The sequence below is a fragment of the Strongylocentrotus purpuratus genome, unplaced genomic scaffold (assembly GCF_000002235.5).
Source record: "Strongylocentrotus purpuratus isolate Spur 01 unplaced genomic scaffold, Spur_5.0 spur5_scaffold_16, whole genome shotgun sequence".
Classification (NCBI taxonomy): Eukaryota; Metazoa; Echinodermata; class Echinoidea; order Camarodonta; family Strongylocentrotidae; genus Strongylocentrotus; species Strongylocentrotus purpuratus.
Genome location: NW_022145601.1, coordinates 34,608,045 through 34,671,810, shown reverse-complemented (window position 1 = coordinate 34,671,810; position 63,766 = coordinate 34,608,045). Strand labels below are relative to the sequence as shown.

The window sequence follows — 63,766 nt, the reverse complement described above, 5'->3', positions numbered from 1 at the left end:
AGTGGCACCCTTTCCCTCTGCGCATGCGTACTGAATTACATCTTCATCATTGTACACAGTTTTAGTAGCTTCCGGGTCACGACCGAACGGGAAATGAACAATGTTTCGCCCTGCTTCGGGTTCTTTACATTGAGCTGCATTTTGAAGTATTTTGAAGAAAAAAATGAAAGATGAACACGCATTACATAATATTGAACTTGCATTTCACATGTACAGAAAAATATTGCACACACATCATGCTTTAACAAATTTATGTGATAACGATAATTCTGTGGTTTTTGATAACATTTTAAAGATAAATCACCATTATCTTTGCTCTTAAAGTTTAGTCTAGCTTTTAAATAACCCTACCTTTAATTCACAATGCTTCCAGCTGTAGCATGAGTATCTTAATTCACCTTTATTTACTGGTTATCGCAGTATCCTATCTCCTCCCCCTCTCGCCTTTTTTTTTTCTCTCTCTCTCTCTCCCATTCTTTCTCTCACTCTCTCCCTCTCTCTCTTTATTTATAAATATATATATTTACATATCCATATACATGCATACCTTTCTTTTCTTTCACTATGTTCATATGCTAATTTCGCTACGTATATAACTTTCCATACCTAAACACGCGAGTCCATCTGGTCTTGGGTCCCATACACCAGATTCAATACAATACGAGTATTCAGTTCCAGAGTGGGAATACCCCTCCTCACAGGAAAATGTAACACGTGACCAAAGAAGGTATACCGATTGGCTAGGTGTGGTGATGACGTTTGCAAGCTCGGATGGTGGACCACATTCTAAAGGAAAAAAAAGTGAAAAGCGGTACACCTTTAGACATCAGAAAGCAGGAATATAATACTGTGCCATTCTTGTTGGGCAAAATCTTGATTTGTCTCTTACCCGAATCCTTTACAACCCATAATTCAGTTTTAGGCTTTAGCACTTGAAGCATGTGTGGTGTGGAACGAGCAGATTTTTGAAATGTATAGGATAGTGGTAAAAAATAAAACACCACTGAAAGGTGACAGATATTTATGCATTATGCTATTGTTCAAGGTGCAGAGAAAATAACATCAATTCGTTCTAAAGCAAATTACGAATTGTATGATAATGTGTAACCTTGACGTATAAAATAATTCTTTATCCACAGTACGCTACATATGTATGGCAGGCTCCTGTGTGAATGCCTTAATACACCCTATACGCCGACGAGCAGTTTGAACAAGATACCAACTCCAAATACATTACGCAGCGTACATCATTGATTCAAATCATTGCACATAATTCTCATTTTGAATCGGGTGATGCAAGATAAAATCATAGCTTAGAAATATATAAATTTATAGAAAACACTATGGCTCTTACCTGGTACCGGCGATCCAAATGCAACCGATATCAAAACGAAGAAGTACAATAGTTTCCGTTCCATCTTGGGTAATGCTTCGACAATAGTGTTACACTGCTCTTCGCAAAATAAAATTTATCGTCTGATTAATGTATTTCCTAGAGACGCAAGAAAAGGTTTAAAGGTCGAAAAGCCGGATGTTTCCTTACACAGTTTGTATTGCTGGGTGTATAAAAATATCGAACAAAAACAGCACGCTGTAAGAGTTAAACTCATTGATTAATGGTTAACGCTGCTACAAACAAAATTAAGATCGAAGTCAGAGCGAAGATCAACCTGTCTCACCTAAGTGTTGATTTTCCTGATGCTTATCTTTGTAGGATCGTTGTTTGCTCTGTCGAGTGACGTGGATCGTTTGCATTCTTTGTTACAAGTTATCTATCATTGCAGAATCTCAAACAATAGTAAGACTTTGACTTATTGGTTGAAGATGAAGTTGAAGTTTATTTGTTCCTCATTTGCACCAAAAAACAATTCACTTTTGTTTTACAATCGTATAAAGCGTAGATTGCAAAATAATTTAAAGATTTCAAATCAAGTATAATGTATGGATAAATAGGTACGAAGTTTCAAAATATATAGATATGACAGGCAAGGTAATACAATGTAAATGTAAAATATTGGAAGCATAAATAAAAAGCATAGCTTGTAGGTGAATAGGCTCCCTTACTGAGTAACATAATTTAGTAGGTCTGAAATAAAAAGGTATGGTGGGAGGCGAAAACGGAGTAGTAAACCTGTAGTATGAACTTCTAAAGACAAACAGGGAGAATTAATTTGAGATAAAAATAAAATAAAGAGTATAGACAATAATATAATAATGATAAGTAGGAGAAGGTGAAGAAGAAGAAGAAGAAGAAAAATAATTGAAAGAAGAAGAATAACATACTTAGAAGAATAAGTAAATTGACGAAATCAAAGGCATTGCAAAGTAACAAAAACAAAATCTGTATAACCACCTGTACGATCCAGCGTGACATCAACATTTATACATACTTACTCAAAAAGTTTCACCTGAGCTTAACCATAAAGTAAATGATTGAACGTAATAATAGAGTGAAGTTTCATGAATAGAAATTCGTGAAACAGGAAGCTTCAAACATGACTAGCACTCTAGCAGCATATCCATGTTATGTCGTGGGGTTGAGGGGGGGGGGGGGGCGGAGGGGGAGGCACTGGTGTCACAGGGAAGAAGGCGTTGTTCCTAGAATGTTGATACCTTTTGAGAGTACAATGACAGTCATAATAAAAGTGTTAGGTGTCGGTACGAGGGGACAATCATTTCTAACGTTATCTGCCTCCCTTTTTTTCCTCCTTTGTTTCTCTATTTGCTTTCTTTCTTTTTCGACTTACGTTGGGGAGGGATTATTTGCTCTGTTCCACCACTGGTTCCTCTACGAAGACCACGCTCTCTCTCTTTCTCTCTCTCTCTCTCTCTCTCTCTCTCTCTCCCTCCATCTCCCTCCCTCTCCCCTTCTTTCCCTTTTCCCTTTACAAATGTTTGTTCTTATACTAAGATCTTACCATTTATATATTTATTATTCATTTATTGGAAATTCGATTTTAATGTTAACTATGAAAACAGGTTTGGAATGTATCTCAGGTGTTAAAACTATCATTACTTGAGGTTAAGTTGACGAAATAAATGTCTATACTTGTAATCTTCATTCGTTTGTTTGCTTCATGTATTCTGTTCAAATATTAACAATGCATACATTTCTAGACTTTCAAAGAATGTGCTATTATATAGCCATGGCGCTATGATGTGACTCATAGCCATAACCATTGAACCAACAACACTCTTCAGCGACCACGCCCACTGATGACCAACAATTTTAATCTTCCTATATTTGAGGGTGGTCTAGGAATTAAGTCACATAGACTGTACCGTTTTTCGAAATCGTTAGTTGATAGTAATACAAAACCACGACAACATTTAAAGCTTTCTGAATGAATAGGGTAGGTAGACTACCATTGTGTTTATAGTTTATTAATTGTTCATTAAGGGATGTATGCTATAGTGTAATTTATTTTTCATTGGGGCCGAATCACGCTTTGTTGATTTTCGTACATTTGTATGACACCCAAAATTAAATTATATGTCCAGTATAAAGTTCGATTATGGTAAACTATTGTAATTTGATACGTGACACGAAAAACGTACTTGTAGAGCAAAATGTGACACGAAAAACGTACATGTAGAGAAAAAGGCACGATTAATAATTGAATATGGAAGATTATTCACTAATTGATCTAAAACTAGTGACAGCTTTTTTATTCGTCAAATTGTAATATTCCAGGATAAAAAAAACATTAACCATAGTTTATAATTATCACAAATAAAAACAGATGCATATATCAATGTTCTAAATATTAAAACAAAAACAATTTTATTCTTTGCAGGTTGAATTGAAATCTTTTGAACCAAATGTACGGTAATTCTGGCAGCATAGCCTTCCATTTATAGCAGCGACATTTAATTGGACCTCTCTACCAAAGTTAAAGTTTAGAAAGTTGATAACTCAAGCAATAAAACAATACAATTTTAAGTTGTTTTACAAGATGTTATCGTTTAAACACAGTCTGTATATTTCGTTAATTGCATCAAAAATTAAGTGCAAATACTGCAAAAGAGATGTTAACACTTTATGTTCTATTATATTGTTCTGAAGTAATTGTATACTGGCGCAAAGTAAATAATTGAATCTATACTGTTTAATGAAAAAGTATTGGTTACTGGATATGACATTACAAACGAAAATATGATTCGTCTTGAAATGTTTTATTGTTTGTTCAATATACAAGTAATAAGGAGAATTTTTAAAGTAATTTAAATCCAAAGAATTTAATTCATTTGATACGTTTCTGGAATTAAAAAGAGATATTATATAATTTGAAATACATCGTAAAGAGAAACCAACGTGAACTTTCTAAGGAATAGTTTGCTAAATCTATCTTAACAAATGTGAATAGCATTTTTTTAACAGATTACGTACCGATTTGCAAATACATTTTATCGTTATATTTTGTTAATTTTTTCAATTTTGTTATTTGTATATTGTATTATTTCTAAGCAATACATTCCTCGTATGAGGATTAAAAACAAATCAATCATCACCATAACCTTCCCACAAAGTGCAACATTTTATTCGAAGTTCAACAGTGAGCGGATCACAATTAGTTGATTATTTGAGCTGACACATAATACACATTATACTCTTGATAAGGGGGGGGGGGGGGGAGGGAGCAGAAACAAAACATTCAACAGCTATAAGAATTCACATGCGTTTCGTTTTGCATAATATTGCTCAAATGTTTTACAGATACGTATTTTCTTAAAATAAAATCATTTAGAGCCCCTATAACTACAAAGTTTTCTGACGCTATTATCATGACTAGTTTTCGCTACTATGCATTGAACATCTAATTAATATTAGCATTAACTGATGATTTGCCTAGAAAAAATTGCCGCGAGAAGATGCCGGACCGATCAACTACGTTCAAGCACTAGTCGAGACGGAGTCCTGCAATGAAAGAAATCAAACAAGAAAAACAATTAAATTGCACGAAACAGACACAAAATAGCGGGGTAATGTTTTGATTTTGGTAGGGTCTACATAATGGCTTTTGGTGCCCCAATGATGTAACAATGATATATTGGATTAATGAGTAGAATTTGTGAAGTATTGCTGCGATGGCGCCACAAGTTAAGCTATGGTCACAACTCACAGCGGCGATCGACCGATTTGTAGCCTGCTCGGTCGCCGCTGGAAATTAGGCATCGCCCAACGGTTTTTGGAGAAGTCAAGCAGGCTGTAGAGCCCCAGCGATGCCTGGGCGGTGCCCTGTCAATTTCCCGTCGGTCGCCGGTCGATTTTATGTCAAAACTGGGCGAAATCGGGAAGCTTCTCCGGGCGGCGTCCCGGCAGTGACAGACTGATAACCCACCGATTCCCGAGCGGTCTCCCACCGGCCACCGGCTGATTTTAAAGAAATTTCCCGGCCGGTGATCGGTGGGGCACCAAAATACGGTTGGTGCCCGGGAGGTCGCCGCCCGGACACCAACCTAATCGATCGTTCGCTGTCAAGCGATATAGGTCGAAAATCGAAACTGCGAGGTCAAAGGCTGCCTACCGATTTTGAACTCGCCGCCCAGTGACCAACTGATCTCACAGCGAAGACCGGACAGCGACGTCCTGGGCGGGAACGCTTGGTAGCTTTTGACCTAGCGATTCGATTTTCAACCTAAATCGCTCGACAGCGAACGCTCGATTAGGTCGGTGCCCGGGCGCGCATATTTGTTTTTACACAACTGTGTAGCCATTTTCGCGAAAAAATTCCAAGAAGTGCTCTGGCGAAAGAGTCTAAGTCGTCAGCGCACTATATGTGCAAGCACGTATACCAGGGAAGGGAAAATGATAGAAGGGGAAAAACAAGGATGGTGGAGAGGATATGGAGAAGGAAAAACAAGGAAATACATAAGGAAAGAGAAGAGAATAAGTCAAAGGAAGAACTTAGAAATACATAATTGAAGAGCTATAAGAGGATCATAGATCTAAGGAAAAACAGGGACATTAAGAAGGAGAAAGGAAATCTATCATTTAAAACAAAGAAATAGATGACGAAGGAGAAAAGGATAGATTGACGGAGAAACAAAAGAAATACATAAAAAAAAAGAGGTTAGAATGAAAGAGAACAAAAGAATAACATAACGAAGCTAGAGAACTGCAGGGAGAGTAGATTGGGAAAAAAACAAAGAAATATATAACGAGGAGAAAAAGGATAGATTGAAGAAAAAAAAATACATGACAAAAAGAAAAGAGGATAGATTGAAGGAGAACACAGAAATAAATAATGAAAGAGAAGAGAGGATAGATTTAACCCGAAACAAATAACGAGTATGTCATTTGCAGCTCCAGCAATCCAACAAATGCTAAGGGTAATGCTAGACTCTGACTCTAGTCGTTTGCACAGTATATTTGACTGAAGTAGCTAAACAGTTGTGTAAAAAAAATATGCGCTGCCCGGGCGGCGAGTAACAAGTGAGCAGGCGCCGCCGAATTTTAAGTCCGCGCTAAATTTTCAGTGTCGACCGAGCGATGCCCTAAAAAAACAAGCGGTGCCCGAGCGAAATTTGCTAAAAACTGGCCGCCGGGCCGCCGAGCAAGCTACTTTTGAGGGTTGTGACCATAGCTTAACCCAGTAAGGCTGTTGCACTAAACTTATTTGACATTGTCGTACAGACATTATTCTACTTTGTATGGTCTATGTTCCTACTCTCTTTCTCTCCATTTCCACCCCTCTGTCTCTCTCTCTCCCTCTCTCTCCCTTTCTCTTCCCACCTCTCTCTCTCTATTCATTTATATGTATATGAGGTTGGTTGTGTATAATTACAGTATTACAATAATATAAAACAGCTAACCTGTTCTAGACCTGGATCGTTACGCACCTCCGGTCCTTTAACATACTCCAATAGATCATCTAACAGCACGTGTATTCTAGCTGCCGAACTGCTTCGGGATCTAGTCGTGTTAGCTTCGGACTCTTCTTCGGGAGTTTTCGGATTGGATTCGTCATCAATGGCCTGATTGATAGTCATGATTTCCGATTCTGTCATTTCGTTCAGAATAGCAGACTGGTAAACATACAAACTCGGAGGAGTGTCGTGCCAGGGAAAGTGCTGCGGAAAGATTGAGATTAGGTAACATTATTTCACTGCCTTTTAAATTTTATCTCCGTTTCTTAAGAGGAGGAGGAAAAAGAAGGTGAAAAAGAAGAAGAAGAAGAAGAAGAAGAAGAAGAAGAAGAAGAGATAAACAAACAATCACAGAAAAACGAAAAAAAAAAAAAAAACGATTATAATTTGATACCATTACAGGGCGATACGACCCACATATTTTAAGGGGTAAAATGGGTTTGTGGAGGGTAAGTCAAAATAAAAGTGCATTAGTGATAGGTAAATAGATCATCATATTATCTTTGGCACATTTGCTTCATGTACACAAACTCCACGTCCTGGACAGGACTCCCTTGGCGTTTTTTTATCGTATCGTTTTGATTGTGGTGATGGTGAGTATAATGTGACGGATTTCAACTTTAATGATTCTTTAAATGGCTTACAATAAATCGTAGTGAATTTAACCCATATAACAATGATTAACACGAATAATGATATCATGGCACATACCACATCATGTAGAATTGTTTCATCTGAATTACTGCCTGATGAGTGTCTCAGACCTTGATCGATATTTCGAAACGACACAAATCTTTTTCGTGATGGCTTAGTGTAACGCCGTACTATCATCAGAATGACGATTGCTGAGAGAAGTATCAACAACAAACACGCACTGGTAATGATGACGATGAATTCCCACTCAACTAAAATATGGAGAGAGAGAGAGAGAGAGAGATAGAGAGAGAGAAACGGATAGAGGAAGAGACAGAGAAAGGAGAGAGAGAGAGAGAGAGAGAGAGAGAGGGAAAGAGAGAGAGAGAGAGAGAGAGAGAAAGAGAGAGGAATAAAAAGAGGTATAGAGTTTCATTTTGAACACGTGACAAATATTGCTAGTTAGGGTGCTAGTATGGATTTGTTTTGCTGCAAACTAACTATGGGTGTCGATCCCGGGGGGGGGGGGGGAGATATATCCCCCCAATATTTCAGGTGGGGGGGGGGGATCGCTTGTACAATCATCCCCCCAATAAATCACCATGAAAAAAATAAAAACAAATGAAGAGAAAAATTAATGATGAGAGCCCGATGAGAGTAGTTAATGGTTATAACTCGCAAGATGACCATCAATATACACATTTTGCTATCTCATTTTCATAATGTATACATGTTTACGAAGTAAATGAGACAACCGCATATGAGACAAGAGTACATTGAATTCTCGCTCTTACGGCTTCATCAGGAATTGATGAATTTATTCAATTTGTTCAATCAACAGCATCATAGAAATGCAGTGCGCCGAATGCAAAGACGCAGCGTCAAAAAGCAACGAGCTAAATGTTAAGCGCGAAGCGCAAAGGTAGCAATCTGCTATGCAAATCAGACAATCCTGGACAGTGTAAACATAGATGAACTCTGTGATGAATTTATGATGAGATCGGAGACAAGGTGAAAGATTTTCGGACATTAGTATGACTTATAAGATAGTTCACTAGTTGTTATGTTGTTTCCATTCACCCTTTTTAAAATTCACGTCATTGTATCTTTATTTTTATTTTTTCACTCATTTTATTTCCTGATATTTCCTAAAACATTTTTCATTTTTGGAGAAAGATTATTATGTCTCAAATTATTATTGTTTTATTAGAAAGCTGATGTAGGCCTATGTAACTGGTGTACTGGTGGGGGGGGGGGGGGGGGGGCTTGGGGTGCTAGCCCCCCCCCCCAATAAAATCCAACCATGACTTATTTTTTTAATTTCATACAAGTGATTTATAAATGTTCGTGAAATCACATGATTTTCAACAAAATTCGCGTTTCTCCATTTCTGTTGCAAACTGACACATTCCCAAATAGCCGGGAAGAGCATATATTTTGAATAGTCACTAATGGGCCTAATTCGTGGCCGTTAACACTGACAGTAACAGTAGAATACAATTCCTTTCGAGAAGCTATTGCGACAAGCACTGCCGGGAAATAACATGCAAAGATTTGCGAACGAACGTTCCATACGTACATCATGTGGGGAAACTGAATTATGAATTAATATAGAGAACAGTACAACGAATCGTCTTCTTTCTCTAATAATTTAGTGGAAAGGGCAAAGCTTCCACGCTTTGCGCTGAAGGGGGGGGGGGGGCAACTGAATTCAGACTAGGATTAAGAGTTGTAATTAAATGAAACGTCAAAGTACACGATACAACGAATCATCTTCTTTTACTAATAATTTAATGAAACGTGAAAGCTTCCGCGCTATGCGCGGGATGGGCGAAAATGATTTCAGACGTGGATTCAGAATAATAATCAAATGAAACGTTAAAGCTTCAAAGTGGGGAAACTGAATTCAGACAAGGACACGATACAACAAATCGTCTTCCTTCTCCAATAATTTAATGAAACAGTAAAGCTTAGGGAAAAAATGAAAACAGGCAAGGATTAAGAGTAATAATTTATTGAAACGTCAAAGTTTCCGCGCTTCGCGCGGAAGGGGGGAAACTGAATTCATGAAGGACACGATACAACAAATCGCCTTCTTTCTCTAATAATGTAATAAAATGTGAAAGCTTCCGCGCTCGCGAAGGAATGGACTAAAATGAATTCAGACAAGGATTAAGAGTCGAGAATGGTACATCGAATCTTCTTCTTTCTTTATTAATCTTTTGAAACGTCAGAGCTTCCGCGCTATGCGCGGAGGAACGGGAACTTGATTCAAACAAGGATTAAGAGTCGAGAACGGTCCAACAAATCGTCTTCTTTCTCTAATAATTTAGTGAAACGTCAAAGCTTCCGCGCTTTGTGGGGGAGGAGGAACTCCCGCTCCTTGCACCCAACTGGGAGCTCGCTTCGCACGTTTCGCATGCTCACTACCGCCCCCCTAAAATGAAATTCTGGCTACGCCCTTGGGAGGGGGTGCAACTTGCCACACGCTTCTACCTCTTGGTTGCTTTGATCCATTTCCGAAAATATTTTGGCACCTATCATCCCCCCAACCACGGATACAAATCGACACCCTTGAAACTAACCAATCACGACGTCGAATGTAACACCAAATGATCAGGAGTACTAATATAATAAACAACAGTTATATCTTATACACTGCAGGAAAAAACACGTATTTCAATTTCTTTCATTTATAACAAAGTAAAATGCAATTTTCAAAATGTAAGAGACTCCTAATCCAAATGTCCGTTTCATATAATTACACACACTGCAAATCAGGCACGTACGCAGGGGGGGGGGGGGGGTGTTTCGGGGGTTCCCCCTCAACGTTTATGTCAGTTGCGGATCCAGAGGAGGGGGGGGGGGGGCGGAACCTCCCCCCGGCAATTTTTTTCAGGGGGGGGGGGGGGTGTGAACATTTTCACTAATTGGGCAAAACAAATATAGTGGTCATTTCATATGCACGCACAATTATACTGAGAAAACAGACCCGTGGGTCATGTTGATTGAGTTTCCTTTTCCTCATCAAGGCACAGGAAAATGACGATATTAATAATAATCTACATACATGATTGTCATACGTGCGATGCGAATAAAGCACTTACTACTATTGTCTACTGGTTGAGGACCCAATGTACTTTGGTTAAGTGTTGTTCCTGTCGTTGTTTTCATGGATGTCGTGGATGGAGCATCTGAAAATGAATGAATATAATTCAGTTTACTAAATGCTGACTAATAGCTAGAGTAATGGTATATACAGTGCACATAAAACAATACTTTTATTTGGGATCATTCCTCGGGAGTTGAATCCACTCAAAATGTATTATGCATTCCTAAATACACTGTTTTGAGTGAATTCCACTCCTTGTTATAGTGAGATGCGTTCATGAGTACTCTGTTGAGAGCGGATTCCACTCCTTATTATAGTGAGATGCGTTCATGAGTACTCTGTTTTGAGTGAATTCCACTCCTTATTATTGTGGGATGCGTTCATGAGTACTCCGTTGAGAGCGGATTCCACTCCTTATTACAGTGAGATGCATTTCTGAGCACTTTGCTGAGAATGAATTCCAACTCCAACGAAGTGATCATTTAAATGTCTTCCCTTCCCCCTCCCTAAGCTTGAGAAAATTTCAACTCCGATTTTTTTAGGAGTAGAGACGATTTATTCAGAAAAACTGGTACTTCTTTTGTCAAAGAAGTATACCATGTACAGTCGATTTTTGGGGGTCAGTCGGGTTCTACAATCCGTGGTGTTCTCCTCCTCTTCTTCTATCTATGATACTAAATGCACCTTTAAAAGGCGATACACAAACGCAAATTAGAAAAAAAATAAAACCTGAGGGGTATGTTATATTTAGAACTTGATGCTCCGTAGTCCAGAGAAGTATTTAAGATGTGACAAGTTTCTCAATCTTGGTCGCTTTGCTCCCTTGTATATGTTTCTACATGATTCCTAGATGCACCACCGGACACAGAATTTCCCCAAAAATATTTTACGTAATCGTCAACATTTGATAGCATACATTTAAGTCGATTGAAAAGAAACATTAGGAATAACATCAGGACAGAAAAACAAAGACAATACATCTCGAATTACTGGGTACATGGCAAATAGTATGAGCACTAGGAAAATAATCACAAGTCTTACTGGTTTTGATAGCTAGTTGACAGTGCGTTCCCACTGGGTAGTTTTCTACGTCAGTGTAGCCATCATTACACGAACACTCAAAGCCATTTGATCCAAGATCCGTACAAGTTGCAAAAGATGAACAGTCGTCAATATCCATTTCACACTCATTCGTTGCTGAAAAAGGCACATAGTAAAGTTGAGAAATAAATAAGACATCCTCATTAAAGAGAGAGAAATAAGCGGAACCAAACAAAAAAGTTAAGTAGTGGCATATGTCCTCCCAACATTTAAGTAGTTCTCAGTGCCCGACTAGGAAATAGGTTTCCCAACATAAGGACTCTCAAATAAACAATTATTGACTACTTTGAGGAGCAACGTTAATACTACTGCCCAAGTCGATCTCGAAACTGTACTGTGCTCCGAGACGAAGTCAAGAGCCATAGTACAGGATTGAGATCAACGAGGAGCAATACAGTGCGTCCCAGAAAAAAACAAAACCAAGAATTATCGATGTTTTAACATATCTTAATCGCAGTTATAATCATGGCCTTTGTGAAACACTCCGCAGGTATTCATTTTAAATCTGGATGGAGAGTGTCTACTGCCCAAGTCGATCTCGAAACTGTACTGTGCTCCGAGACGAAGTCAAGAGCCATAGTACAGGATTGAGATCAACGAGGAGCAATACAGTGCGTCCCAGAAAAAAACAAAACCAAGAATTATCGATGTTTTAACATAACTTAATCGCAGTTATAATCATGGCCTTTGTGAAACACTCCGCAGGTATTCATTTTAGATCTGGATGGAGAGTGTCTACTGCCCAAGTCGATCTCGAAACTGTACTGTGCTCCGAGACGAAGTCAAGAGCCATAGTACAGGATTGAGATCAACGAGGAGCAATACAGTGCGTCCCAGAAAAAAACAAAACCAAGAATTATCGATGTTTTAACATAACTTAATCGCAGTTATAATCATGGCCTTTGTGAAACACTCCGCAGGTATTCATTTTAAATCTGGATGGAGAGTGTCTACTGCCCAAGTCGATCTCGAAACTGTACTGTGCTCCGAGACGAAGTCAAGAGCCATAGTACAGGATTGAGATCAACGAGGAGCAATACAGTGCGTCCCAGAAAAAAACAAAACCAAGAATTATCGATGTTTTAACATAACTTAATCGCAGTTATAATCATGGCCTTTGTGAAACACTCCGCAGGTATTCATTTTAAATCTGGATGGAGAGTGTCTAACGTGGAATAAATTCTGGCCAATAGACGGTAGTGCCAGACTGGGATTCGAACCCTCAAATTTGGATTGAGATTCAAGTGAATATACAATGACACCTCCATGTTACCTTATGCTGTTCTGGTATAAGTCTTTGCGATCAAGCTGGTAATATATACGACAAAATCAATGGTAAACTTACGCATTACTTGATAGCTAGACACAGTGAAGACTGATGACCCGTCAGACAGGTTACCACCAGTTCTATTAATCTCCTTCTCAAGTTCCTTTTGTAGTATATGATCTGTTACATTGGTCTCCGGATCGAATAGGAGATTGATGTCTGCGATGATACTACCAGAACTGAACTTGATGACGGTGCAACCATAGTAATCGGTCAACGTATCAGCGTATATGCCGTCAACCTATGAGATTTAAATTGTAGTTTAAGCTTCTACTAACCTTAAGTACTAATAGGCAAGCTTTTATTCATCACGTGGACTTTCTTGCTGTATCCTGCCTCTGGATTATAATTATAATAATAATACTCAGTTTTTATATAGCGTTTATTAGAATCACTAATCGCCTCCAAACTTGGAGTCTTTGCGATCAAGCTGGTAATATATACGACAAAATCAATGTTAAACTAATCACCTCCAAACTTGGAGATTATTACCCCGGCTTTAGCTGTGCTGCCATTGCTCTAGCATTTCAAAGAATAAATTCCTGCCAGGTACCCATTTACATCACCTGGGTTGAGTGTGACAAATGAAGATCAATGTCTTGCCAAAGGACATTAGTGCCGCGGCGGGTATCGAACCGCGGACCTTGTGATCGACAGTCCTGCGACTTAACCAGTCGACCACGGCACCTAGAGTGATTATTACGTTATTAGAATGATAGTTGATATTTGACAGACAGAAACTTGCTTATTACATTTCAAGGTTGTTAGAAGCTATGGCTCTATTTTATAATTACCCAAACACCCTTTACGATAACTCGATGAGCATAATTATCTTTGATGTCGAACGAGGAAGTTATAAGAAGATAATTATTTTCTTGTTTGTATAGTTAGATATGCTACTAATTGGGTAGATTTTTGTTTCTAAGAGAAAATCGCAAATATAAAGACACGTTGTCCAGTAGTAATGATGGTCATCCCATAACACGCTTACCATGTTACATATCTCTGATTCCAACATGATAAAACTCTCACTCTCTCTGTTCGTAAGGTCATCAGAGAATTCTGCTGACGTGCCGTTGACTGTTTCTATCTCCATGGTCGCAAGAAAAGTCGAAGATTCTGAAGAGATAGACAAAACGGAGGATCATATCATGATAACTATGTGAAGTACTAACGGTTCGATATAAATAAACATACTTTGTAGATGTAGTAGTCTTTCCAAGAGGGTAGTTGTTTTATAAACGCAAGATTTTCATCGTTTGATGTAGTGCATAGGAAGCAGTCGCAACAAATATACACATACCCGATTTCTGGCACCTCCCCAATTTTTTCCAAACAAATAAATTGTCCCTTTAGAACTGAAAAACGCCCCTCTTACATTTTAAAAGGTTGCCCATCCTGAAAGAAAGAACAAAATAAAATATTCTGATGTTTCTGTCCTGCCTTTTGTTCTAATTAGACAACATATTTCCTCTTCGTTACAATATCATAAGGTGCTCTTTACTGTGATTCTTGTTGAAATATCATCTGATTGTCCGCTCTCTTCTTATCAAAGTCTCAGTTCTGTAAAATACCCAAATCACTGTTACAATTATAGACCTATTAAATACAATATATGCCCTTTTATCTGTTCCCTCACCATATACAATATCTAAACTATCCTTTATGTGATACTTATGGAATTTATTGTCCCCTTATCTTTAATAATATGCCACAAACATATCTCCCTGTCCCACATTGTATTGATCATGGGACACCAAGAGCTTCGAGATCATTTACTGTTTTTAGTTTAATTTTAATATATATAATCGTGTTGTAAAGATTGCCATGGACTTAATCAAGACAAGAAATGCGTAATCTTGAAAAGCAATTGTTGCACAAAGCAATTTTTCCGCCAACTGGTGCCCATTGTTTTGCACGTATGGCAAACGAGGGACTATGCAAAGAAGCGACAAAGGCAAGGTAAGATTAAACGGCGACTTTTGTTTGTACTTACCCACGCAAGTGTCACCTGAAAGATAATACCCAGGGCGGCATTGACATTGAAATCCTCCACTAGTCTCCTCGCAGGTCTGGCTGTCGCGATCACATTGACCGAAACACGGATCTAGATAGTAAAATAATATTGGTTCACCCTCATAATGTATTGCTATATACCTGCCAATAACTTAGTACCCATATTCGGTATCATGCAAGATGGCTAAAAGCAGGACTGCACTACTTATATAGCAAACAATGCACAATCGGTACCCGTTTGTCCCCCATGGTCCCCCTTTTCTTATGTTAATTTAGAGATGGTTTGATGAGATAACCACCTGCCACTGACCGTGCAGGATGGTCAAATCCCTCCTGGCGAAACTAGTGCAGAGGGGCCTTAAGGGATGACGAATGTTAATAGTCATCTTAATAGTGAATAACTGTATCCCTTATTGATGGAATATATTCGTTTGTGAAATACTAAATATGCTCGTCGGGCAATCACATTGTATTGAATTGAATTTGAATAAGTGATTTTGCTTTTCAAGATTGATTGAGAAATAGTTATAGCAATTTCTGCCATGCTTAGGCATATATCCTTGACCTTCGGAATTTCCATTCTAGTTTTCAAACCATTTGACTGTGGATAATCTACCATTAGCTCTGATATTTATCTCTGTCAAGTTGGTTCTGTTGGTATCGTATCGGATATCAAACCACAGTTTGGTTAAGAGCGAGCGAACGATCTTATATTCAATTCTACGATTATTATAGTAAATATTGATGAACCTCTTTGTGTTACTTTATCGCATATGACAGAACAAGACTCCAAAGAAATCTGCCAGTACAAAATTCAACATTAACATAATGTAATTGAATTGAGATCAGAAGTTAAACTCTCAAACATCTCCATTACAAATGACCCTAACCGATAACATCGTAGACATAATATGAATATAATTAGGATTTTAAAAGGCACGCATTGGTCATATACATAATTATAGACTGTTGGTCATGAAGGTGAAATACTAAAGGTGAATCATGGAGATATCTCCATGGGTGAATTAAGCATGTGTGTGCTACTATGCTAATCAACTAGGGGACCTACGCCCTTAAGTCAAAACTGACATTAATAAGGATTAATGCCTTACAAAAGGGCACTAATATAGCTGGTCGACACGGTTTTGATTCTGGGGCCTCGCAGTAACGAGGCCATTGTTTAGTCCCTGAACCATAACTGTACGCAGCGGGGGCTAGGGTACGGGGCCGCCCCCACAAATACAAATAAACGAATAAAATGCGATACATTATCAATAATTCATTGTATTTTACCCCGGTCTCCAATAGGACAAATTCCTCTGTAGGGCAATGCCTTATAGTTCAAGGTGATTAAAGTATCCGAATCAGATACCTGCGGCTTACAAGTATATTTAAAGGAAATATTATGGAGGGCAAATGTTGAAAAGCATCATCTCTGGAAAAAATGTTGACAAACAAGTATAACTATTTTTGTGATATTAGTATAATTCGTGTGTTTTTCTTTGTAATCGAGATAATTGTGTGTCTCTTATGTACATATTATTATTCAATTAATAATTGATGGAAAAAAAGGAAAACGAATGTATATTAGCTCTTTGGGCATATTTTAGATCGAATAAAAATAGCGAATGTATCGACTATTCGGCAGAATGAAATTAGACACTCACCCTGGCATTCTTCCCCCGGTGGGGGCGGGAAAGGTACTTTACAAACACATTCGTCACTCAAGCATTCCTGATCCCATGAATTACACAGTCCGTCACATGGTAACGACACAGCTTCGTAAAGGGGTGAGGAAAATAGGAATAACGAATAAAATTGATAAAATAAAATTTACTGAAATTACTGTACATTCAAAGTGACTATCATTGAAGAGTATGAGATTGTACTGAATACAACTTTGAAACTGAGACAAATGCACAATAATCCAGGATCGGTTATCGTAGTGAGAACAAAAAAGTACATTGACCTCTTATCATATTTACCAAATTTCCACTCAAATTATGTGAACAAGGCACAATATTTGTTTTTAATTAATTTATGATTGAATAAGAGAACCATAAAATATATTAATCATTAAGTACTAAATCAAATCGAGAAGTAACTTTAAAAAGAAAAAAAGAAAGAAAGGTGATGTGATACTAAATAAATTAAATACGTGAGAATAACCCAAACTCATTCATCCATGATGAATATCAGCTCGTTTTGAACAAGAAATTGGTATTTTTATTATTTTATCTAAACTACTTCTTAAAGGTACTATGTCCCATTTGCAGGCCCCCAAAATGAAAAGGTTATTATACCAACAGCATTTGAAAGATATTACTAATTTAGAACTTCCCTAAAAAAGGTGGGACTCGAAAATGTCTTCAAGTGGGAAAATAACGACTATTAGTTGTCAAATCGATTTAGGAGCTATAGAGCCAATAAGTAATAGTCTTGATTTTCAGACCATTCTACCGAATGGTCATACGTTTTATGCTGTGCAAAGATTCAATCAGTTACATTTTGGCCGTCACAAGAAGTGGGTTATTGATGTAGACAAATGCTCATGTACCCTTTACAGCTCATTTTATACATATAATACATGTTATTACGGGTTTCCTTGCATAATTTGAATATTAGGACACTGCTATACGTTTAAATTTTCACAGATATGACATACATGACATATTCATAATTCCTGCAAAGTTCTACATAATTTGAGGTTGGCTGCAAAATGGACATAGCACCTTTAAATGAATTTAGTGGCATTTGCAATTTGTTCATAATACTCAAAGAAACTACCCGATTAAGGTCGCAGATAATGAAAAGTGTATTGCCTAAAAATAAACGAAATAACAGATATCAACGAGAACAAAAATAACAAAGAAAGGAAAAAACAAACATATAACGGATAAGTGAACTTACGAGTAGTTTGTTCTGTGGTTGTTTGTGATGAAGTTGGCGTGGTAGGAAGATCAGAAGTGGTAGGCCCTTGTGTTGTTTTTGGCTTTGTTGAAGTAGTTTGGTGCGGTGTAGTTTGTGTTGCAGTCGGAATGGATGGGGAATCAGAAGTGGTAGGCTCCTGTGTTGTTTCCGACTCTATTGGAGTAGTTTGTTCTTGAGTCGTTGATGCGGCAGAGGGAGTGGTTTGAGAATCAGAAGTGGTAGGCTCCTGTGTTTGTTCCCGCTCTGTTGGAGTAGTTTGTTCTTGAGTCGTTGACGCGGCAGTGGGAGTGGTTTGAGAATCAGAAGTGGTAGGCTCCTGTGTTGTTTCCGGCTCTATTGGAGTAGTTTTTTCTTGAGTCGTTGATGCTGCAGTGGGAGTGGTTTGAGAATCAGAAATGGTGGGCTCCTGTGTTGTTTCCGGCTCTGTTGGAGTAGTTTGTTCATGAGTCGTTGATGCTGCAGTGGGAGTGGTTTGAGAATCAGAAGTGGTAGGCTCCTGAGTCCTTTCTGGCTCTGTTGGAGTAGATTGTTCTTGAGTCGTTGATGCTGCAGTGGGAGTGGTTTGAGAATCAGAAGTGGTGGGCTCCTGTGTTGTTTTCGGCTCTGTTGGAGTAGTTTGGTCTGGGGTTGTTTGTTTCAGAGTGGTGGGCTCCTGTGTTGTTTCCGGCTCTGTTGGAGTAGTTTGTTCAGGGGTTCTTTGTTTCAGAGTGGTGGGCTCCTGTGTTGTTTCCCGCTCTGTTGGAGTGGTTTGTTCAGGGGTTGTTTGTTTCAGAGTGATGGGCTCCTGTGTTGTTTCCGGCACTGTTGGAGTAGTTTGTTCGGGGGTTGTTTGGTTCAGAGTGGTGGGCTCCTGTGTTGTGTCCTGCTCTGTTGGAGTAGTCTGTTCAGGGGTTGTTTGTTTCAGAGTGGTGTGCTCCTGTGTTGTTTCCGGCTCTGTTGGAGTAGTTTGTTCAGGGGTTCTTTGTTTCAGAGTGGTGGGCTCCTGTGTTGTTTCCCGCTCTGTTGGAGTGGTTTGTTCAGGGGTTGTTTGTTTCAGAGTGATGGGCTCCTGTGTTGTTTCCGGCACTGTTGGAGTAGTTTGTTCAGGGGTTGTTAGTTTCAGAGTGGTGGGCTCCTGTGTTGTTTCCGGCTCTGTTGGAGTAGTTTGTTCAGGGGTTGTTTGTTTCAGAGTGGTGGGATCCGGTGTTGTATCCGGCTCTGTTGGAGTAGTCTGTTCAGGGGTTCTTTGTTTCAGAGTGGTGGGCTCCTGTGTTGTTTCCGGCTCTGTTGGAGTAGTTTGTTCAGGGGTTGTTTGTTTCAGACTGGTGGGCTCCTGTGTTGTTTCCCGCTCTGTTGGAGTGGTTTGGTCTGGGGTTGTTTGTTTCAGAGTGGTGGGATCCGGTGTTGTTTCCGGCTCCGTTGGAGTGGTTTGTTCAGGGGTTGTTTGTTTCAGAGTGGTGGGCTTCTGTGTTGTTTCCGGCTCTGTTGGAGTAGTTTGTTCAGGGGTTGTTTGTTTCAGAGTGGTGGGCTTCTGTGTTGTTTCCGGCTCTGTTGGAGTAGTTTGTTCAGGGGTTGTTTGTTTCAGAGTGGTGGGCTCCTGTGTTGTTTCCGGCTCTGTTGGAGTAGTTTGTTCAGGGGTTGTTTGTTTCAGAGTGGTGGGCTCCTGTGTTGTATCCGGCTCTGTTGGAGTAGTCTGTTCAGGGGTTGTTTGTTTCAGAGCGGTTGGCTTATGAGTTGTTTCCAGGTCTCCTGGAGTAGTTTGGGCTGGGGTTGTTTTTTCTTTGGTTGTTTGTTTCAGAGTTGTGGGCTCCTGTGTTGTTTCCGGCTCTTTTGGAGTAGTTTGTTCGGGGGTTATTTGTTTCAGAGTGGTGGGCTCCTGTGTTGTTTCCGGCTCTGTTAGAGTAGTTTGTTCAGGTGTTGTTAGTTTTGGAGTGGTAGGATAATCGGAAGTTGTAGGCTCCTTAGTTGTTTCCGGCTCTGTTGGAGTAGTTTCTTCTGGAGTTGTTGGTTTTGGAGTGGTATGCTCTGTTAGAGTAGTTTGTTCCGGAGTTGTCGGTTTTGAAGTGGTACGATAAACGGAAGTGGTAGGCTCCTGTGTTGTTTCCTGCTCTACTGGAGAAATTATTCTGTGGGTTGTTGTTTTTGCAGTTGTAGGATAATTAAAAGTTGTAGGCTCCTGAGTTGTTTCAGGCTCTTCTTCTGGAGTTGTTGGTTTTGGAGTGGTAGGAGTATCAAAAGTCGTAGGCTTCTGAGTCTTTTCCGGCTCTGTTCGAGTAGTTTGGTCAGGGGTTGTTTGTTTTGAAGTGGTAGGATAATCCGAAGTGGTAGGCTCCTGTGTTGTTTCCGGCTCTGTTAGAGTAATTTGTTCTGGAGTTGTTTGTTTTGGCGTGGTGGGAAAATCAGTTGTGGTAGGCTCTTGCGTAGTTTCCTGCTCTGTTGGAGTAGTTTGTTCCGGAGTTGTCGGTTTTGGAGTGGTAGGAGTATCAGACGTGGTAGGCTCTTGCGTTGTTTCCGGCTCTGTTGGGGTAGTTTGTTCTGGAGTTGTTGGTTTTGGAGTGGCAGAAGATTCAGAAGTGGTATGCTTCTGAGTCGTTTCCGGCTCTACTGGAGAAATTATTCTGTGGGTTGTTGTTTTTGCAGTTGTAGGATAATCAAAAGTGGTAGGCTCTAGCGTGGTTTCCGGTTCTGACTGAGTTGTTTGTTTTCGGGTCGTGTGTGTTGTAGCAGGAGTGGTGGGAGGTTCCAATATTTCCTTACACTCAAATCCTGCTGGAGTTTCTGTGCACAACTGATCTTCTAAACACCACCCAAAACAAGGATCTGTGTATAAATGGAAATTGTAAAGATTTTTCAAAGAAAGTAAGTAAGAGAGAGAAAGAGATAGAGATAGATAGAGAGAGAGAGAGAGACATAGAGAGAGAGAAAATGAAAGCGTTAGATATATATATATATATATGTATGTATGTAATAGAGAGATAAATCACTTTTTGACAAATTCACATGTTCATTCATTATTTAATGTTACCCCTTTCTTTTAATCAGTGAATAAACTTCAGATGTCCAGTATCTAAGTTTTAAACCTGAAAAATGAACTTATCAAATAAATTGCCAAGCTTGTCATTTTCTAAAGTAATAGTCAATGCTTCGTCCGTAGGAATAACGTAGTTGTGAAAGCAGAAGATAAGCGTCTGTCGTGTATAATGATATGTTTATTTATATATGTATATAACCTTGCGCAGAGGAGAAAATTACATGCATACAAGAAAAGTATAACTGAGAGTGATAATAACCCACCATTTTTAAAACATTTCCAAAGATAAGGAAATTCATGTTTTTCATCAGATTAGAGCTTTTACTAAACATCGCCAGAAAGGGATAATAATTTGACAATAATTATGCTAGTCTAGGAATAATACATTTAGTCAGAATCTCCAGTACGTCATTTACCCGTGTAATATCTATTATTATATATTTTGAACAGAACGTCATTTATTGCAATTGGTTGGTGATAAAGTGATTTAGAGAGGTTATTGACGAAGATGCATTACCTGGACATGGAACTGTGCCTGGTGCTACCGGCGCGATACAAGTGCATTGGTTAAGTTCACATCTCTCTCTTCCAGATTCACATTCAGGAACACAGGTCGATCCTATAGTAAATGAAAATGATAATAATAATTTATTTCACAGATAGTATAGATATAATGACTGCTATGAGAGGAATATTTGTTTTTATAGGCTCAAGGGGATGTTAACTCCTGCCATCACCCTGAGGTTTGCCGAAGGGTGAGAGCAATTCCATTTCTAACAAAGTATACATGTCATTTTAATAAATACTATGCGGAATTTACACAAAACATTATTACATTTGAAATAAAGATTGAATAGGATGTCTATTTAGACGTTTTACTTCTAATTGTTGCCATGCTCTCACTCTATTTTAATCTTTACATTCATGACGATACCATCTTCTTACTGCCTAACAAATTAACGAATTCAGATTTCTAAGGAAAAAGGTTATTGCGATGATTTTGTGTATTTCATCAGTGTTAATGTAATCCAACTCGCTTAAAGCCCCACTGCACTAGCTACTTGCGCCCTCTATATAGCAAACAATATCTAATCGGTGACCATTTGTCCCCCGTGATCCCATTTTCTTATGTTAATTGAGAACTTATTTGATGAGATAACCACCTGTCAGTGACCATGCTGGAAGGTATAATTCCCCGGGCCAAACTAGTGCCGTGGGGTTTTATATTATGATGCTTATAAAAAAAGAAAAGAAAAAAGATGATATATCAGAAAAAAGAAGAAAAAAAGTTATTGATTCCACTTTCAATACCTCTTTTCGTGACTGGAATTAAACTCTGTGTCATTTCATTCTTATTTAAAAGGAAGAAAAGCAACAAGATGTCATTGTTTTCTTATTTAAATTACGTAATTAAGAATTGATTCAACGTTGTGAATTCCTACGAGTAAAAATTAAAAATTATTCCAAAGTATATTGATTATAAATATACAAATTAAATAGTTCAAATTACAACAAGCAATTTTGACTAAATTCAACGATGCAACTTTTATTAGAAACATTGAGATTGTACCGAAGACTATCAATCAAAATTAAATGAAAAAAACAAAAAACAGGGGTGCACTCATATTTCTGTTTCAATACTTTTATATAGACTCGATTCAACGTTGTGTCCTCCGATTAGATTATTCCAAATCATATTTATTACGAATCTAGAAATAAAATTAATGTATACAATTCCTATTTAAAAAAAAAGCATTTCGATTGAATTCGAATTCAACAATGTTACTGCAAATTATAAAATTGAGATTATACCAAAGACTTTAAGTTAAAGAAAAATATAGGCGCTCCTTTTTTTGGTTTCAATACAGTCACTTAGACTGAATTTAACTTTTTGATTTACCAGGAGTAAGATTGAGGTTATTCCAAAAGACTATTTTTTTTACACATTTACAAATAAATGAATTGATACATTTCCTATTGCATCAAGTAATTTTGGCTTAACTATATGTTTTGATTCTTCTTAGCAGGATTGAGATTATACTGAAGACTATTACTAACAAAAAAACAATCTCTTATTTCTGTTTCAACACAATCATGTAGACTCGAGTCAACGTTTTGAGTTTCTAAAAGTAAAACTAAGATTATTCCAAATACTATCAATTACAAACAAATGCATTTCTATTTGTTTCACCCAATTTTCAAAATTTCCCAAGACTTTGTATTACCTATAAAATAAAAAAAAAGGAAGAAAAAAATACCGGATAAATAAACTTACGAGTAGTTTGTTCTGCGGTTGTTTGTGGTGAGGTTGGTGTGGAAGGAAGATCATAAGTGGTAGGCCCTTGTGTTGTTTTTGGCATTGTTGAAGTAGTCTGGTGCGGTGTCGTTTGTGTTTGAGTGGTTGGAGTATCTGAAGTGGTAGGCTCCTGGGTTGTTTGCAGCTCTGTTGGAGTAGTATGTAGTGGGGTCGTTGGTTTTGGAGTGGAAAGAGAATCAGAAGTAGTCGACTCGTTTGTTGTTTCCGGCTCAGTCGGAGTAGTTTGTTCTTGAGTCGTTGGTGTTGCAGTAGGAAGGGTTGGAGAAGCAGAAGTGGTAGGCTCCTGAGTCGTTTCTGGCTCTGTTGGAGGGGTTTGTTTTGGGGTAGCCTCTGATGTAGTTGGAGTGGTTGGAGAATCAGAAGTGGTAGGCTCCTGAGTCGTTTCCGGCTCTGTTGGAGTAGTTTGTTCTTGGGTAGCCTCTGATGTAGTTAGAGTGGTTGGAGAATCAGAAGTGGTAGGCGCCTGAGTCGTTTCTGGGTGTGTTGGAGTTGTTTGTTCTGGGGTAGCCTCTGATATAGTTGGAGTGGTTGGAGAATCAGAAGTAGTAGGCTCCTGAGTCGTTTCCGGCTCTGTTGGAGTAGTTTGTTCTTGGGTAGCCTCTGATGTAGTTAGAGTGGTTGGAGAATCAGAAGTGGTAGGCTCCTGAGTCGTTTCTAGGTCTGTTGGAGTTGTTTGTTCTGGGGTAGCTTCTAATGTAGTTAAAGTGGTTGGAGAATTAGAAGTGATAGGCGCCTGAGTCGTTTCTGGGTGTGTTGGAGTTGTTTGTTCTGGGGTAGCCTCTGATGTAGTTGGAGTGGTTGGAGAATCAGAAGTGGTAGGCTCCTGAGTCGTTTCTCGGTCTGTTGGAGTAGTTTGTTCTGGGGTAGCTTCTGATGTAGTTAAAGTGGTTGGAGGCTCCTGAGTCGTTTCCGGCTCTGTTGGAGTTGTTTTTTCAGGGGTTGTTAGTTTTGGAGTGGTTGGAGAATCAGAAGTGGTAGGCTCTTGCGTTGTTTCCGGCTCTGTTGGAGTAGTTTGTTCAGGGGTTGTTAGTTTTGGCGTGGTAGAATAATCAGAAGTGGTAGGCTCTTGCGTGGTTTCCGGCTCTGTTGGAGTAGTTTGTTCAGGGGTTGTTAGTTTTGGCGTGGTGGGAGAATCAGAAGTGGTAGGCTCTTGCGTTGTTTCCGGCTCTGTTGGAGTAGTTTGTCCAGGGGTTGTTGGTTGTGGAGTGGTAGGAGTATCAGAAGTGGTAGGCTCTTGCGTTGTTTCCGGCTCTGTTGGAGTAGTTTGTTCAGGGGTTGTTAGTTTTGGCGGGGTGGGAGAATCAGAAGTGGTAGGCTCTTCCGTGGTTTCCGGCTCTGTTGGAGTAGTTTGTTCAGGGGTTGTTAGTTTTGGCGTGGTAGGAGAATCAGAAGTGGTAGGCTCTTGCGTTGTTTCCGGCTCTGTTGGAGTAGTTTGTTCAGGGGTTGTTAGTTTCGGAGTAGTAGAATAATCAGAAGTGGTAGGCTCTTGAGTCGTTTCTGGATCTGTTGGAGTTGTTTGTTCTGGGGTAGCTTCTGATGTAGTTTGAGTGGTTGGAGAATCAGAAGCGGTAGGCTCCTGAGTCGTCTCTGGGTGTGTTGGAGTTGTTTGTTCTGGGGTAGCCTCGGATGTAGTTTGAGTGGTTGGAGAATCAGAAGTGGTAGGCTCCTGAGTCGTTTCTGGATCTGTTGGAGTTGTTTGTTCTGGGGTAGCCTCTGATGTAGTTTGAGTGGTTGTAGAATTAGAAATGGTAGGCTCCTGAGTCGTTTCTGGGTCTGTTGGAGTTGTTTGTTCTGGGGTAGCCTCTGATGTAGTTGGCGTGGTAAGAGTATCAGAAGTGGTAGGCTCCTGAGTCGTTTCCGGCTCTGTTGGAGTAGTTTGTTCAGGGGTTGTTGGTTGTGGAGTGGTAGGAGTATCAGAAGTGAATGGCTCTTGCGTTGTTTCCGGCTCTGCTGGAGTAGTTTGTTCAGGGGTTGTTGGTTTCGAAGTGGTGGGAGCAACAGAACTGGTAGGCTCCTGAGTCGTTTCTGGCTCTGTTGGAGTTGTTTGTTCTGGAGTAGCCTCTGATGTAGTTTGAGTGGTTGGAGAATCAGAAGTGTTAGGCTCCTGAGTCGTTTCTGGGTCTGTTGGAGTTGTTTGTTCTGGGGTAGCCTCTGATGTAGTTGGCGTGGTAGGAGTATCAGAAGTGGTAGGCTCCTGAGTCGTTTCTGGCTTTGTTGGAGTAGTTTGTTCAGGGGTTGTTGGTTGTGGTGTGGTAGGAGTATCAGAAGTGAATGGCTCTTGCGTTGTTTCCGGCTCTGTTGGAGTAGTTTGTTCAGGGGTTGTTAATTTTGGCGTGGTGGGAGAACTAGAAGTGGTATGCTCTTGTGTGGTTTCCGGCTCTGTTGGAGTAGTTTGTTCAGAGGTTGTTAGTTCTGGCGTGGTAGGAGAATCAGAAGTGGTAGGCTTTTGCGTTGTTTCCGGCTCTGTTGGAGTAGTTTGTTCAGGGGTTGTTGGTTTCGAAGTGGTGGGAGAATCAGAAGTGGTAGGCTCCTGAGTCGTTTCCGGCTCTGTTGATGTAGTTTGTTCTGGGGTTGTTGGTTTCGAAGTGGTGGGAGAATCGGAAGTGGTAGGTATCTGAGTCGTTTCTGGCTCTGTCGGAGTAGTTTGTTCCGGAGTTGTTGGATTTGGAGTGGTAGGAGTATCAGAAGTGGTAGGCTCTTGCGTAATTTCCTGCTCTGTTGGAGTAGTTTGTTCTGGAGTTGTCGGTTTTGGAGTGGTAGGAGAAACAGAAGTGGTAGGCTCCTGTGTTGTTTCAGGCTCTACTGGATAAATTATTCTGTGGGTTGTTGTTTTTGCAGTGGTAGGATAATCAAAAGTTGTAGGTTCCTGTGTTGTTTCCGGTTCTGACTGAGTTGTTTGTTTTCGGGTCGTGTGTGTTGTAGCAGGAGTGGTAGGAGATTCCAATATTTCCTTACACTCAAATCCTGCCGGAGTTTCTGTGCACAGCTGATCTTCTGAACACCATCCAAAACAAGGATCTGTGTGTATAAATGGAAGTTGTAAAGAAATTTCAAAGAAAGTAAGTAAGAGAGAGAGAGAGAGAGAGACGCAGAGACAGACAGACAGTTTGAGAGAGAAAGTAAAAGCGTTATATAGATATATTTATATATATATGTTATTGAGAGATGAACCACTTTTTGACAATTTTTCATTCATTATTGAATTTTAACCATTTCTTTTAATCAGTGAGTAAATTTCAGATGTCTAGTATCTAGGATCTAAACCTGAAATACGAACTTATCAAATAAATTGCCAATCTTGTCATTTTCTAAATTAATATTTGATGGTTCGTTTGTAAGAATAAAGTAGATGTGAAAGCAGAAGATAAGCGTCTGCCTTAAAAATATTTTTATTTATATATGTATATATAACCTTGCGCAGAGGAGAAAATTACATGCATACAAGAAAAATATTACTGAGAGTGTTAATAGCCAATTTTTTTTACAACATTTCCAAAGATATGGAAATTCATGTTTTTCGTCAGATTAGAGCATTTCCTAAACATCGCCAGAAGGGAATAACGATTTGAAAATAATTATACTAGTATAGGGTTTGAGTCAAAAGCTCTATTACGTAATCTACTCGCAATAACTATTATTATATATCTTGAACAGAAAGTCATTTGTTGAAATTGGGTTGGTGATAAAGTGATTTATAATAATAATAATAATAATAATAATAATAATAATAATAATAATAATAATAATAATAATAATAATAATAATAATAATAATAATAATAATAATAATAAGTGATTTGAAGAGGTTATTGACTGAGATACATTACCTGGACATGGAGCTGTGCCCGGTGCAACCGGCGCGATACAAATACATTGGTTTAGTTCACATCTCTCTCTTCCAGATGTACATTCAGGAACACAGGTAGATGCTATATTAAATAAAAATAATAATAATAATGATAATAATAAAAATAATAACAAAAACAAAAAATAATAAAAATTATGATTTGTGTTATCAAAATGATATTAAATACAAATAATACAATAAGCACAACTACAAATCCTGTATCAATTATACACATTTATTGTATACAATTGTAATAGTTGATTGCCTTTAGTACAAACTTTTGTCCCATTCTATGTAATGTATGCGTTACTTTTTTTCTTTTAAAAAAAATTCAGTTATGAGTTCTGAGTTTTTGATCGATCGGGTGGGTGGTACATGCACAACATTACTTATTATAGGCTCTGAATAAGCTTGGCTTGTTAGAACTCTCGTGAGTAATGTGCCGCGGGATTCCATATCCTCAAACTGCTGGCGAACAGAGCAACAAGACCAAACTCTGTAATTATTAGGATCTCTGTCCAGTAGTGCCGTGTTTGTGCCATCGAACTGGATCGACCAAATCAATTGATTCATAATATATATATATAATATTTTTTCCCGTAACATGAGAGTAATTTTAATAGTTTCATACAATTAATTAAATGTAATGTTAACTGTTATCGTATAATATTTTTAAATGGGGGCACGCTACAAGAGTCCTATCTCGCACCCCGGGGCAACGTGTCTGACACGGCCGGTTGTAGCAACCACTCCGAAGATCAAAATACATTAATCTTGATCAAAGGAGATACGAACGAAGGAACTTAAGAGTAACTATTTGATTAGTTTCACAGAAAGCTAAAATTGTTTTTCGACATTTCACGTCATACTATGTGTGTCAATTTGATAGTATGCCCGGAAGGTCGGGTCAGGCTTATTCACACAGATGTATATTAGTTGGTATTGGTTTCTCTAAACTCGTAAAGGTCTGCGTTCACAGACATCCCGTAGAAACGCGTCGTATCTTCAACATTATTTTAACTTTCAATTCATCTATTAAATTGAATTTCTCACTATGTCATTTTAATAAATAATATGCGGAATATACACAACATATTATTACATTTGGAATAAAGAGGGAATGGGATGTTCAAGAAGTTATACTTCAAATTATTTCTATGCTCTCACTCTATTTCAATCTTTCACAATCATGACAATATCACCTCCTAACTGCCTAACAAATTAACGAATTCAGATTTTCAAGAAAAAAGGTTATTGCGAATTTGTGTATTTCATCTGTGTTAATGTAATCTAACTCACTTGAATTATGATGCTTTAAAAATATTTGTAAAAGATAACATTTGAGAAAGAAAAAAATATATTGATTCCGCTTTCAACACTTTCATTGTGACTTGTTTTTTAAACGTTTTGTCATTTCATTTGCAAGAGATTGAGATTATTAAAAAATCTTTTTTAAAAGAAAGAAGAGAAACAAGATTTTATTGTTTTCTTAAAATAACGTCATTAAGAATTGATTCAACGTTGAGATTTCCTACGAGTTAAACTGAAATTATTCCAAAGAATATTGATTATAAATATACAAATTAAATAAATAAAATGTCAAAAAGTCATTTTGACTAATTTCAACTATGCAACTTGTTGTTAGAAACGTTGAGATTGTACCGAAGACTACCAATTGAAATAAAAAAAAATAAAAATAAGATGCACTCATATTTCTGTTTCAATACCTTCATGTATATTCGATTCAACGTTGTGACCTCCAATTAGATTATTCCAAATTATATTTATTATGAATCCACAAATAACATTAATGTATATTAATGTATCTAGACTCGAGTCAACGTTTTGAGTTTCTAAAAGTAAAACTAAGATTATTCCAAATACTATCAATTACAAACAAATGCATTCCTATTTGTTTCAATACCTTCATTTTCAGTCGATTCAACGTTGTGACTTCCCATGAGGAAGACTGATATTATTCCAAAGCGCAAGATCCACCACGAGAAACAAATTTTAACGTCCATCCTGATAGCGCTGTCATGAGATCAATGGAAAGATTGATCTAAAGGACAATGATAAAACCGTGCACTTATCCTGGCGTTATCTGTCAAACTTTGCCAGTGTAAAAGAAGATAAGCGAACCCTTGGCCTAGGCTCAGGATTTAAATATATATCATTCATATCCTTTATCAACATCTATTAAGTAAATATTGCAGGTGGGAAGGAATTTCTTGAGTGCTCTGAGTAACGAGTTTCATAGCCTATTTAGCTAAAGCTGGGGGGTAATAGAGTAACTAGAACGCCTTGCTTTTTGAATATGTGAGCTACATGTTAATAATTATTACTATTTTATCATTATTATTTTTTTAGCAGTAATAATATTTTAGCATTATTATTATTTTTAGTAGTTTTATTAATTGTAGTAATAATATTTAATTATCATTATTATTATCATTTCATTAATATTATTGTTATTGTTATAATTATTATTGCTGCTATTATGTAGTAGTAATATACCCTTATAATCATAATTGTCATTATTACTATCATCCATGACATATGTAATATTATAACTGACAATTTACAAAGAATTGCATCACGTGAAATTGTGAAAAATAGCGTTTAACAATTGTGTTTCATAACTGTAAAAAACGATGTCTCTAGCTCCACAGCCGAGCAATAATCACACCCTTTAACTACATACCTAGCTTTCAGTATGTATATCTTTTTATGAAACGAGATTTTACCATACCTGATTATATATGCAAGAATAACAGGTGATTTAAAGTATTTATAAAAAACGCGAGGGAAGAAGGCAGATTTATTTAAACCCTAGACCTCTTTGGCCCTTTGCAGGTAAACTGAATGCAATTCATGCAATATATATTGAATGCAAATAACCATTATCATTATCATTATCTTATCATTTTTCTTATTAAGGAAACTATTAAATCGCACAAACAAATCTTTCTGGACTACATCCGTGGTCAAGGGGTAAACATCCGGATCTTATAGATTTCGTAATTTGTTAAGGTTCAAGGAGGAATTCGATTTGTTACAACGAATTTGTAACAAAACGACCAAATTGGTATTCCCCATCGACCATGCATTATGCATCAATCACGATAGAGACAGTCTATCGTTTATTTGTAAATGAAAATCTATTGGCAGATTCAGATGATAACTTACATACACTGTGCATGGAAACTCTTCAACTGTTCAACACATATTTAAACAGTTGGCATAGGGATATTCAACATATAATTTCTTGATCAGTATAAATATTGTTATCTAATCAAACAAACGTATTAACCTTTGATTCCCTTTTGTTGCATGCATATCTTTTTCTCATTATCACCAATAGATCATGCCAGAAACAAAGGTCATGACAAACACACGTACGTCGATATACAGTGTAATATTTTTTCTTCTTATGATTCATAGATACATATCAAGAGTTTATTATTGAGACATGTCAATCAAATCGAAGCAAACAAAGGAGGGATACGATTTGAAACATGTCATCTTGCACTCATCAAAGCATGCCGCAGGAATACAATGTAAAACGGAAACTAAAGGAGCAAAGCGCGAAACAATGACAGGTTTTGATTTGCTGCAAGAAATAACGGGAAGATAGACTAACTGTTTAATGTAATTAGTTGAAGATATAAAGCTTCTCTTCAACGATATTCTTGGATTTTGTAGAACTAATAATCGCTCTAATGACAAATTTAGTACAAACAGAGTTAAATACAAAAGAGATAATACAATATTACAGCATGGTCTATGATAATTTTACACATTTGTGAATGCCGAAAGAAATACGACCAAAAAAAAAACGACCTATTATACTTGTCATTAAAGATAAAGACCAGTTATGGTCATGCGATTGCATTGTGAAAGAAATGTTGTGGAATAGATCAGAAAAGGTTGATCATCTAGCATATAAGTATTGGTGTGTGCTGCAAGGTTCTGGAATCATCAAAATGACAAGAAATTTGGCCCAATATTGGTAAAGTTACAAGCACTGTACACAGAAAGATGTATATGGGACTACGCACACGTGCGCGACAAGTGCGTATATCTCTCACACACCAATAGATAAACTAATTTACCAAATATATCAATCATCATGTATGAGTCAAAACATACTCTTTCACATTATTGGTAATAAGAGCTTCCATTTCATATTTTGAAATTGGGGCACTTCCAATACTGGTCTTTACCTTTAACCATTCTTTTTGCCTTCTACTATTTCCCTCCATTTTTTCCTCTCTTAATTATTCCCCCCCCCCAAAAAAAAAAAAAAAAAAAAAAAAATGTGTAATTTCTTAGCTACATATTTTGTTCTACTTATCGATTTTCTAAGCATACTTTGTTAATGTTATATTGTGAAACAACATCTAAGGAACACCTCAACAAGCTCTGCTTCTAGTTAATTCCTCTTTTATCATGCTTTTTTTCTATTATATTTGTCGTTTCATTGCATATTTATGTAATATAATTATTCATTATATTATGTTTTGCATGAGAAATAAAATCACTTGAATCCTAGAATCATTGAATCATTTGTCTTTAGTAGATAAATTTCAAGCATCAATTTTGAATTGTTAAAACAAGAAATCCACAATATGTTACTTTACTTATTAACCCAATACGGACGAAAGTACGTGATACAAACATTGTGTGTCAGAGGTCTTACCTGTGACGAAATGATTATTGTATTCTAATTAGTTTATATCCGTCTATTATATGAAGTGGCACATTGTCATAACAATGATCACCATGTTATAACGTGATGGTAGATTTTCAACAAGTGTAAAACCATTGTTTTTTTACTACTCTGATTATTACTCGATTAAAACAATTCATGTAGGGTAGGTGCAGGGAATTGGAGACCCTTAAGCACATTTACATAATTTACATAAACATGAAAAATGTTACACATACAGAAAGTTTTGTATTCTCTTCAGTATCTTCTTCTCTTTATTTGGTAACAAAATTGTGGGCATGACGTAACTGATTAATAAGATAACAATGATTAGGGACGTCAGCACCAAAGGTCTCTCATTACCTGGATGTGCAGGTAATAAGGGACCGTTACAAATCAAGACATTTTAAATACAATTCGAATAAAAATGGGATTGTTATGGTTAGTTCAAACACTTTTTGAAAGAGAAATATGCAGCAAATAAACTTACTGTAATTTTGAAACGATTTTAAAACAATGTGGCCCAAAATATTTCTGTACATGGACAATTAACCAACCAGCATCGGGTCATTGACTGTCCTCGGCATACTCGACATTCACAACAAACGATCCCCATCTATCTCTCTTCCTCTTTCTCTCTCTTCGACTTTCTCCTTCTTTTTATCTTTTAACCTTACCTTTTCTCTCTTCTAGCATGTACTTGTATGATGATTATTGTTGTCTCGCCGAAGTTTGACTCTCTTAATTTCCATTAATGTATTTACACACGTAATTAGGAATAATATGTTTATTTAATTATGATCATTCCATTCCCTGCTCTCTCTCTCTCTCTCTCTCTCTCTCTCTCTATCTCCCCCTCTCTCCTTTTTCTCTTTGTACCTCCCATTTTCTCTCATCCTCTCTCTCTCTCTCTACTCCATTCGCTTTATCACTCTCACTTTCATGAGCCGTTTACCTTCCCCTGCTCTTGTATATCTTCTGCTAGTACTAGGGTGATCACACTGCCTGTGCACACAGTCTGCCCCATGCACATACACACACACAACATCAGTCAGTTGGTAGAAATTGCAATTTTCGTAAATTTATTAAAAAAAAAACTGAACAATATTTTTAAATTTTTATTTCACATATCTTTCAAGCATACCTTTAACTTCAATTCTGTGTAGTTTCATTGTTATAGGCATGTGTAAAATATGTTAAATTATTAATTATAATATTGTCTTTTCAGCCATGTATGACATGGCCCGCTGATCGCCCATTTACTGTTATTCTGCGTGGTGAAAATGCACTTCAATGTATAAAACTCCCCTACAAAAATGCAATATCCTTATAGGTTTCACTCATTGAATCAATTTGTTATTTACACTCAAGGTAGCCACAACTATATTTGGGTCACCAAATTTTGTTTTTCTCTAAAATTTAGTTCCTGTATAATGTTATGGCCTGTTGAATTGAAGGGTTTCTCGGAAAATCGTCATAAATCCTCAAATCTGACATTTGTTTAAAAAAAACTATACTGTGATGTAGCTGAAAGTCTGCAAATTATTATCATTTGTTCGGTTTTTCTGAAAAATTTGTGAAACATATGAGGAAATAGCTGTAACGGTGATCCAAGTAATTTCCATCGCCATATTTTATTGGCATTGCAAAAATATTTGGTGTAAATATGATCTATAAATATATGATTTTAAAAAATGCCCCAAAAATGAACAGTTTGAAATTCCTATATATATATATAAAATTAGCTGAAATGACCTAATTTGCATATTTGATGAATATTCATAATATTTTTTTTCTTCAAATTTTTTTTTTTTTTTTTCCATACCTGTCTGATATACATATGTTTCACTGATGTATCATGTTAGGTTTTGATTTGATTACATATGCGCATATTAATTAGACGGACATCGCTATTTTCACAATTTTTACATATCTGCAGATTCGCAAAAATGGCAAAAATGACTTATTTTTGTTTGCTTCTGTTTTCAAAACGGTAATAGATGTATGAATTTTCTTTTTTTGTATTTTTTACCACAAAGATGATATTTTAGTATCTGATAATTTAATTTATTATTTGTGTCCAAGAAAATGATGAATTAAGTTGTCAAGTATGTCGAATTTTGCCATTTTTGCCAATTTGACCATTTCTGGCAGGTTTTTCGGTAATTTTGCGATATCAAAAAAATGGTATAAAATCACGACGCATTGAGCGATTTCAATTCTGTTTTTTTTTTGTTTTTTGAAGCTTTCATAAAGCTTGATCATTTGCAATCATCAAATAACATGCTTTTGTTGTACTTATACTTATTATCTGCATACACCACATCATTCAGTGAAAATTGTGTTTTTATATCAGAGCAAAATGTTACGATCAAAATTGGTTACCTTGGTCAATTTTGCCAATTTTGCCAATTTTCTCAGGGAAAGAGCACATTTTACTCCTCGAAATGAATGTGATATATGCAGTAGTGTTGTTAAAGGCCACAAATGGCGCTATAGCAATATTGGAGCCAACACGAACATACAGCGATGGGTTCAAGCTTGGTGGTCTCCAATGCCCTGCGGTCTCCAATTCCCTGCACCTACCCTATGCATAAATAATTCCTACTGCTTTCGACGCCTACTCCGTTGAGAATTGCTTAGCGGTCAATTGTCTATAATATCCAAATTCCTAGCTTTTACCATCGACCCCATCACTATACCCGACCATAATGCCTAACCCCTAATCTAAGACTTAACTGCAACTCTAATTCGAAACCCGAATATGTTGACAATGTAAAGGTCGGAGCAATCGGCAGGCGGACTTTAATATAATGTCAGAAAATTCATGTATTTCTTCTGCATAGTCAAATTTACAATTGATAATTGAAAATGGTGAATGATCCAACTACCTCAAGAGATATAATAACCTAGAATGGTCAAGGAAAACAGAGTGGACTAACTTTCCAACTGTCGATTTTTTGTTTTTGGGTGTTCCTTATGTGCCAACGGCAAAACGTTTGACCAAAACAGCACCTTAATTTGTGAGAAACTTTCTCTCTCACTACACCTACCTACCTATCTATTTATCTACCTTTCTGTCTTTATCTCTGTCTCTGTGCATTACTGTCTGTATCCTCTCCCTATCTCTCTTTATTAAGCTTATCTGAGAGATATTTTTTGACATGGTTCCACCCCCCCCCCATGCAAGAGATTCTTGGATCTGCCACATAGCTCCTTGCGGTATTTGCAACATGATCAGAAATTCTAGAAAATATTTAATTATTAATCGATTAAAGTTAGATATTTCACGACATAAGTCTTAAGGTTAGATAGTTTACTAATTTGTAGCCTTTGGTAAAACCAATATTTCTTTAGGGTGCGTGATTGACTTCCAGATTACACAGATAAGTGACACCGGCATGATGAGACTAATAGCGCCTCCAACGACCAAGACTGTAATCAATATCCATGTAGCTAAAATAAATATTTAAAAAACAAACCAACCAATATTATTTCAAATTTTTTTAAATTTTATTTTACAATTTAAATGGTATATTGCGGGGACATATGTAGACCTTATGCGTCTACATTTTTAATTTTTATAGCAAGGTACGTAACATCGAATATGACTTTCGCAATTTATGCAAGGTGAGTGACAATAATTTTATGTTCGTAGTTTGGTTAGAAACTGATGTTGTTGTTCATGCTTTCATTTTTAAAGGTAAACAATACCTTCTTTGGGTATTTTAAGGACTAAGTTTTACATGCTCTAAATCTCGAAAAAGAGATAGATATTATTTACTTAATACAATTAATTCGCCAATCGAAATAGATTTGATAATAACGATTGCATTTTTGATCTATTTTATAAAATGATTATTTTTCGTAATAAGCATGGGTGTAATAAAATGGAATTGAATTTTATATATTTATTTGAGAAAAAAAAAGACTCACAGACTAAAAATAGATACATGTCGGAAAGTACAAATTAGCACTTTCCTGCAAATTTGCTAACTAAAGTGTTATTCGTAAAAATGTGTATTATTGACGTTCCATTGTTCTGCTAAATTGTTTGGGAAATTATGATTTTAAAAAAAATATTGAATATACACCTCATTCGAGGCAAAGAGAAGCTAATTGTAACAAAAATCTTTGTCTTATATAATGTACAGTTTTCCAAATAAAAACAAGTTCATGGAAATAAATGTATTTACCTGGTTCGGTGATGGATTGCGATATATGTGCGTTTTGATTAACATTATTATACAGAATAGGAACACAAGATATTGGGTATTAAAATTATGAAAGACTCTCTGTCTTTTGATGGGAGAAAAGGAAAAGGGGAGGGATGGGCCAAAGGGGGGGGGGGGGCGGGGGGCAAATAAATCGTTCGTACTACCTGACCTATTCCCTAATGAACTTCAAACCCTTTTCTCTCTCAAACAACCGCTTGAAATGTCCTGGAGACTTATTCGTGATCTTCACACTTTTATTCTCAAATCGTCTCATACTATCAACGAATTGATTAAAATCAGTTTTAAGAAGAAAACAAAAAGAGAAACGCACGATGGGAAAAAACACATTGTAGCACGTAGAATATAAATGAAAATTTTGACAAAAACCTATTTTAATGTATTTCTTTCTTTCTGTTTAGACAACTGAAAGCAATTTCTATGTAAAATAAAAAAAAGTAAAGATAATTTATAATTTGTACTGTATTCTTAAACAAATATTACATAATAAACTTTAAATTGTATTTATTATACAGTCTTCTTTAAAATACAGGGTAGTCCATTTCTGATCCGCAATGCCTGCTTTTGAAGGGAGCCCTGTAGGCAAGTGACAATGTAAATAGTAAACATTTCATCAGCAAAAAAACAACAAAAAAACATTGACACAATACATAATATTCAGTTATTTACTACTAATTAAATTATGTACAATAACACAAAACAGATTTCACATTGAAAAGACCAACTGCATACAGTTAAATCTAGATTAAAATAAACCTAAACAAGCAAGGACAAATGAATATATTCATCAATTAATCAAAACAAGTTCACATAAATTTATAAACTTGCACTGATGCAATGAAACCAAACAAAAATAAAAACGCACTAAAATATTCAGGATTAAGAAAGCTATTTCACGTTTTTTTTAGTTTGATAATTTAAATAGACCTGAAGTCAACATTTACCATTCTCTACAGTTATTTATAAAACAAGTAGGTGGTTATATCAATATTTTACATACATTATACTAAAATAAACCAACTGTTATTCTTTGTTGGTTAAATTGAAATCTTTTGAACCAAAATAACGTACTTCCGGGCTTCTGACAGCACAGCCTTCAATTATAAGCGAATTGTAATTGGACTTTATTACTTACATTTAAGTTTGGAAAATTGATTTAAAAAACATTAAAAAAAAAATACAATCTTAAGTTATTTCACAAATCTCTACAGTTCACACAAAACATTCAAACATTGTATTTAGAACATTGCATTTGAAATTACATGCAAATACTGCAACAGGGTGGAATTTTTTGTATACATTCTATTTTGGCGTTAAGAAAAATATCAAATCTATACTGTTTATGATTTATACATCTATGTTAATGAAAAAGTATAAGTTGCTGGATATGACATCGATAACGAAAATATGATTCTACTTAACATTATTTGATTTTGACTCAATATGCAATCTATATGCTGTATGTCTGAAGTATTTTAAAATCTTTACAATTAACAACAATTCAAGAGTTATGTTTTTGTATGTAAGCAGATTTTGAAATACCTCGTACAAATAAAAACAGCTTAACTCTCTGAGGGAAGGTGTGAGAGATTAAAAAAATAAAAAATCTGAATAACATTATGTAAAAAAAGTACGAAACGATTTGAACAAATGTTTTATCGTAATATTTCTTTAATTTCTTCAATGATGTAATTTGTATATAAAGTTATTATTAAGCTAAACATTCCTTGTAAGGTGATTACAATTTTTTTGTAATCGTCACCAAAATCTTTATCATGAAATGGCAACAATTCAGCTAAAGTTTAACATTAAACGTATCATAAATTAATTATCCGACTGTATTTATATATTAACATGCGTTTAGGTTTACATTATATTCCCTAAACTTTGAATTAATACGTAATTACCTAAATTCATTTAGAGCAATTATCATAACGATTTTTCGCTTCTACGCTATCAACGTTTAAATGATATTAGCGTTAGTAACTAAATGGCAACTCATCGATTCAATATTTGTTTGTTTGTTTGTTTTTTTACGGTAATTACAAAACATGCTTTCAGTTTGGCATAGCTGTTTTCAGCATGTACCTACATGGTAGCCTACATTGAAATACATATGAATAAACAGATAAAAAACAAAATTAAACAATAACAATATATAACATTTACATAAATAAATGTAAAGACAAAATATATAATACATATTTAAAAAAGAGAAATATAAAGCAAGTTAAACAAAAAATTCAACAAAAAAGAAAATACATGAATAACTAGAAAGGTACAGATTTAGTTGAGAAACACTATATCATCAGTATTTTTTTCAAAATGTAAAAATGATGCTGGATCGAACTGGACCGCTTATCGCCTACCATAGCAAGCAAACCAGAACGATGTTGATGCACGCAGACCTCTGGGACGCTTCCAATGAGATGAAAAGACCAAGCTCGGTACGATGTGGGATTACCCACATAAGAGGCGGAGAAACAAGCCCAGGGCAGATCAGAATGGAGCATGATTTTTCGTAGGGGAGGCTCGGCTGGGACAAAGTTAGTAAGTCAATGATATAAACATTTAGGTAACCTGTTCAGCACTTCGGGTCTTCAAACATCCTGCAACAGATCGTCTAGCAGCACGTGCATTGCAACTGCCGAACTGCTTTGGGTTCTAGTCATGTTATCTTCGGACTTTTCTTCGGACGGTTTCGGATTGGATTCGTCATCAATGGCCTGATTGATAGTCTAGACTTCCGATTCTGTCATTTCGTTTAGAATAGCAGACTGGTAAACATACAAACTCGGAGGATTTTTGTGCCAGGGAAGGTGCTGCGGTAAGATTGAGATTAGTTAACATTATTTCACTGCCTTTTAAATGTTATCTCCGTTTCTTATATACTAGGGTTTTATACTCTCTGGGCCTCTTGATACCTATTCAAGTCGATGCACATTATGATCACCCATACATTTGGGGGCGTAAAAATGGGTTTGTTAGTGATATGTAAATATATCATCGTGTGGTCTTTGGCACATTTGCTTCGTGTACACAAACTCAACGTCCTGGACAGTTATCTCTGCCTCGTTTTATCTCATCGTTTTTATTGTGTTGATGGTGAGCTTATTTGGCATATTTGTGTTAATAATTCCTGATATGGCTCACAATAAATTGTAGTGAATTTTACCCCTACAACAATATATAAAGCAGTATGATATCATGGCACATACCACATCATGTAGATCTGTTTCATCTAAGTTATTGCCTGGTGAGTGTCTTAGACGATCTTCGATATCTCGAAACGACCCTTCACTTGATGGCTTAGTGTACCGCTGTACTATTATTAGAATGACGATAGCTGAGAGAAGTATCGACACCAAACAAGCACCGGTAATGATGACGATGAATTCCCAGTCAACTATAATAGAGAGAGAGAGAGAGAGAGAGGGGAGAGGGAGAGAGAGGGATAGAAAGAGAGAAAGAGAGGGGGAATAGAGATGTGTGTAAAATGTTGCAATTATCTTCTGAGCTTGGAAAGATACCTTGATATATACAAGTTATTAGAAGGACAGCATCATCGAGTCATTAAATCATCTGTTTTCCATTCCGAAATAAAATACATATGCACGCATAATAATATCGACAGAAGAAATCTGAGGGACATGATGATTGACTTTCTTTGTCTTCGTCAAGGCACATGGAAATGATAATGTAATTATAATCTACATAATACGTGCGATGCGAATAAAGCACTTACTATCATTGTCTACTGGTTGACCCAATGTACTTTGGGTAAACGCTGTCCCTGTTGTCGTGGATGAAGCATCTGAAAATGAAGAAATATAATTCTGTTGACTAAATACTGAATTACAGTTAGGGTAATAAAAGCATATAAAGTGCACATTTTGGGGGAGAGGGGGGGGGGGGGGGGGGGGGAGGGGCTTACTTCCTCGGGAGTGGATTCCACTCCAAATTACAGTCTGATGCATTCTTCTGTTGAGAGTGGATTCCGCTCCAAATTGTAGTGAGATGCGTTGCTGAGTACTTTGTGAAAGTGGATTTCACTCCAAATTATAGTGAGATGCATTCGTAAGTACTCTCCTAAGAGTTGATATCAAATCTAAACGAAATGATCCTTTGAATGTTCCCCCCCAACCTAAAGAAAATGTCCACTCTAATATATTTTAGGAGTAGAGAGGGCTAATTCAGGAAAGTATATTAACATTTAAAGTCGATTTTTGGGGGTCAGGGTCTAATATCCGTGGTGTTCTTCTCCTCTTCTATCTATGATTCAAAATCCACATTTAAAAAGCAAGACACAAACGCTAATTAGAAAACAAGAAAACCTGAGGGGTATGTTATTTAAAATCATATGCTCGTTAGTCAAGATAAGTGTGCATATTACTTTTTGATATTGTTTAAGATGTTACAAATTTCTAAATCTTGGTCGCTTAGTTTTCTCGCATATGATTCGTCATGATTCCTAGATACGCCACCGCACACAGATGTTTTCCAAAAAATGTTTTACCTAATCAGCAACCCTTGATAGCCATGATAGCATACATTTAAATCGAATGTAAAGAAACATCATTAGTAATATTAAGACAGGAAAACAAAGTAAATAAAATTCGAATCCGCACTGGGTACTTGACGAATAATAAGAACCCTAGAAGAATAATTACAAGTCTTACTGGATGTTACAGGCTGACAGTACGTTCCCACTGGGTAGTTTTCTACGTTAGTGTAGCCATCATTACATGAACACTCATAGCCATTTGATCCAAGATCCGTACAAGTTGCAAGAGATGAACAGTCGTCAATTTCCAGTTCACACTCATTCGTTGCTGAATAGGACACACAGTAAAGTTAATACATAAACACGGCATCATTATTGAAGAGAGACAAATAAGTGGAATAAGACAAAAAGTAAAATATTGACATATATGTCCTTTTATCATTTAAGCAGTTCTTTCAATGATCGACTAGGCATATTTGTTCCCAATAATAATATCTATAAAAAAAAAGTGCGCGTATCGACTTTACCCCCAAACTTTTCCAAGTACCCTAGAAGTGCCCCTTTGTACATCGGAAAAGTGCCCCTTTTAATTCAGATAAGTGCCTCTGTTTATTTATAAAAGTGCGCCTAAGGTTCACTAATGGTAATTACCTCAATTCAATTCCGAGAGGTGCCCCCTTTTACTTTTAATTCAGGTACCCTTTTCCCTTGTAATAATTAGTGCCCCTTCCACTTCTGATACGTTCCGCATTTTATCTCAGTTGAGTGCCCCTTTTCATCTCTGATAAGTACCTCCTTTTATTTTGCCATTCGCCTCTTTTTAATTTCGAATAAAAGTCCCCTTTCCTTTCGTATAAATGACCCCTTCCTCTCCTCTTAAAGGTATAGACCAGTTTTGGAAACGCCCCCCCCCCCTCTCAAAAAATGAAACGGAAGCTCTTATTACCAATCATGTGAAATAATATGTTTTGACTAATACGTGATGATACAAATTTTGCCGAGAAACCGCCTACTAATTTATATATTTGGACCTGATAGATATCACGCACGTGTCGCGCATGTGTCGCGTTGTCCCATATACACCTTCCTGTGTGCAGTACTTGCAACTTTACGAAGACTGGGCCAAATTTGTGCCCTTATTTATCTCAGGTAAGTGCTCCCTAGTTTTAGGTACAAGAAGTGCCCCTTACTACTTCTGATAATAACTCTTTCACCTCTTATAATTGCCTTCTTAATAAATCTGAGATGTACCCCTTTTATTTTGACAAGTTTTTATATTCCTCTGAATGCTCCCTTTTTATCTCTGGTAAGTGACCTTATTCAATTTTGAAAGATGCCCTTTTATTTTGACACGTGCCCGTTTCCCTTTCTAATAAAGGCTGATATTCCTTCTGATATCGTTTTTGATATGCGCCTTCGCCTTCTAATAAATACTCTTTTCACCTTTAAAGAGTACCCCTCCTATTTGAGAGGTGCCCCCATTTCCTTTGTAATAAGTGCCCCATTTTCAAAAATGCTTATTTCATCTCGCCAATGGACGGTAATGCCTGGCTGGGATTCGAAGCCTCAATTCTTAGATTGAGAGTCGATTGAACGAACCATTGTGCAGCGACACCTCAGCATTACCTTACGCTGTTCTTGTAGAACTCTTTGGGAGCAAGCTAGTGATATCTAAGACAAATCAATCTTAAACTTACGTATTACTCGATAGTTAGACAAAGTGAAGACTGATGACCCGTCAGACAGGTTACCACCAGTTCTTTCTATCTCATTCTCAAGTTCCTCTAGTAGTATTTGGTCTGTTACATTGGTCTCGGGATCGAATAGGAGATTGATGTCTGCGATGATACTACCAGAACTGAACTTGATGACGGTGCATCCATAGTAATCGGTCAACGTATCAGCGTATATGCCATCAACCTATGAGATTTAAATTGTAGTTTAAGCTTCTACTAACCTTAAGTACTAATAGGCAAGCTTTTATTCATCACGTGGACTTTCTTGCTGTATCCTGCCTCTGGATTATAATTATAATAATAATACTCAGTTTTTATATAGCGTTTATTAGAATCACTAATCGCTTCCAAACTTGGAGATTATTACCCCCGCTTTAGCTTTGCTGCCATTGCTCTAGCATTTTAAAGAATTAATTCCTGCCAGGTACCCATTTACATCACCTGGGTTGAGTGTGACAAATGAAGATCAATGTCTTGCCAAAGGACATTAGTGTCGCGGCGGGTATCGAACCGCGGACCTTGTGATCGACAGTCCGGCGACTTAACCAGTCGACCACGGCACCTAGAGTGATTATTACCTCATTAGAGTGATAGTTGATATTTGACAGACAGAAGCTTGCTTATTACATTTCAAGGTTGTTAGAAGCTATGCCTCTATTTTATAATTACCCAAACACCGTTCATGATAACTCGATGAGCATAATTATCTTTGATGTCGAACGAGGAAGTTATAAGAAGATAATTATTTTTTTGTTTGTATAGTTAGATATGCTACTAATTGGGTAGATTTTTGTTTCTAAGAGAAAATCGCAAATATAAAGAGACGTTGTCCAGTAGTAATGATGGTCATCCCATAACACGCTTACCATGTTACATATCTCTGATTCCAACATGATAAAACTCTCACTCTCCCTGTTCGTAAGGTCATCAGAGAATTCTACTGACGTGCCGTTGACTGTTTCTATCTCCATGGTCGCAAGAAAAGTCGAAGATTCTGAAGAGATTAAACAAAACGGAGGATCATATCATGGCAACTATGAGAAGTACTAACGGTTCGATATAAATAAACATACTTTGTAGATGTAGTAGTCTTTTCAAGAGGGTAGTTGTTTTATAAACGCAAGATTTCCATCGTTTGATGTAGTGCATAGGAAGCAGTCGCAACAAATATACACATACCCGATTTCTGGCACCTCCCCAATTTTTTTCCAAACTAATAAATTGTCCCTTTAGAACTGAAAAACGCCCCTCTTACATTTTAAAAGGTTGCCTATCCTGAAAGAAAGAACAAAATAAAATATTCTGATGTTTCTGTCCTGCCTATTGTTTTAATTAGACAACATATTTCCTCTTCGTTACAATATCATAAAGTGCTCTTTACTGTGATTCTTGTTGAAATATCATCTGATTGTCCGCTCTCTTCTTATCAAAGTCTCAGTTCTGTAAAATACCCAAATCACTGTTACAATTATAGACCCATTAAATACAATGTATGCCCTTTTATCTTTTCCCTCACCATATACAATATCTAAACTATCCTTTATGTGATACTTATGGAATATATTGTCCCCTTATCTTTAATAATATGCCACAAACATATCTCCCTGTCCCACATTGTATTGATCATGGGACACCAAGAGCTTCGAGATCATTTACTGTTTTTAGTTTAATTTTAATATATATAATCGTGTTGTAAAGGTTGCCATGGACTTAATCAAGACAAGAAATGCGTAATCTTGAAAAGCAATTGTTGCACAAAGCAATTTTTTCCGCCAACTGGTGCCCATTGTTTTGCACGTATGGCAAACGAGGGACTATGAAAAGAAGCGACAAAGGCAAGGTAAGATTAAACGGCGACTTTTGTTTGTACTTACCCACGCAAGTGTCACCTGAAAGATAATACCCAGGGCGGCATTGACATTGAAATCCTCCACTAGTCTCCTCGCAGGTCTGGCTGTCGCGATCACATTGACCGAAACACGGATCTAGATAGTAAAATAATATTGGTTCACCCTCATAATGTATTGCTATATACCTGCCAATAACTTAGTACCCATATTCGGTATCATGCAAGATGGCTAAAAGCAGGACTGCACTACTCATATAGCAAACAATGCACAATCGGTACCCGTTTGTCCCCCATGGTCCCCCTTTTCTTATGTTAATTTAGAGATGGTTTGATGAGATAACCACCTGCCACTGACCGTGCAGGATGGTCAAATCCCTCCTGGCGAAACTAGTGCAGAGGGGCCTTAAGGGATGACGAATGTTAATAGTCATCTTAATAGTGAATAACTGTATCCCTTATTGATGTAATTTTTATAGGTTTGTGAAATACTAAATATGCTCGTCGGGCAATCACATGGTATTGAATTTAATTTGAATAAGTGATTTTGCTTTTCAAGATTGATTGAGAAATAGTTATAGCAATTTCTGCCATGCTTAGGCATATATCCTTGACCTTCGGAATTTCCATTCTAGTTTTCAAACCATTTGACTGTGGATAATCTACCATTAGCTCTGATATTTATCTCTGTCAAGTTGGTTCTGTTGGTATCGTATCTGATATCAAACCACACAGTTTGGTTAAGAGCGAGCGAACGATCTTATATTCAATTCTACGATTATTATAGTAAATATTGATGAACCTCTTTGTGTTACTTTATCGCATATGACAGAACAAGACTGCAAAGAAATCTGCTAGTACAAAATTCAACATTAACATAATGTAATTGAATTGAGATCAGAAGTTAAACTCTCAAACATCTCCATTACAAATAACCCTAACCGATAACATCATAGACATAATATGAATATAATTAGGATTTTAATAGGCACGCATATGTCATATACATAATTATAGACTGTTGGTCATGAAGGTGAAATACTAAAGGTGAATCATGGAGATATCTCCATGGGTGAATAAAGCATGTGTGTGCTACTATGCTAGTCAACTAGGGGACCTACGCTCTTAATTCAAAACTGACATTAATGAGGATTAATGCCTTACAAAAGGGCACTAATATAGCTGGTCGACACGGTTTTGATTCTGGGGCCTCGTAGTAACGAGGCCATTGTTTAGTCCCTGAACCATAACTGTACGCAGCGGGGGCTAGGGTACGGGGCCGCCCCCACAAATACAAATAAACGAATAAAATGCGATACATTATCAATAATTCATTGTATTTTACCCCAGTCTCCAATAGGACAAATTCCTCTGTAGGGCAATGCCTTATAGTTCAAGGTGATTAAAGTATCCGAATCAGATACCTGCGGCTTACAAGTATATTTAAAGGAAATATTATGGAGGGCAAATGTTGAAAAGCATCATCTCTGGAAAAAATGTTGACAAACAAGTATAACTAATTTTGTGATATTAGTATAATTCATGTGTTTTTCTTTGTAATCGAGATAGTTGTGTGTCTCTTATGTACATATTATTATTCAATTAATAATTGATGGAAAAAAAGGAAAACGAATGTATATTAGCTCTTTGGGCATATTTTAGATCGAATAAAAATAGCGAATGTATCGACTATTCGGCAGAATGAAATTAGACACTCACCCTGGCATTCTTCCCCCGGTGGGGGCGGGAAAGGTACTTTACAAACACATTCGTCACTCAAGCATTCCTGATCCCATGAATTACACAGTCCGTCACATGGTAACGACACAGCTTCGTAAAGGGGAGAGGAAAATAGGAATAACGAATAAAATTGATAAAATAAAATTTACTGAAATTACTGTACATTCAAAGTGACTATCATTGAAGAGTATGAGATTGTACTGAATACAACATTGAAACTGAGACAAATGCACAATAATCCAGGATCGGTTATCGTAGTGAGAACAAAAAAGTACATTGACCTCTTATCATATTTACCAAATTGCCACTCAAATTATGTGAACAAGGCACAATATTTGTTTTTAATTAATTTATGATTGAATAAGAGAACCATAAAATATATTAATCATTAAGTACTAAATCAAATCGAGAAGTAACTTTAAAAAGAAAAAAAGAAAGAAAGTTGATGTGATACTAAATAAATTAAATACGTGAGAATAATCCAAACTCATTCATCCATGATGAATATCAGCTCGTTTTGAACAAGAAATTGGTATTTTTATTATTTTATCTAAACTACTTCTTAAAGGTACTATGTCCCATTTGCAGGCCTCCAAAAATGAAAAGGTTATTATACCAACGGTATTTGAAAGATATTACTAATTTAGAACTTCCCTAAAAAAGGTGGGACTCGAAAATGTCTTCAAGTGGGAAAATAACGACTATTAGTTGTCAAATCGATTTAGGAGCTATAGAGCCAATAAGTAATAGTCTTGATTTTCAGACCATTCTACCGAATGGTCATACGTTTTATGCTGTGCAAAGATTCAATCAGTTACATTTTGGCCGTCATAACAAGTGGGTTATTGATGTAGACAAATGCTCATGTACCCTTTAAAGCTCATTTTATACATGTTATTACCAAATAATACAAAACATGTGAAGTCTAGCAAGTAAACGGGTTTCCTTGCATAATTTGAATATTAGGACACTGCTAACGTTTAAATTTTCACAGATATGACATACATGACATATTCATAATTCCTGCAAAGTTCTACATAATTTGAGGTTGGCTGCAAAATGGACATAGCACCTTTAAATGAATTTAGTGGCATTTGCAATTTGTTCATAATACTCAAAGAAACTACCCGATTAAGGTCGCAGATAATGAAAAGTGTATTGCCTAAAAATAAACGAAATAACAGACATCAACGAGAAAAAAAATAACAAAGAAAGGAAAAAAGAAACATATAACGGATAAGTGAACTTACGAGTAGTTTGTTCTGTGGTTGTTTGTGATGAAGTTGGCGTGGTAGGAAGATCAGAAGTGGTAGGCCCTTGTGTTGTTTTTGGCTTTGTTGAAGTAGTTTGGTGCGGTGTAGTTTGTGTTGCAGTCGGAGTGGATGGGGAATCAGAAGTGGTAGGCTCCTGTGTTGTTTCCGACTCTATTGGAGTAGTTTGTTCTTGAGTCGTTGATGCGGCAGAGGGAGTGGTTTGAGAATCAGAAATGGTAGGCTCCTGTGTTTGTTCCCGCTCTGTTGGAGTAGTTTGTTCTTGAGTCGTTGACGCGGCAGTGGGAGTGGTTTGAGAATCAGAAGTGGTAGGCTCCTGTGTTGTTTCCGGCTCTATTGGAGTAGTTTTTTCTTGAGTCGTTGATGCTGCAGTGGGAGTGGTTTGAGAATCAGAAATGGTGGGCTCCTGTGTTGTTTCCGGCTCTATTGGAGTAGTTTGTTCATGAGTCGTTGATGCTGCAGAGGGAGTGGTTTGAGAATCAGAAGTGGTAGGCTCCTGAGTCGTTTCTGGCTCTGTTGGAGTAGATTGTTCTTGAGTCGTTGATGCTGCAGTGGGAGTGGTTTGAGAATCAGAAGTGGTGGGCTCCTGTGTTGTTTTCGGCTCTGTTGGAGTAGTTTGGTCTGGGGTTGTTTTATCTTTGGTTGTTTGTTTCAGAGTGGTGGGCTCTTGTGTTGTGTCCGGCTCTGTTGGAGTAGTTTGTTCGGGGGTTGTTTGGTTCAGAGTGGTGGGCTCCTGTGTTGTGTCCTGCTCTGTTGGAGTAGTCTGTTCAGGGTTGTTTGTTTCAGAGTGGTGGGCTCCTGTGTTGTTTCCGGCTCTGTTGGAGTAGTTTGTTCAGGGGTTGTTTGTTTCAGAGTGATGGGCTCATGTGTTGTTCCCCGCTCTGTTGGAGTGGTTTGTTCAGGGGTTGTTTGTTTCAGTGTGGTGGGCTCCTGTGTTGTTTCCGGCACTGTTGGAGTAGTTTGTTTAGGGGTTGTTTGTTTTAGAGTGGTGGGCTCCTGTGTTGTTTCCCGCTCTGTTGGAGTAGTTTGATCTGGGGTTGTTTGTTTCAGAGTGGTGGGATCCGGTGTTGTTTCCGGCTCTGTTGGAGGAGTTTGTTCAGGGGTTGTGTGTTTCAGAGTGGTGGGCTCCTGTGTTGTTTCCGGCTCTGTTGGAGTAGTTTTTTCAGGGGTTGTTAGTTTCAGAGTGGTGGGCTCCTGTGTTGTTTCCGGCTCTGTTCGAGTAGTTTGTTCAGGGGTTGTTTGTTTCAGAGTGGTGGGCTCCTGTGTTGTTTCCGGCTCTGTTGGAGCAGTTTGTATAGGGGTTGTTTGTTTCAGAGTGGTGGGCTCCTGTGTTGTTTCCGGCTCTGTTGGAGTGGTTTGTTCAGGGGTTGTTTGTTTCAGAGTGGTGGGATCCGGTGTTGTATCCGGCTCTGTTGGAGTAGTTTGTTCAGGGGTTGTGTGTTTCAGAGTGGTGGGCTCCTGTGTTGTTTCCGGCTCTGTTGGAGTAGTTTGTTCAGGGGTTGTTAGTTTCAGAGTGGTGGGCTCCTGTGTTGTTTCCCGCTCTGTTGGAGTGGTTTGGTCTGGGGTTGTTTGTTTCAGAGTGGTGGGATCCGGTGTTGTTTCCGGCTCCGTTGGAGTAGTTTGTTCAGGGGTTGTTTGTTTCAGAGTGATGGGCTCCTGTGTTGTTTTCGGCTCTGTTGGAGTAGTTTGTTCAGGGGTTGTTTGTTTCAGAGTGGTGGGATCCGGTGTTGTATCCGGCTCTGTTGGAGTAGTCTGTTCAGGGGTTGTTTGTTTCAGAGTGGTGGGCTCCTGTGTTGTTTCCGGCTCTGTTGGAGTAGTTTGTTCAGGGGTTGTTTGTTTCAGACTGGTGGGCTCCTGTGTTGTTTCCCGCTCTGTTGGAGTAGTTTGTTCAGGGGTTGTGTGTTTCAGAGTGGTGGGCTTCTGTGTTGTTTCAGGCTCTGTTGGAGTAGTTTGTTCAGGGGTTGTTTGTTTCAGAGTGATGGGCTCCTGTGTTGTTTCCGGCTCTGTTGGAGTAGTTTGTTCAGGGGTTGTTTGTTTCAGAGTGGTGGGCTCCTGTGTTGTATCCGGCTCTGTTGGAGTAGTCTGTTCAGAGGTTGTTTGTTTCAGAGTGGTTGGCTTATGAGTTGTTTCCGCGTCTCTTGGAGTAGTTTGGGCTGGGGTTGTTTTTTCTTTGGTTATTTGTTTCAGAGTTGTTGGCTCCTGTGTTGTTTCCGGCTCTTTTGGAGTAGTTTGTTCGAGGGTTATTTGTTTCAGAGTGGTGGGCTCCTGTGTTGTTTCCGGCTCTGTTAGAGTAGTTTGTTCAGGTGTTGTTAGTTTTGGAGTGGTAGGATAATCGGAAGTAGTAGGCTCCTTAGTTGTTTCCGGCTCTGTTGGAGTAGTTTCTTCTGGAGTTGTTGGTTTTGGAGTGGTAGGAGTATCAGGAGTGGTATGCTCTGTTAGAGTAGTTTGTTCCGGAGTTGTCGGTTTTGAAGTGGTACGATAAACGGAAGTGGTAGGCTCCTGTGTTGTTTCCTGCTCTACTGGAGAAATTATTCTGTGGGTTGTTGTTTTTGCAGTTGTAGGATAATTAAAAGTTGTAGGCTCCTGAGTTGTTTCAGGCTCTTCCTCTGGAGTTGTTGGTTTTGGAGTGGTAGGAGTATCAAAAGTGGTAGGCTTCTGAGTCTTTTCCGGCTCTGTTGGAGTAGTTTGGTCAGGGGTTGTTTGTTTTGAAGTGGTAGGATAATCCGAAGTGGTAGGCTCCTGTGTTGTTTCCGGCTCTGTTAGAGTAATTTGTTCTACAGTTGTTTGTTTTGGCGTGGTGGGAAAATCAGGAGTGGTAACCTCTTGCGTTGTTTCCGGCTCAGTTAGAGTAATTTGTTCTGGAGTTGTTTGTTTTGGCGTGGTGGGAAAATCAGGAGTGGTAGCCTCTTGCGTTGTTTCCGGCTCTTTTGGGGTAGTTTGTTCTGGAGTTGTTGGTTTTGGAGTGGCAGAAGATTTAGAAGTGGTATGCTTCTGAGTCGTTTCCGGCTCTACTGGAGAAATTATTCTGTGGGTTGTTGTTTTTGCAGTTGTAGGATAATCAAAAGTGGTAGGCTCTAGCGTGGTTTCCGGTTCTGACTGAGTTGTTTGTTTTCGGGTCGTGTGTGTTGTAGCAGGAGTGGTAGGAGGTTCCAATATTTCCTTACACTCAAATCCTGCTGGAGTTTCTGTGCACAACTGATCTTCTAAACACCACCCAAAACAAGGATCTGTGTATAAATGGAAATTGTAAAGATTTTTCAAAGAAAGTAAGTAAGAGAGAGAAAGAGATAGAGATAGAGAGAGAGAGAGAGAGAGAGACATAGATATGCAGAGACATAGAGAAAGAGAGAGAGAGAGAGAGAGAGAGAAAATGAAAGCGTTAGATATATATATATATATATATATGTATGTATGTATGTATGTAATAGAGAGATAAATCACTTTTTGACAAATTCACATGTTCATTCATTATTTAATGTTACCCCTTTCTTTTAATCAGTGAATAAACTTCAGATGTCCAGTATCTAAGTTTTAAACCTGAAAAATGAACTTATCAAATAAATTGCCAAGCTTGTCATTTTCTAAAGTAATAGTCAATGCTTCGTCCGTAGTAATAACGTATTTGTGAAAGCAGAAGATAAGCGTCTGTCATGTATAATGATATGTTTATTTATATATGTATATAACCTTGCGCAGAGGAGAAAGTTACATGCATACAAGAAAAGTATAACTGAGAGTGATAATAACCCACCATTTTTACAACATTTCCAAAGATAAGGAAATTCATGTTTTTCATCAGATTAGAGCTTTTACTAAACATCGCCAGAAAGGGATAATAATTTGACAATAATTATGCTAGTCTAGGAATAATACATTTAGTCAGAATCTCCAGTACGTCATTTACCCGTGTAATATCTATTATTATATATTTTGAACAGAAAGTCATTTATTGCAATTGGTTGGTGATAAAGTGATTTAGAGAGGTTATTGACGAAGATGCATTACCTGGACATGGAACTGTGCCTGGTGCTACCGGCGCGATACAAGTACATTGGTTAAGTTCACATCTCTCTCTTCCAGATTCACATTCAGGAACACAGGTCGATCCTATAGTAAATGAAAATGATAATAATAATTTATTTCACAGATAGTATAGATATAATGACTGCTATGAGAGGAATATTTGTTTTTATAGGCTCAAGGGGACGTTACCTCCTGCCATCACCCTGAGGTTTGCCGAAGGGTGAGAGCAATTCCATTTCTAACAAAGTATACATGTCATTTTAATAAATACTATGCGGAATTTACACAAAACATTATTACATTTGAAATAAAGATTGAATAGGATGTCTATTTAGACGTTTTACTTCTAATTGGTGACCATTTGTCCCCCGTGATCCCATTTTCTTATGTTAATTGAGAGCTTATTTGATGAGATAACCACCTGTCAGTGACCATGCTGGAAGGTATAATTCCCCGGGCCAAACTAGTGCCGTGGGGTTTTAAATTATGATGCTTATAAAATAAAATAAAATAAAAGATGATATATCAGAAAAAAGAAGAAAAAAAGTTATTGATTCCACTTTCAATACCTCTATCGTGACTGGAATTAAACTCTGTGTCATTTCATTCTTATTTAAAAGGAAGAAAAGCAACAAGATGTCATTGTTTTCTTATTTAAATTACGTAATTAAGAATTGATTCAACGTTGTGAATTCCTACGAGTAAAAATGAAATTATTCCAAAGTATATTGATTATAAATATACAAATTAAATAGTTCAAATTACAACAAGTAATTTTGACTAAATTCAACGATGCAACTTTTATTAGAAACATTGAGATTGTACCGAAGACTATCAATCAAAATTAAATGAAAAAAAAAAAAACAGGGGTGCACTCATATTTCTGTTTCAATACTTTTATATAGACTCGATTCAACGTTGTGTCCTCCGATTAGATTATTCCAAATCATATTTATTACGAATCTAGAAATAAAATTAATGTATACAATTCCTATTTAAAAAAAAAGCATTTCGATTGAATTCGAATTCAACAATGTTACTTCAAATTATAAAATTGAGATTATACCAAAGACTTTAAGTTAAAGAAAAATATATGCGCTCCTTTTTTTGGTTTCAATACAGTCACTTAGACTGAATTTAACTTTTTGATTTACCAGGAGTAAGATTGAGGTTATTCCAAAGACTATTTATTACACATTTACAAATAAATGAATTGATACATTTCCTATTGCATCAAGTAATTTTGGCTTAACTATATGTTTTGATTCTTCTTAGCAGGATTGAGATTATACTGAAGACTATTACTAACAAAAAAACAATCTCTTATTTCTGTTTCAACACAATCATGTAGACTCGAGTCAACGTTTTGAGTTTCTAAAAGTAAAACTAAGATTATTCCAAATACTATCAATTACAAACAAATGCATTTCTATTTGTTTCACCCAATTTTCAAAATTTCCCAAGACTTTGTATTACCTATAAAAAAAAAAGAAAGGAAGAAAAAAATACCGGATAAATAAACTTACGAGTAGTTTGTTCTGCGGTTGTTTGTGGTGAGGTTGGTGTGGAAGGAAGATCATAAGTGGTAGGCCCTTGTGTTGTTTTTGGCATTGTTGAAGTAGTCTGGTGCGGTGTCGTTTGTGTTTGAGTGGTTGGAGTATCTGAAGTGGTAGGCTCCTGGGTTGTTTGCAGCTCTGTTGGAGTAGTATGTAGTGGGGTCGTTGGTTTTGGAGTGGAAAGAGAATCAGAAGTAGTCGACTCGTTTGTTGTTTCCGGCTCAGTCGGAGTAGTTTGTTCTTGAGTCGTTGGTGTTGCAGTAGGAGGGGTTGGAGAAGCAGAAGTAGTAGGCTCCTGAGTCGTTTCTGGCTCTGTTGGAGGGGTTTGTTTTGGGGTAGCCTCTGATGTAGTTGGAGTGGTTGGAGAATCAGAAGTGGTAGGCTCCTGAGTCGTTTCCGGCTCTGTTGGAGTAGTTTGTTCTTGGGTAGCCTCTGATGTAGTTAGAGTCGTTGGAGAATCAGAAGTGATAGGCTCCTGAGTCGTTTCTGGGTCTGTTGGAGTTGTTTGTTCTGGGGTAGCTTCTAATGTAGTTAAAGTGGTTGGAGAATCAGAAGTGATAGGCGCCTGAGTCGTTTCTGGGTGTGTTGGAGTTGTTTGTTCTGGGGTAGCCTCTGATGTAGTTGGAGTGGTTGGAGAATCAGAAGTGGTAGGCTCCTGAGTCGTTTCTCGGTCTGTTGGAGTAGTTTGTTCTGGGGTAGCTTCTGATGTAGTTAAAGTGGTTGGGGGCTCCTGAGTCGTTTCCGGCTCTGTTGGAGTTGTTTGTTCAGGGGTTGTTAGTTTTTGAGTGGTTGGAGAATCAGAAGTGGTAGGCTCTTGCGTTGTTTCCGGCTCTGTTGGAGTAGTTTGTTCAGGGGTCGTTAGTTTTGGCGTGGTAGAATAATCAGAAGTGGTAGGCTCTTCCGTGGTTTCCGGCTCTGTTGGAGTAGTTTGTTCAGGGGTTGTTAGTTTTGGCGTGGTGGGAGAATCAGAAGTGGTAGGCTCTTGTGTTGTTTCCGGCTCTGTTGGAGTAGTTTGTTCAGGGGTTGTTGGTTGTGGAGTGGTAGGAGTATCAGAAGTGGTAGGCTCTTGCGTTGTTTCTGGCTCTGTTGGAGTAGTTTGTTCAGGGGTTGTTAGTTTTGGCGGGGTGGGAGAATCAGAAGTGGTAGGTTCTTCCGTGGTTTCCGGCTCTGTTGGAGTAGTTTGTTCAGGGGTTGTTAGTTTTGGCGTGGTAGGAGAATCAGAAGTGGTAGGCTCTTGCGTTGTTTCCGGCTCTGTTGGAGTAGTTTGTTCAGGGGTTGTTAGTTTCGGAGTAGTAGAATAATCAGAAGTGGTAGGCTCTTGAGTCGTTTCCGGCTCTGTTAGAGTAGTTTGTTTAGGGGTTGCTTCTGATGTAGTTAAAGTGGTTTGAGAATCATAAGTGGTAGGCTCCTGAGTCGTTTCTGGATCTGTTGGAGTTGTTTGTTCTGGGGTAGCTTCTGATGTAGTTTGAGTGGTTGGAGAATCAGAAGTGGTAGGCTCCTGAGTCGTCTCTGGTTGTGTTGGAGTTGTTTGTTCTGGGGTAGCCTCTGATGTAGTTGGCGTGGTAGGAGTATCAGAAGTGGTAGGCTCCTGAGTCGTTTCCGGCTCTGTTGGAGTAGTTTGTTCAGGGGTTGTTGGTCGTGGAGTGGTAGGAGTATCAGAAGTGAATGGCTCTTCCGTGGTTTCCGGCTCTGTTGGAGTAGTTTGTTCAGGGGTTGTTAATTTTGGCGTGGTAGGAGTATCAGAAGTGGTAGGCTCTTGCGTAGTTTCCTGCTCTGTTGGAGTAGTTTGTTCTGGAGTTGTCGGTTTTGGAGTGGTAGGAGAAACAGAAGTCGTAGGCTCCTGTGTTGTTTCAGGCTCTACTGGAGAAATTATTCTGTGGGTTGTTGTTTTTGCAGTGGTAGGATAATCAAAAGTTGTAGGTTCCTGTGTTGTTTCCGGTTCTGACTGAGTTGTTTGTTTTCGGGTCGTGTGTGTTGTAGCAGGAGTGGTAGGAGATTCCAATATTTCCTTACACTCAAATCCTGCCGGAGTTTCTGTGCACAGCTGATCTTCTGAACACCATCCAAAACAAGGATCTGTGTGTATAAATGGAAGTTGTAAAGAAATTTCAAAGAAAGTAAGTAAGAGAGAGAGAGAGAGAGAGAGACGCAGAGACAGACAGACAGTTTGAGAGAGAAAGTAAAAGCGTTATATAGATATATTTATATATATATGTTATTGAGAGATGAACCACTTTTTGACAAATTTTCATTCATTATTGAATTTTAACCATTTATTTTAATCAGTGAGTAAATTTCAGATGTCTAGTATCTAGGATCTAAACCTGAAATACGAACTTATCAAATAAATTGCCAATCTTGTCATTTTCTAAATTAATATTTGATGGTTCGTTTGTAAGAATAAAGTAGATGTGAAAGCAGAAGATAAGCGTCTGCCTTAAAAATATTTTTATTTATATATGTATATATAACCTTGCGCAGAGGAGAAAATTACATGCATACAAGAAAAATATTACTGAGAGTGTTAATAGCCAATTTTTTTTACAACATTTCCAAAGATATGGAAATTCGTGTTTTTCGTCAGATTAGAGCATTTCCTAAACATCGCCAGAAGGGAATAACGATTTGAAAATAATTATACTAGTATAGGGTTTGAGTCAAAAGCTCTATTACGTAATCTACTCGCAATAACTATTATTATATATCTTGAACAGAAAGTCATTTGTTAAAATTGGGTTGGTGATAAAGTGATTTGAAGAGGTTATTGACTGAGATACATTACCTGGACATGGAGCTGTGCCCGGTGCCACCGGCGCGATACAAATACATTGGTTTAGTTCACATCTCTCTCTTCCAGATGTACATTCAGGAACACAGGTAGATGCTATATTAAATCAAAATAATAATAATAATAATAATAATGATAATAATTATGATTTGTGTTATCAAAATGTTATTAAATACAAATAATACAATAAGCACAACTACAAATCCTGTATCAATTATACACATTTATTGTATACAATTGTAACAATTGTATACAATTGTAAAGCCTGCATAACTTAAGAGTAAATATTTGTTTATTATCACAGATAGTTAAAATTATTTTTCGACATTTCACTTTACACTATGTGTATGTCTGGAAGGTTGGATCAGGCTAATTCACATAGAGGTACGTGTATTACAGTTGGCTTTCTCTAAACTCGTATAGGTCTACGTTCACAGACATCCCGTAGAAACGCGTCGTATCTTTAACATTATTTTCAATTTCTATTCATCTATTTAATTGAATTTCTCACTATGTCATTTTAATAAATAATATGCGGAATATACACAACATATTATTACATTTGGAATAAAGAGGGAATGGGATGTCCAAGAAGTTATACTTCAAATTATTTCTATGCTCTCACTCTATTTCAATCTTTCACAATCATGACAATATCACCTCCTAAACTGCCTAACAAATTAACGAATTCAGATTTTCAAGAAAAAAGGTTATTGCGAATTTGTGTATTTCATCTGTGTTAATGTAATCTAACTCACTTGAATTATGATGCTTTAAAAATATTTGTAAAAGATAACATTTGAGAAAGAAAAAATATATTGATTCCGCTTTCAACACTTTCATTGTGACTTGTTTTTTAAACGTTTTGTCATTTCATTTGCAAGAGATTGAGATTATTAAAAAATCTTATTTAAAAGAAAGAAGAGAAACAAGATTTTATTGTTTTCTTAAAATAACGTCATTAAGAATTGATTCAACGTTGAGATTTCCTACGAGTTAAACTGAAATTATTCCAAAGAATATTGATTATAAATATACAAATTAAATAAATAAAATGTCAAAAAGTCATTTTGACTAATTTCAACTATGCAACTTATTGTTAGAAACGTTGAGATTGTACCGAAGACTACCAATTGAAATAAAAAAATAAAAATAAGATGCACTCATATTTCTGTTTCAGTACCCTCATGTATATTCGATTCAACGTTGTGACCTCCAATTAGATTATTCCAAATTATATTTATTATGAATCCACAAATAACATTAATGTATACAATTCCTATTTCAAAAAGGCATTTCGATTGATTTCAACAAAGTGACTGCATATCATAAACATTGAAATTATACGAAAGACTATAAATAAGAGAAAAATATATGCGCTTTTTTTTGGTTTCAATACCGTCATTTAGACTAAAGTTAACTTTTTGATTTCCCAGGAGTAAGATTGAGATTATTCCAAAGACTATTTATTTCAAATATACAAATAAATGACATGATACATTTCCTATTTCAACAACTCATTCAAGCTTAACTATATGATTTGATTCTTCTTAGCAGGATTAAGATTATACTGAAGACTATTACTATAACAAAAACACTCTCCTATTTCTGTTTCAACACCGTCATTTAGACTCGAGTCAACGTTTTGAGTTTCTAAAAGTAAAACTAAGATTATTCCAAATACTATCAATTACAAACAAATGCATTCCTATTTGTTTCAATACCTTCATTTTCAGTCGATTCAACGTTGTGACTTCCCATGAGGAAGACTGATATTATTCCAAAGCGCAAGATCCACCACGAGAAACAAATTTTAACGTCCATCCTGATAGCGCTGTCATGAGATCAATGGAAAGATTGATCTAAAGGACAATGATAAAACCGTGCACTTATCCTGGCGTTATCTGTCAAACTTTGCCAGTGTAAAAGAAGATAAGCGAACCCTTGGCCTAGGCTCAGGATTTAAATATATATCATTCATATCCTTTATCAACATCTATTAAGTAAATATTGCAGGTGGGAAGGAATTTCTTGAGTGCTCTGAGTAACGAGTTTCATAGCCTATTTAGCTAAAGCTGGGGGGTAATAGAGTAACTAGAACGCCTTGCTTTTTGAATATGTGAGCTACATGTTAATAATTATTACTATTTTATCATTATTATTTTTTAGCAGTAATAATATTTTAGCATTACTATTATTTTTAGTAGTTTTATTAATTGTAGTAATAATATTTAATTATCATTATTATTATCACTATTTCATTAATATTATTGTTATTGTTATAATTATTATTGCTGCTATTATGTAGTAGTATTATACCCTTATAATCATAATTGTCATTATTACTATCATCCATGACATATGTAATATTATAACTGACAATTTACAAGGAATTGCATCACGTGAAATTGTGAAAAATAGCGTTTAACAATTGTGTTTCATAAATGTAAAAAACGATGTCTCTGGCTCCACAGCCGAGCAATAATCACACCCTTTAACGACATACCTAGCTTTCAGTATGTATATCTTTTTATGAAACGAGATTTTACCATACCTGATTATGTATGCAAGAATAACAGGTGATTTAAAGTATTTATAAAAAACGCGAGGGAAGAAGGCAGATTTATTTAAACCCTAGACCTCTTTGGCCCTTTGCAGGTAAACTGAATGCAATTCATGCAATATATATTGAATGCAAATAACCATTATCATTATCATTATCTTATCATTTTTCTTATTAAGGAAACTATTAAATCGCACAAACAAATCTTTCTGGACTACATCCGTGGTCAAGGGGTAAACATCCGGATCTTATAGATTTCGTAATTTGTTAAGGTTCAAGGAGGAATTCGATTTGTTACAACGAATTTGTAACAAAACGACCAAATTGGTATTCCCCATCGACCATGCATTATGCATTTTAGATTTGAAAATCTCACATTAATCACGATAGAGACAGTCTATCGTTTATTTGTAAATGAAAATCTATTGGCAGATTTAGATGATAACTTACATACACTGTGCATGGAAACTCTTCAACTGTTCAACATATATTTAAACAGTTGGCATAGGGATATTCAACATATAATTTCTTGATCAGTATAAATATTGTTATCTAATCAAACAAACGTATTAACCTTTGATTCCCTTTTGTTGCATGCATATCTTTTTCTCATTATCACCAATAGATCATGCCAGAAACAAAGGTCATGACAAACACACGTACGTCGATATACAGTGTAATATTTTTTCTTCTTATGATTCATAGATACATATCAAGAGTTTATTATTGAGACATGTCAATCAAATCGAAGCAAACAAAGGAGGGATACGATTTGAGACATGTCATCTTGCACTCATCAAAGCATGCCGCAGGAATACAATGTAAAACGGAAACTAAAGTAGCAAAGCGCGAAACAATGACAGGTTTTGATTTGCTGCAAGAAATAACGGGAAGATAGACTAACAGTTTAATGTAATTAGTTGAAGATATAAAGCTTCTCTTCAACGATATTCTTGGATTTTGTAGAACTAATAATCGCTCTAATGACAAATTTAGTACAAAAAGAGTGAAATACAAAAGAGATAATACAATATTACAGCATTGTCTATGTTAATTTTACACATTTGTGAATGCCGAAAAGAAATACGAAAAAAAAACACGACCTATTATACTTATCATTAAAGATAAAGACCAGTTATGGTCATGCGATTGCATTGTGAAAGAAATGTTGTGGAATCGATCAGAAAAGGTTGATCTTCTAGCATATAAGTATTGGTGTGTACTGCAAGGTTTTGGAATCATCAAAATGATAAGAAATTTGGCCCAATATTGGTAAAGTTACAAGCACTGTACACAGAAAGATGTATATGGGACTACGCACACGTGCACGACACGTGCGTTTATCTCTCACACACCAATAGATAAACTAATTTACCAAATATATCAATTAGTAGGCGGTTTCCCGGCAATTTTTTTATCATCATGTATTAGTCAAAACATACTCTTTCACATGATTGGTAATAAGAGCTTCCATTTCATATTTTGAAATTGGGGCATTTCCATTACTGGCCTTTACCTTTAACCATTCTTTTTGTCTTCAACTATTTTCCTCCATTTTTTCCTCTCTTAATTATTCCCCCCCCCCCAAAAAAAAAAAAAAAAAAGAAAAAGAAAAAAAAAAGTGTAATTTCTTAGCTACATATTTTGTTCTACTTATCGATTTTCTAAGCACACTTTGTTAATGTTATATTGTGAAACAACATCTGAGGAACTAACACCTCAACAAGCTCTGCTTCTAGTTAGTTCCTCTTTTATCATGCTTTTTTTTGTCGTTTCATTGCATATTTATGTAATATAATTATTCATTATATTATGTTTTGCATGAGATATAAAATCACTTGAATCCTAGAATCATTGAATCATTTGTCTTTAGTAGATAAATTTCAAGCATCAATTTTGAATTGTTAAAACAAGAAATCCACAATATGTTACTTTACTTATTAACCCAATACGGACGAAAGTACGTGATACAAACATTGTGTGTCAGAGGTCTTACCTGTGACGGAATGATTATTGTATTCTAATTAGTTTATATCCGTCTATTATATGAAGTGGCATATTGTCATAACAATGATCACCATGTTATAACGTGATGGTAGATTTTCAACAAGTGTAAAACCATTGTTTTTTACTACTCTGATTATTACTCGATTAAAACAATTCATGTAGGGTAGGTGCAGGGAATTGGAGACCCTTACGCACATTTACATAATTTACATAAACATGAAAAATGTTACACATACAGAAAGTTTTGTATTCTCTTCGGTATCTTCTTCTCTTTATTTGGTAACAAAATTGTGGGCATGACGTAACTGATTAATAAGATAACAATGATTAGGGACGTCAGCACCAAAGGTCTCTCATTACCTGGATGTGCAGGTAATAAGGGACCGTTACAAATCAAGACATTTTAAATACAATTCAAATAAAAATGGGATTGTTATGGTTAGTTCAAACACTTTTTGAAAGAGAAATATGCAGCAAATAAACTTACTGTAATTTTGAAACGATTTTAAAACAATGTGGCCCAAAATATTTCTGTACATGGACAATTAACCAACCAGCATCGGGTCATTGACTGTCCGGTGCCAGGTAAAAATGTCAGAGGTAAAAATGTCAGAGGAAAAAATGTCAGAGGTAAAAATGTTAGAGGTAAAAATGTCAGAGGTAAAAATGTCAGAGGTAAAAATGTCAGAGGTAAAAATGTCAGAGGTAAAAATGTCAGAGGAAAAAATGTCAGAGGTAAAAATGTCAGAGCAAAAATGTTAGAGGTAAAAATGTCAGAGGTAAAAATGTCAGAGGTAAAAATGTCAGAGGAAAAAATGTTAGAGGTAAAAATGTCAGAGGTAAAAATGTCAGAGGTAAAAATGTCAGAGGTAAAAATGTCAGAGGTAAAAATGTCAGAGGTAAAAATATCAGAGGTAAAAATGTACAAGCAAAAAAAAATGAGTGCCGTTTTAATATCTCAGCACTTTTATCACACAGAATGTCGAGACGTAGAGCTACTGCATGGGCTTGTCTATTATATTCCTTTCTTCAATAATGTAAATTGTATAAATGGCTGTTTGTTGTATTTCGTACATGTCCTGAGGATAATACAATGTGGAAAATAGATTTTGAAATTTATTTTTTTGTGATCAGGCTTGCATATAATTATATTATGTATGAATGTCTAACATTTTTTGATATTTTGAATTGGTTGATGTGTTAATGTTTGTGAAACGGACTGGTTTGGCCGGTGGCAGCCTACAACCTAGCCCGTGTAACGTCCCAGAGACGAACAAAGTCCAAACGAAGAAATGAAAGTTCTCGACAAAAGTCAAGTGTTAAAGTGAGTAGTGCATTTAGTACAAATAATTACATATAATCACGAGGAATCACGAAAACACGAACATTTTTATCAAAATGATAAAAACTTTGGCCCAGTCTTGGTAAAGTCACAAGCACTGTACACAGAAAGATATTGATATGGGACTACACAAACATATGGCAAATCAAATCAGGCCTCATTTTAAAGCCGTTACTTGTCATACCTGGGATATGAAGTCATTTGAAATAGATTTTCAGGGAATAACTTTTTTCTTTGATGTTCTTCCACACTTGCATAACAAGAATGATAACAAACGCTCACAAATTATTGTTCACCTTTCCCCAGAACTCAACCTTCTCTTTAATTGATGTAATATGGTCGGCTTTCTGCTTTTTATCGGAGTAACAAAGCTGCTTATTGATTTTCTCCCAGACTATTTTATACCGCAATAGTAATCGACAATATTTTATTGGAACGCGCGCACTTCGGGAATGTGATGGGTTAGCATTGATAACATGGCTTTCTGCTTTGTTTCAGAGTATCAAAATACCAAGCTCACAAGAAAGTGGAATTGTCGGAAATATGCATTTATTGGAAATTACATATAATAGTAGTCATTGCCACGCAGTTAAAATGTCCAACAATCTTCAAAAGTGAAGGAGAAGTGGGGGCGGGAGGTTCATAGATATCTGATCCTATTTCGGGGGCTGTACTGACTTTTATTTTTATTTAATAATTACACCATGGAGCGACAACTCAGCCTATAAAACATGGCCAAACTTCTCGATTTTAGAAATCTTTTTCCCCAGAAGTTTGCTCAGTGTACTAGTACCATTTGCTTTTACAAAAGCATAATATACCAGTATATAAATATTGAATAAGGCACACTAATGGGCAGGGCTCAAATTAATTTTTTGTCCACGGGGGCTCTTCCCCCCAAAAGAGCCCCCGTGAGCCTTCTCACGGGGGCTCTTTTAGTACTGACGGGGGCTCTTTTTTATACAAATTTCCATTGAATTGGTACCTATGATACTCCTTAATTCTTTGCTATTTCATTATAATCAGCATTTTGCCTCTTACAAATTTACAAGCTACATGTACATAGCTGTTACTGACTTTCTTCTCGTTCTGCACATTACTTCCTCCTCATTATTCTGAGCAACCTTTACATTCTTTCTTTACTGAGCGATTCTGTTTTTGGTGCTTTTTTGTACAGGCGCGGATCCACGGGCCGATTCTAACGGCCCGCCCCCCTAGCCTCCCAAACGGGTAAAAAAGTAGGATAATAACGTAAATTTAACTTAACAACCCCCTCCCCCTGACCTGCCAGTGACGTAAATGCGGCATCAAAATATTTGTGCTTCTCTGACCGTAATTAAATGCCTAAAACCCCTGAGCTTCCGGGGCTCCACCCCCTGAGCCCCCCCACACCAATTTACGCTCGCTACCCTCTACCTGATCGTAAATACTTTAGCCCCCCCCCCCACTTTGATAATCAATTTTGGCACAAAAGTCGTACGGGGGCTGTTTCAGTGACATACCGTACCACACTATGACATATCTTCTTCTCCCCTTGCATTAAAGAATGGAACAGTCTGCCTGATGATATAAAAAATAGTACAACTCTTTCTAGGTTTAGAAGGTTATCTATAACGTACCTACTTGAAAGACTGACATAGTTTTTATTTGCATCTTAGTATTTTCTTATTCTGAAATGTTTTTTGACCACTAAGGACCTACTTGTCAGTGTGTGTGTGTGTGGGTGTGTGCGTGTGTGTGTGAGAGAGTATTTGTATGTTCTATATTCTGTAGCTTAGTATTTTCATCCATTGTATAATCATACGTAACATTCTTTTTACTGTAAATGTATGTACTTTGTTGACTATAGGGCCCCGCTCACAAGCTTAGCTTCTAAAGGGGTCCTAAAACCATTCAGTTTATTATGTAATCAAGTTAGAATATGTTGATTGATGTACTATTACCAGTCTCTTTATTATGTAACAGATTATATCATGCTTTGTGTGGTTTTGAATAAAATGAACTGAACTGAACTGGAACGAGCAAGAAAACAGATCATTAAAAGGGATTAAGCGACAAATAATGATTGTGATTCAAATATTTGTTTGAATAAGCACTGCTATTCACCAGAATCTTCTTTGTAAAAACAACTTTTACAAATCTCAGCCATGCTTACTGAGTTGAGACGTTCCATTCAATTTAAAATACTCATTGAAGAAATACACTTCTCCTAATGTGAAAGTGATCTTACAACACAGTGGCAGAATTGCATGGCTGAGATTTTTAAAAGTCGTTTTTACAA

At 36.9% G+C, this 63,766-nt stretch overlaps 4 protein-coding genes and 2 long non-coding RNA genes across 6 annotated transcripts in view; all 6 read right to left on the bottom strand.

The window, feature by feature from the left end:
- LOC100889375 (sushi, von Willebrand factor type A, EGF and pentraxin domain-containing protein 1) overlaps positions 1–1,555 on the bottom strand; it is a 4,158-nt gene extending 2,603 nt beyond the window's left edge. The window contains exons 1-3 of the mRNA XM_003730705.3: positions 1,355–1,555; positions 607–786; positions 1–134 (exon numbers count right to left, since the gene is read on the bottom strand). The exon at positions 1–134 is cut by the window's left edge and continues 70 nt beyond it. Of these exons, the coding sequence (XP_003730753.2) occupies positions 1–134; positions 607–786; positions 1,355–1,418 (378 nt within the window). The 5' untranslated portion in view covers positions 1,419–1,555. The remainder of the gene's footprint in view (positions 135–606; positions 787–1,354) is intronic.
- A 2,062-nt stretch (positions 1,556–3,617) lies between these two features.
- LOC754809 lies at positions 3,618–15,188 on the bottom strand. The gene is made up of 8 exons (XM_030987346.1): positions 15,040–15,188; positions 14,035–14,162; positions 13,062–13,284; positions 11,657–11,812; positions 10,611–10,697; positions 7,582–7,775; positions 6,817–7,074; positions 3,618–4,918 (listed from the first exon to the last, which is right to left on the bottom strand). The coding sequence occupies exons 2-8, from the start codon at positions 14,137–14,139 to the stop codon at positions 4,895–4,897; spliced, it is 1,047 nt and encodes a 348-aa protein (XP_030843206.1). The 5' UTR covers positions 14,140–14,162; positions 15,040–15,188; the 3' UTR covers positions 3,618–4,894.
- Positions 15,189–15,823: 635 nt separating this feature from the next.
- On the bottom strand, positions 15,824–29,124 carry LOC105441776 (mucin-2-like). The gene is made up of 7 exons (XM_030987569.1): positions 29,088–29,124; positions 25,322–25,612; positions 24,849–25,120; positions 23,276–24,230; positions 17,970–20,789; positions 16,727–16,837; positions 15,824–15,858 (listed from the first exon to the last, which is right to left on the bottom strand). The coding sequence occupies exons 1-7, from the start codon at positions 29,122–29,124 to the stop codon at positions 15,824–15,826; spliced, it is 4,521 nt and encodes a 1,506-aa protein (XP_030843429.1).
- A 9,651-nt stretch (positions 29,125–38,775) lies between these two features.
- On the bottom strand, positions 38,776–39,923 carry LOC115924794. The gene is made up of 3 exons (XR_004064444.1): positions 39,855–39,923; positions 39,328–39,515; positions 38,776–38,931 (listed from the first exon to the last, which is right to left on the bottom strand). It is a non-coding gene; the product is annotated as an uncharacterized LOC115924794 (long non-coding RNA).
- A 2,406-nt stretch (positions 39,924–42,329) lies between these two features.
- On the bottom strand, positions 42,330–44,372 carry LOC115924793. Its single transcript, XR_004064443.1, has 3 exons — positions 44,224–44,372; positions 43,216–43,343; positions 42,330–42,533 (listed from the first exon to the last, which is right to left on the bottom strand). It is a non-coding gene; the product is annotated as an uncharacterized LOC115924793 (long non-coding RNA).
- Positions 44,373–47,923: 3,551 nt separating this feature from the next.
- LOC115924756 (proteoglycan 4-like) lies at positions 47,924–51,465 on the bottom strand. The gene is made up of 2 exons (XM_030987568.1): positions 51,432–51,465; positions 47,924–50,433 (listed from the first exon to the last, which is right to left on the bottom strand). The coding sequence occupies exons 1-2, from the start codon at positions 51,463–51,465 to the stop codon at positions 47,924–47,926; spliced, it is 2,544 nt and encodes an 847-aa protein (XP_030843428.1).
- Between the last annotated feature and the right edge of the window lie 12,301 nt (positions 51,466–63,766).

Bases quoted from the DNA above. Each gene is read 5' to 3' on its own strand.
- LOC754809 (XM_030987346.1), bottom strand. From the start codon at position 14,139: ATGGAGATAGAAACAGTCAACGGCACGTCAGCAGAATTCTCTGATGAC. The intron at 13,285-14,034 runs GTAAGCGTGTTA...TAAATCTCATAG, and splicing joins AATCAGAGATATGTAACATG to GTTGACGGCATATACGCTGA. The intron at 11,813-13,061 runs GTAAGTTTACCA...TGCCTTTTTCAG, and splicing joins GTCTAGCTATCAAGTAATGC to CAACGAATGAGTGTGAAATG.
- LOC105441776 (XM_030987569.1), bottom strand. From the start codon at position 29,124: ATGGGAAGTCACAACGTTGAATCGACTGAAAATGAAG. The intron at 24,231-24,848 runs GCTACCCCAGAA...ACTCCAACAGAG, and splicing joins CCACTCAAACTACATCAGAA to CCGGAAACGACTCAGGAGCC. The intron at 15,859-16,726 runs GTGAGTGTCTAA...TTGTACTGGCAG, and splicing joins ACCGGGGGAAGAATGCCAGG to ATTTCTTTGGAGTCTTGTTC.
- LOC115924756 (XM_030987568.1), bottom strand. From the start codon at position 51,465: ATGGAATTGCTCTCACCCTTCGGCAAACCTCAGG. The intron at 50,434-51,431 runs GTGATGGCAGGA...ATTTATACACAG, and splicing joins ACCCTTCGGCAAACCTCAGG to ATCCTTGTTTTGGGTGGTGT.